The sequence below is a fragment of the Capsicum annuum genome, chromosome 4 (assembly GCF_002878395.1).
Source record: "Capsicum annuum cultivar UCD-10X-F1 chromosome 4, UCD10Xv1.1, whole genome shotgun sequence".
In the NCBI taxonomy this organism is placed as follows: Eukaryota; Viridiplantae; Streptophyta; class Magnoliopsida; order Solanales; family Solanaceae; genus Capsicum; species Capsicum annuum.
Window position 1 is genome coordinate 49,867,521 of NC_061114.1, and position 72,089 is coordinate 49,939,609.

The 72,089-nt window shown below is 35.4% G+C and overlaps 1 long non-coding RNA gene across 7 annotated transcripts; it reads left to right on the top strand.

The window, feature by feature from the left end:
* The first annotated feature begins 6,651 nt into the window (after positions 1–6,651).
* LOC107843532 lies at positions 6,652–50,179 on the top strand. Of its 7 annotated transcripts, XR_001666425.2 has the most exons (10): positions 6,652–6,859; positions 7,914–7,971; positions 14,172–14,234; positions 18,279–18,341; positions 20,700–20,757; positions 27,856–27,918; positions 40,733–40,795; positions 48,334–48,393; positions 49,016–49,141; positions 49,684–50,179. It is a non-coding gene; the product is annotated as an uncharacterized LOC107843532 (long non-coding RNA). The 7 variants fall into 7 exon arrangements; XR_001666427.2 differs by lacking the exon at positions 14,172–14,234; XR_001666426.2 differs by lacking the exon at positions 7,914–7,971.
* The last annotated feature ends 21,910 nt before the right edge of the window (positions 50,180–72,089 follow it).

The window sequence follows — 72,089 nt, forward strand, 5'->3', positions numbered from 1 at the left end:
TATTTAGAGTGTCATTTCTAACATCAATCAATGATCCTCCCATTGCCAAGAACGATTATCCCAATATAATTGGTATCTTGTCATCTGCAATATAATCAAGAACAATGAAATCAGTAGGAATAATGAACTTATCAACCTTAATGAGGACGTCTTCAATGATTCTTTGGGTTGCACCCTGGTTCTATCTTCTATTTGGAGCACCACAGAACATAGCCTTGGATTCCCCAAACTAATATTGAACACCGACAGGGTCTTCAAGTTTATGCTTACCCCTAAGTCACTCAAAGCATGGACCGCATAATTATCACCAATTTGTATAAGAAGGGTGAAAATCCCTAGGTACTTTAGCTTCTTTGGAATCTTTCTCATCACAACTGAACTACACTTCTTAGTAAGTGCCACCATCTTGATGTTATTCAGCTTTGTGTTACTGGTTACCACATCCTTTAAGTACTTAGCATGCTTAGGCATGCCCTACATAGCATCTAACAATGGGAAGTAAATGTAAAGTTCTCTGAATGTGTCAAATAACTTCTTAAAACATGTATTCTCCTTAGCTTTTTTAAGCTTCTGTGAGAATGGTGGTGGTGATATCACTTGTAGTTGCCTTTGATTTTGGGTACTTAAACTTCCCTAATTTTTTAGATTCTCTAGTTTTCACTTGTTTCTTCTCTGCCTGCTGTGGGACTAACTCTGTTTGCACCTCCTGATTTTTCTTAGATAGTCTGTCAATCAAGTCTTTACCACTCCTCAAAGTGATTGCTATCACCTACTTCAGATTCTTTATGTCACTTAGAAAACCACTTTGAGGTCTGGTATTTTCTGCCTGATCTAGCTTCCCCAACTATGTCTCTTAGTTATTCTGAGCAAATTATTGATTCTTAATCTTTATATCCATTTTTTCTTGAGTGTACATGATCTTCTTTAAGGTCTCTTCAATATTACTGGCCTAGATATTTTGCTACTGCTAATATCGCTAATTCTAAACCTAATTGTAGCCTCATGCATAGTTGGGATGACTCTGCCATTTATGGTTGTAGGCAGTGCCATAATTTTCTTTTGTACATTGCCCATGAAGTCTACCAACTCTGGAATTGCTCCACATGATTATGTAGAGTGACCACTAAGACTACTAATCTCACACAAAGGCAAGGTCTGCTGGATTGCATTTACCTGAGCCTGAGGTTATTCCACACCCAAATTGCTGAACTATGTAATCATTTGGTTTTGTGAGGCTGACAATTGAGTGACCACAACTGTGACATTATATACTTTAATCATCTCGGTAGCCTTTTTCACTATAATTTTGGACATATCACCCTGCCATTTGAGATTGCCTTATGCAATTTGGTTCAGCAAAGTATAGCTCATCCTATGTTTTCTCTAAAGGTTGACCACCTATAGCTGAATCTAACAAAATATTTATTTTATGGTCAAGAGATTCAACAAAAGTATGGGCCAATACCTCATTCGTTTATTGATTATGCAGAAATCCTTGAGTAGAGATTTGAACCTCTCCCAAGCATGATATAAGTTTTCATCTGGCTTATGATTAAAACTCAGTATCTCACTTCTCAACCTTGTAGTCTTTCTAATGGGAAGAATTGATGAGGAACTTCTTTGTCAGATCATCCTATGTTGTGATGGAATTTGAAGTCACTTCTTTAAACTGTTTCTTCATATTTCCAAAAATAAGAAGGGAAAGAGAGTGAGCCTCACGTAGTTTGTGGAGACTTTAGTAGGAATGAAGGTGTTACTTAACTTCAAGAAATTTTGCAAATGGACCTGTAGATCCTTATATAACAAGCTTGTGAATTTCCCACTGCTGTGAAATAGTTACACTATGTTCTATTTGAGATAAAATCTACCTCCAGGTTTTGGTGTATGGATGGCGGAGGTAACATTGGTTGTGAGTGGGATTTCCATTTTGTGTACTATCTTGTGGGCTAGTTTATCTACATCTATTCGTGTAAGAATAACTTCTTTCTGTTGAATTTGAGGTATACAATAAAGTAGTACTACTTCTCTCTTCAATTGGTGTAAGCGTCGCTCTGGTTCAAGATATGGGTCAATGAAATCCATTTCCTATGTGAGCTTACTTAAGTTTCAAACCTGTACCTACAAATTCATAAGCTAAGATCAAGGTTTTAGGACTTAATAAACCAAATAGAAAAACTAAAAGTAAGACAGTTGCTAATATTCAAGTCCCTAGTAACAACGTCAAAATCATGCGTCCTAGTGCACACGCAAGTGTACATGGTATCCAAAGTAGTAAAATGGCCTTTAAAATTCAAGCATCGATCCCATAGGGACTTTTATATATAAATAATATAATTCTAGTATTACTATGAGGATTAAACAAGTGCAAGAGTAACCAATAACATTTGAGACTTAAGAACTTTAAGTAACTATAACCAATGCGATAATACAAAGTGTTGGAGAAAATACTGGGGAAGAATCTATGTTCAAGATCCTACTTTTCTATACAATTTCATTGGTTTAGTTAATTACCTTGGTTGTTGATCCACGGGGTTGATAACATGACTATGGTCTTCCGAGCCCTTAATCGTCTATCTAATTTAGCCTCACAACTATATCACTAAGCGGGGATGTGAGAACAAAGTTAAATGCATTTATATTTTATCCTATATCTAAACCAAATAGGATGAAAGGTATATTTCTATCCTAACTGCAAATCCTAAAATAAGCATCATCAAGTGAATTTCAATCCCCTAAAGTCATCCAAGGTGTTTACATCAAGTCCTAAGTGTCCTATTTATAGAGGGAGCCAACTAGCCCAATTTGAAAATAAGGGCGTAACACACCAATGGAAATCTGCAATTAGGGGAGTTGCACAACCTTATCATGGATTATCACTATTTTATAACATATTGTTTTGTGTTCAAGGGTGTGGCATGCACTTATCTTAGATGATAGAGGGTGTGGCATGCTCTAGTGCTCAAGAATTCCAGATTTTGTCAATGTTTGCTCCATTCATTTGGCTTTGAGTTTCTCACTTCGTGGTTGGTTTTCCATCACTGTTAGACCATTTTTTTATCTATAATATCACTCTTAACATCCCATATGTCCTTTTATCACATAAATAAACCATGAATTGAAGCTTAAAACACAATAAATTCCAACAAGATCAACTAGAACAACACATATCTTAAGCTATTAGCACTAGTTTTCTTATCTAAACTCTAAGCGACCGTTTTAATTCCAAACTTGTTTTAAACACAACTTAAAAATTATAAGCAATTATTTTAATACTTTGATGCTCAATTATATGAATAACAACTCACTACGCAAACAAGAAGTCCTCAAAACTTGGCTAAACAAACGTAGATTATGACACTTAGGTGCTAAATCCACCTAAGATTAGTTTATCTGCTTACTTGTTATAGATGTTGGTTCCCTAAATTGATCGGGTTTATGATTATTCAATCTATGATTTGTTTAAACCTTTGCATACTTTGGTCTAAATTGTAAATAAATAAAATTCTTCGTAATTGTATATCTATTTATGTATTTGAGACATGATTAGTATATTATTATGGATTCCTGGTTTGTTAACTTGGTTGATGTCGGTAGTCAGTTTATTAACTTGAGATGTTCCTTAATTGATGTGTATTTGATTAAGCTTAGGGTTTGTTGAAAAGGCTAAGTGTTCTTAATAGGTACAAGTCACTTAAAGTGTGTTTATGATCATTGATCTACTAGTTGTTATTGTTAAGATTGGGTACACGATCGTTGTTGTTTCACTACTTAATTTCTCATAAGTTTAAATGAATCCCTAAATTCTAGGGAGCTAATGCATGACCAGAATACCAAAACAAAGTTAAAAAATATTAGGAAGTTAATACTTGTAGTCAAAGCTCAGTTGTAAAGTTTTGTGTACTCTTATTTAGCCTAGGCTGAAGATTCAAAGATTGGTGCATTGGAAAATGGAGTTACGTACATTAAGTAATACATGAATTATAGACTCAGGGGAGTTAAACTATCACATTATATGTGTATTATTTATCTTGAATTTCTATAATATATGAAATGTGTTTTAATCTTGGTCGGTCTATGATGCCTACCAATACGAGTTATTTGTACTGATTCTACCCTTGTTATAACCTTTTTAGAGTATAGTCTGGTTACTTGATTAGTTGATGTTTCTCAAGTGACGTGGATAGTGATATCTAGTAGCTCCTACTTTTTTCATTACTATGGTGGGAGTTATGTCTTTTGTGTTATCATTTACTTATAAGAAGCTTATGTACCTGTTTAGACTACTTGCTTGGGATAAAAGTTTTTCAATTGTATTTAAAGTTTTATGAACTTGATGTCATAAATAAAGTATTTTATTATTTCTTATTAACTTCCACATATATTTTAAATGGGTGGTAAGGGTTTTTCTATCTAGGTGCATTAGAGTAAGTTCCCACATGATTTAGATAGTTGGATTGTGATAATTAGTATCAGAGCCTAGGTTACCAGTCTCTCAGTACAAGAGAAAATATCAAGTAGAATCTTATGTATTTGTATTTTGACGTCTACATCTAATCTTTGAGAAGCTATAAGGCATTCTATGAAATTGTTACACTTCTGTCTCTCCTTTTGTATGATTTATGTGCTTGCTTGTATGAGTTAAGTCCAATTGGTATCTCTAAAATTCAATTGGTATGTCAATGAGATAAAGAGATATCATTTGACTCCATTTGGAATTACACAAGGAAAATTAGAATTGAGAAGGTTTCAATTGGTATTTGGCCATTGAAGCGATGTAAATTTAAGGATAATTGGCTAATGGTTATCCATAATGCGCAAAAAGAATAATAAAAAGGGCTTGTTTAGTGATGAAACTTTAGAATAACACTTATATGTATTGGCATTGCTTGAATGATGGTAAATATATAAAATGTGATTGTTAAATTGCTATGAAATTCATGGTTGGCAAATGGTCATAACTTGATTATATATTGCTGGTTAAAGAAAATTATTTGCTATGTGGTTTAGATGAAAATCTATATTCTAAATTTTTGGCATGTTCTTATCATTGATAAAATTAATAAGGGAAAAAGATGGCCTATGACTGTGGAAACTCTTGCTTCAGGACAGTCAGAATTTGGTTGAAGACCATAGGAAAAAGAGCTATTGTGGCATAATAACGGGATTTGTTGTTACGAAAGTTTTCTTGTTGTAATTCATAATTGTTATTTAAAGTAATGTGATTTTTGTTGTTGATTATTGGATCCATGAGTGATCTGGCCTATTAACATAATTAGAAGGTGTAATTTCTATCGATGCTTATTTAAGAAATAATTGAGTCAAGGTGAAGCTTATTATTGTTAGTTATGTTCTTGATGAATTGTCGGTCATAACTTATTCTTTCTTGTTTGTTAACTTGTTATTAGATGTATTTATGAATAGAAATATGCCTCTCATTATTGTATGATAATACTAGATTAGTGTTGCTCCTTGAGTAGTTGAGGTTTGTTGAGTTGGTAATTTAACTAGTCGTAAGCTAGTTGTGAGGCTAAACAATTATATATTGTTCCTAGGTGATAACTCAAAAAATGGTTGCTAATAAATAATTATTATTGAGGGTCGAATAAACTAATGAGAGTTGTGGTTGAGAATTTATTAGTTAATGAAAGCATGGTGTAGTGTTTGGTGATGATGTGCTCAAGATTTAAATATTGACCACGATCCACGATATGACTCTTGACTCAGGATCACGTATTTTGAGAAATATTTTTTCTTGGAAAAACACAAAAGTATTTTTCTTCATACCAAACACACCCTAAGATGAGAAAAGGAAATAAATGCTTGTTTTTTTAAAACAAAGCTAAAAGAACAACAATATAAAGAAATATAGCAAACAAGAAATATAGAGAGACAAGAGAGGAAAGTATTCTTATTTCTTCCAACTATCAAAGTTTCTCAAGTCTTTCAAGTGTATACAATATGAACCCCTATTTATAGTGTTATATAGAGGATACAAAAGGTTGTCAAAAACATGACATTAACCATGACGATCAAGGTGAAGGTTATGCAGATGTAAGACTCCCAGAATGAGAGTTATGAAAGGAGAAGGTTATCTTTATAATGGATGAAAGTAATGGAAATAAGTTGTGGGAGTAAATTTCTAGAGTAGTGGATAACCACACTTATTAGTTTTACAACACTGCCCATTAAATGTCCATAGATGATGTGCCTCATTAAAATCTTAATAAGAAAAACCCTGTGGGAAAAAATCTTAGTGAAGAATAACAGGTACACAAATCTTTGAGTATACATTTCTTGATGCCTCACTAAAAACATGGTAGGAAAATCAAGTGGAACAAAACTGTAATGACCTGAATTTGTGAGTTTCTATTTTTATGTATTTTGACCATTTTCCCTTCTCTGTAGTTTCTACATATTAATTTTGAGATTTGGAGATGATTATCAAGATTCCCAAGGCTTTCAGGATGGCTTTGGTAAGTTTAAGGTTATTTTGAGGCTTTAAGAGCCAATAATTGACTTCGATAACATTTATTGATATAATAGCCCAAATTATAATTAGTGAGTAATTATAATTGAAAAAGGAAAAAAAATATAAAGGAATGAAATTATGGGTTAAAACCCATATTAAATAGGAAAGGGAAAGGGGAAAGAAAGAAAAAAGGGCCCAGGGCCCATCTCCCACCTTAACTATAAAAGGAGATGGTTAAAGGGCTAATTCCTATCTCATTCATATGGCAGCATAACTGCCAGCAACATATCGTGTAAGCCAGCGAAAGAAAACAAAATTTTCAATCTCCAATTATTTTTTTAAAGCAAGACAAGCTCAAGGGTTTGATCAGGAGATTCTTTCGAGTTTAAGGTAAATTCATTCCTACATCTTTATCATGATTTTCTGTCTTGATAACTTATTTTGGGTATTGAAATTTAGTTTCTAAAGATAAGAATTATGGATTGTAAGGGTTGTTTTGGATACAAAGTTTGATAAATTAGAAGTTATCATAAAATCTTGAAGGTTGGGTAGTCTAATTTTATCATAGAATTAGCCTAAATAAGAGAACTAACTCGAGATTGATATGATATGATTTTAGGTTCTATCGAAGGGAGACCTATCAATTATTTTAGGTGACAAGTTTGGTATCCTGGAAATTATTTTGTGATTAGTAATCTTACCATAATTTGTGTTTATTAACTTGCATATATTATACTTGATTTTGATGAAATAATGAGTTATGAAATGCTTTGAAATTGTATGTGGGATAAGTCCTTTACTTGATATGATGTTAAAATTGTTATTTGAGATATGATGTTATTAATGTGAATATTCTTCACTTACATGAGAAATATGTATTTTGACATGTGTTTTTATTCAAGTTTACATGTAACATAATTTAATATGAACTTTAAATGATATGTTTTATTCTGAAAAATGCTTTCATATGAATATCCTATTATTACAAAGAATTTATAAATGGGATTAGACCTTGATTTGAATCCCGTAGCTAACGATGAGATCGTTGGACCTGGTGCTCCTTGTATTTACTGATGACTTTTATAGCCCTCGCTAGTGGGAAGGTAGAACTAGCATACTATTATTGATATGATATTTGACTCCTTTATGAGGGGTCCACTATTATGGGCTATTCTTGATGAAGAAGAATGCCACACTGATTACATGATTCATTCTTGAAAACCTCCCAAATATCTAATATTTGATATGATACGATGCTTTTTGAGTTTATTACTGAACTATTGGTTCACTTGTCTTGTATGAAGTAATGATATTGTTTATCATTACAGTTTCCTGAAAGAGCATTATTTTATGATATTTTATGACTTGTCCCTATTAAAACTGTTGTGGTTAAGTATTATTACTCACTGAGCTAGCGTCCTACTCCTCGCTATTATTTTTACAGAGAACGCAGGTGACAGTGAGTATTTTGTAAGCTAGAGGATTCGAGTGGCATATACCTGGTGAGCCCCGAATTTGTTCGTGTGGGCAAGCCTTATTTATTTTTATGTTCATCTTCTTGAAACTCTTAGTTTTCTCCATAGTTATGTCTTTAGAGTTTCGAGTATTCTTTTATTATTTAGACTTGTGTAGTACTCGACTTCCTCTCATTTTTTAAGATGGATTTCATATTGTTATAGGTGGTATTGGTATGTTGTTGTTGATTTTGGTGAATGTCTGTGATGTTGGGTTGTTATGTTGTGGATTTGAGACAGAAAATTTTCTTGTTAGGCTCAAAAAAGGGGAAACTCTGCCTGATTTTCTGTAGAATTCTGATGAGGCTTGCTTTGGAGTCCTAACTTCCTTAGCGTCGGTCATGATCCTATTTTGGATCATGACAAAGTTGGTATCAAAGCACCTAGGTTAATTCTCTGACTATGGAGCACATGGTAGTAGTAGAATCTTAATTATGGTTATGTTACCGGGCATTTCTATAATCGTTATTCTGCGAGAGCGTGATAGGATATGTCTGTCCTTCTTTCTTATTCCTCCTTATGTGTGCAACTGATAGAGTCAACTAGGTGAATATAACTTTGTTTATCTTTCTATCATATGTCTAGAACTTAGACCATCTAATAACAAGGCTAGTTCAATAGTTCAGAAGGTATCAAGGGCTGCCGTTGTGAACGCTCGTCTCCGTAATTAAGGGGAATAAATTATAGTTAGAAAGGCCAATAAAGAGGTTGTTATGCTACTGTGTTGGATTTTCATACTCATGTGATAGGTAAAAGATCTATTTTCGAGAAAGAGTACTACTCTGCCCTTTTAGTAGGAAGAGAGTGTTACTATTAAGACATTTATCTTCCCATAACGAGTAAGGGAGATTAATGGACATAGAGCTAGGCAGCAAATAGGGCCCAAGACAACTTCAGGCACCTACAAAGATTTTGGTCTACCTGAAAAGATGTATCCTTGAGAGTTTCTAAAGGAAAAAAAACTTCAGGGTTCGTTGGTTCAAATAGTGAAAAGATCCTTAAAAGATTTTTGGTAAAGATGCATCAATGAAATACTCAAAAATTTTGGATCCATGGGATGATCCAGTGAGAGGTATATAGATCTAATGCCATACAGAGTAGAGGTCATGACCACTGACCAGCATAATGTATGATATTGTATTGTAAATAAGGTTGAATCAAGCAACACCATTTACTTGGAGAAAAAAGTTCACTAAGGTGTTATTGATGATTTCCTTTCTGAAAGTTAAGCGTGAGCCTCCTAGGTGTTTATGAAATTGATTTAGATTATAGAAGTACCAATGTGTGTCACTAGATCAGTTGGCTAGATACGGGACATTTCAAGCTTAGAGCGTTGCAAAAGGAAAGGTTAACTGTTTGAACGAGACAACAACCTCTTACACAAAAGACTTTGACCAATTTTTTGGACAATTCTACTTGCCCAAAGGATTTGAAACATGGATATGGTAAACACGCAACCAACGATTAACCCAAGAAGGTCAAAAGTAGAAAATTTTTTAATGCAAATATAATACTAGCCGATGCGTTAGAATTCAAGGACATCTTAAGCTATTAAGGTATCATTTTGGCATTAGCAGGTCTATGAATGACTCCCTATTAGTTTAACATGGGTATAAAGAACTATGGGCATAAAGTTTGTCAGATTCTAACTAAGAGAAGGGATATCCTAAACAATCAGATTTTAATTAACTAGATGTAGTCAATTCTAATATGACAACAGATGGAGATGGGATATATATTTCTACGAAATGTTCGCTTGCCAGTGAAGATAGTTGTGGAGATACCCAATGAACCTATTGTTAGTCCAAAAAAAAGAAAAAAGACAGGAGAATTACTAAGACGAGTAAGTTTATATCCATTATAAGGACTTGCCAGTTATATATTAAAAAAAAGAAGCATTTTGTGAATATAGTAAAGGATTAAGAGACCAAACACTCAAATTTGAAAGGTATAATTAGTGAGATAATTTGGTTAATATGCTTCATGTAGACAGACTTTCCTCAACTACAACCTATAAAAGAAATAGATTTGGGTATTGATATAATAACGAACGCATAACCCATGACGATATCTCCATATCCTACAATACTTGTGGAGTTAAGAGAGATAAGGAAATAATCGTTGAATCTACTGGGAATCACTTTGTAGGAGAACCACTTGTATCACCATGGGATATTTATGTTTGTGAAAAAGAAAAATAGAATGGGTCTTTGAGATGGTGCATTGACTCAGATAGTTGAGCAAGGTAACAATACCTGATAAGTACCCATTATTTGATAAAGATGACATGTTTGATCAATTGAATGGAGCCTCCCACTTCTAACGATGATTTTCAGTTTAGCTATCATCATCTTAAAACTACAGAAGACTATATTCTAAAACAGCCTTCAGAAACTTAGTAGATGCATTTTTGAGTCCCTTTTGATGTCTTTCGAACTAAACTCCAACTATGTTTATGGGATAATGAATAAGAAGTTCAAGTTGTTTCAAAAAAAGTTATTATGGTGTTTATTGATGATGTTATGGAATGTTCTCAACGCCAGGAAGAACATGTGGATGAATTAAGGATCATATTGTAAATGTTGTGGAACCATCAACTTTATGAAAAGTTCTCTAAACGCAAATTCCAGCTATACTAAATGACATTGCTTATGCATATCGCATCTAAGAATAATATTTTAATGGATACAAAGAAAGTAGGAGCAATTCAAAAATGGCCAAGGTCCATTACTCCTACATAGAGTCACTACTTTTGGGCTTCGCAGACTAGTAAAAACGTTTCATATGGGATTTCTTCAGAATAGTAGAGCCATTGATAAGGAAAAAAATTAGTGGACGGAGGAAAGTGAGCAGAACTTTCAGATTTTTTTTAAAAAAGTAAGTTTCTCACTACACAATATTATTCTAACAATCAAAATTAGAGAGATTCACAGTGTCCTTGGTGTTTTGAGATGGGGATTAGGATTTTTTGTAACGTGCTTGTATGATGACTAATAACTACAGTGATATTAGATGTGAAGATTGGAGACATTACTTATATGAGAAAATCTATGATATTTACATCAACCACAAGAATTTTGTGTACAAATTTTTAGCGGAGAGATTCGAATCCTTGGAAACACCTATATATGTAATCACTTAACAGTATGATTTTCCTATTTTATATTATTTGAAAAGGGTCAATATGGTGACTGATACACACGAGAAATTCCTAGGTAGTTGGTATATTTAGTTCCTGCAAAAAGGCTTTCAGCTAAAGATATGCGCAGACTAGAAGTGCAAATATTTGATTTAGCCCAAAAAATTCGGGGACACCGTTGACTTGTATTAAAGTTAAATATTTTTAGGACGAACACATAAGGATATCAATATGATAATGTGAGGTTATGCAAATAATGAGATGATGTCCTAACTAGTAAGAGTAATGATATGATTGTTGGTAGGGACGACATTCTCCGGCTAGATAGCCAATTATGTTTATAGATGGAGATGGATTGAAATGGGTTATTTCTTAAGGAAGCCCACACTCCAAATATACTATAAACTTCGAATTCACCAAAATATACAGTGACTTGAAGCAAATTGTATGGATATGAAGTATGAAGAAAAAAATTATTTTATTTCTGTTTGTTTGGATAGTAAATTTGGAGTAAAGACCTGCTAGCCTACTAAAATTGCTCGGATTCCGAAGGGAAAAAGGGTAAGGGTTGCTATGGAATTTGTGATAGAGCTACCCGAGACTGTAAGCTACATAGAATGACTTTCAACTTCTGCACCCTTCATGTTGGCTATACTATATGTAATACGAGAGGCATTAACAAATGTACGTGAATATACTTCATATGATTTCATGGTGTTCCAGTGACCATCACCTTTGATAGAAAATCAAGTTCCACTTTACACTTCCAGAAATCTTTCCTAGAAGCATTGTGAATATGGTTCGAACTTAGTATTGGATTTCTTCAGCAGACAAAAAGAGAGTCTAGGCTTACTATATAGAACTTAAGGGCATGAAATTTTGTATTTTTGATTTTTGGAGGTAATTAGAAGGTGTACTTACTTCTCGCTAAGCACTCATACAACAACTTTCAATAAATATTCAGATGGCTCCATATGAGGCATTGTAAAGTTGTAATACCCCATATTTTCCTAGCTTAGATTAACCCTCAGGATATGGGTTATCCTTAATAAAAAATTTTAAATACTCAGTAATTTTAAGATTAGAGCCTGCCATTGCATAGGAAATTCAATTAGCTTTCCAACAATATAAAATTTGCCTAAATCTGACAATCGGGTAAGAAGTTATGGCGATTTTAAATTTTAGTCGCTAAACATCGTCATTAAAGGCCAGTAGTGCGTCGCGGGGAGTGTCAAAATAAAAATTGTCAGTTTCAATTGTTGCTCCGTGATATTGGTGCATCGCTCCATAAACCCAGATTATAATTGTCAATTTTCAGTATACCAACACGATTCCATCATGTCGTGGTGCACTTCCAGTTTACAAACAAAGTGGCAACGTGATACCACCGCATTACGCCACCATGAAATTTTTTAGTTGTCATTTTTCAGTGACACGGTGCGTACGCTAGGGCTCCAGATCAGGAAAATTTCATAAAAAATTAAAGTTTCGCCCAGGAGTAAAATAGTCTTTTCCAATGTATTTAATCCACCCAGATGTGGGATTTAATCCCTAAAAATGTATTTAGGTCATTATTAACTCACTTTTCCCCAATTTAAGACATTCTCCCTCAAAGATAGAAAACCCTAGCCCCCAAGTTTCAAAAGCAATCTCAAGAATCCCTCCAAGAGACTTCAGGAACTTCAAGAATTTAGATTTCTAGGTGTGTTAGATGTTCATTCATGGATCCTTACCTACCATGGAGTCCAAGAATCCCTTTTCCAAATACAAGATTTATGATTTATGATTTCCATGTTAGAATTAAATTGAATTCATGTTCATAATATTGTTTGAGTTTTAATCCATGATTTAGATTACAAGTTTCAAGATAATTATTGGTATTCATGATAAACTCTTTAATTTGCAAGTTGATTGTTATAGCTATGTTAACCCTAAGTGTTTATTATTTAATGAACCAAGCATGCTTCCCATGTGTTTGAATAATTGTTTATGAGAATGAAATAATTTCATTATAGCATGCTAACATGTATTCCCCATTCATGTACAAGTTAATGCATTACAAGTGTTAGATGAAATATCTCTATGAAGGAATTATGATTAAGTGAACATTGTTATGTTATTCAAGATTATGCTTTGGTTTAGTTTTCACGCTATCAGGTCCTGGGGGTAGTTAATACCCGACAATTTAGCTGTTTACCTAGAGCCAATGTCAGTTACAGAATAGTATCAATCATGTCATGATCAGTAGTATCCTCAGTCTGTTACAGAACTTAGTAGAACTCACTTAGTTATAAAACTTAGGAAAACTCAATAATCTCAGTATCAATCCAGTCCAGTTCAGCATACTCAGTTCAGTGTCTTTCAGTTGGGAGTAGAAACTAGCGCCGAGCAAGTATAGAGGTGATGACCTTTCCCATCAGGCAGGCAGAGTTGTTAGTAGCAGTCTCACACTACAGAACTATATAGCTAGCGTAGGATGTGAAGATTCACCCATCAGATTAAGGCTTGGCTACCTCCCAGGGGTCACCCATCAAATTAGGCTTGACTTTCTGTTCAGGGTCACTTGTCAGATAGGCTTGCCCACAATAGTGTATTTACCCGTGGAACGGTACTAGCACCCTTCCAACTGGGTTACAGGTTGGACCCCACTCAACTTACTCAGGGGTATGTCGGTTAAGTGAGGAGTCCCACAGTTTTAGTTTCAGTCTCAGTCTTCAGAATATAACTTAGTTTATTTTTATTGAATTAGGATTGTCAGATACAGTTACTCAGTTATCAGTAATTCAGATTATTAGTGATCTCAGATTATTTGTATATTTAGTTATCAGTTATCAGATTTAGTTCCAGTATACTCAGTTACAGTATGCACAGTATGTTCAGTAGTTACAGATCCTCTATGTATTCTAATCCAGCTCTTGCATATTATTTAATCAGTTATTGTTCATATATATGAACCCTCGCATTCAACCTTACCTTATTTAGCGTACTATTATATTTCCATGTACTGATCGCATACTCATTTCTTGTGCTATGATGTTTCATATCATAGGTTTAGACGTGCTGGTTCCTAACTGCACTTAGCCAAATTCAGCCAGCAGTAGCAGATTTAGCAGTGAGTCCTCATCTATCGAGGATATGCTTTTTTCCAGTACTTCAGCTTAGCAGTATGTTAGTATATGGAGTTAGTTGGGGGTTTATCCCATTAACTCCACTTTCAGATAGATTCAGTTAGAGACTTTTCAGATTAGATTTTTCAAATTATATTTTAGATTCTGATGTTATATTTTATCACTATTTTAGATGTTTTGAACCTTATGGCATTTCAGCCCATTATTCTGCATTTATTTTTGTATTATTGTTCAGTGCTCATAGTAGATATCATTCATGGGTTAGTTTATGGTCTTTCGGGGTCGTAAGCACCGTGTGACGACTAGGGGTTGTCTCAAGTCATTACAAACTTGATATCAGAGCCTAAGGTTCAACAATGTCCTAGGGAGTCTGAAAAGTCGCATCGCATAGAGTCTTGTGCATGGGTGTGTAGCGCGCCACACTTATGGATAGAAGGCTATGAGATATTTTAGGAAAAAGTTTCCCTTCTTTCATGTCTCAGATCATAATATAGAAAGTTTTTCTAAGAAAGTTATACAGATTCTCATCTTGCTCTATTCTTGCCAGCCCTGTTTTATTTTTAAGGTAACCAAAACAATCAAGATCGATCAATCCTTACAGATAGAGATTTCTCAGGCAGTTCCTTACAAATAGTTATGGGATTTTATGCAAGCTTGAAAGTATCCCATCAGTGCCCTTATATCATGATCCCTCCTCAAAATCCTATGATAACATATGACCTAGAGTTAAAAGTAAGGACCTAAGAGTTTAGCAGCAGTAAAATGGGGAGATTATTATCTGAATTTAAGCAAATTATATTTCGTGGGGCTATTCGTATGAAAGTTGAATTAGTAAGATTGAAACAGTGTATGCAAGAACTTAAGTTTGTTGATTTGAAATATATGTTGTGGATGTGATACTTGCAGGCTATGATGAAAGTAGTATGGTTATTAAAGATTTGCAGATATCCAGTTATGTGTTAGAATCTAAGTTTGAATCTTTGAAGATTGAGATAGTAGAAAGAAGAGTGAGAATTCTAAGATTTATCGGTGTTGATGTTGATATATGATGATTGTTGGGGTTATAGAAAGCTAAGAATTTTGTATCAAAAGAAAGTACTAGCAGTGGACCTAACATTTTCAAGATTAGTCCTTTAAGATAAGTTTAGTGTTTATGTGTATTATTGTATCTCAGACTTTAGAGTAAAGTGGTGACAGTCCAGTTTAGAGTCATTGATGAAGTGGTTCACAGACTTAGAATAATGGCTTTAAGTTAAGGGGGAGATGGTAGAACAAGTAACTAAGTTAGGCTTGCAGATCTTAGTGGTGATGTTAGTACTGTCAGTACTCATTCCTTACATGTCAGCTCTATGATCGTAGATCATATTCGTGCACATTATCGAAAACCATGCATGCTTACAATTCCTAGTATAAGGAGTTCCAGTTCACTCTGTAGTATGAATCAGGTTCCATAAGTTTAGAAATTCCAAACTCAGGTCATGCAGTTCATGACGTACGTATTCATATTTCCCAGTATGCTCAGTTCTCATGACTCATGTTACACTCTTAATGGTTTGTGAACTTCAGTTTATGTCATAAGTTCCTCAGGACTCAGTAGTATGTCGAATTCATTTAGTCGTCCTTAAGTTAGATGGTGTCTCGTACACCATTACAGTCTTTATTAGACCTACTCAGTCCCATATATAGTACCGTTACAAACTTGGTATCTGTTACCATGTCATATCATTCTCATGTCAGTCATGTATTTCATGAATCAATTTTAGCCATGTAATCATGCATTAGATATGCATGTTCAGTAAGTAAGATCAGTCTATCAGACCAGTCATGTAATCATGCTTTAGTTGTGCATGTCTAGTTTAGTACGTAAACTCAGTCTGTCTGTACTCTCTCAGCTTAATTAGCCACATTTAAGGATGAATATTTCCAACGGGGAGATATTGTAATACCCTGTATTTCTCTAGCCTAGATTAACCCTCAATACATAGGTTATCCTAAATAAAAATTTTAAAATACTCAGTAATTTTCATATTAGAGCCTGCCATTGCATAGGAAATTCAATTAGATTTCCAACGATATAAAATTTACCTAAATCCGACAATCGGGTAAGAATTTATGGTGATTTTAAATTTCAGTTATTAAACATCATCATTAAGGCTAGTAGTGCATCGCGGGGTGTGTCAAAATAGCAATAATCAATTTCCAGTTTTGCTCCACGGTATTGGTGCATCGTGCTATAGACCCAGTTCACAATTGTCATTTTCCAGTGTACCAACGCGATTCCACCGCATCTTTGAGCACTTCCAGTTCATAAATAATATGGCAATGTGATACCACCGCATTGCACCACCATGTAATTTCTCAGTTGTCATTTTGCAGTGACACGACGTGATAGCACCGCATCATGCCAGGGGTCTAGATTGGGAAAATTTCACAAAAAATTAAGGTTGCACCCAGGGGTAAAATAGTCTTTTCCCATGTATTTAATCCGCCCAGATGTGGGATTTAATCCTTAAAAATACATTTAGGTCATTATTAACTCACTTTTTCCCAATTTAAGATATTCTCTCTCAAAGATAGAAAACCCTAGCACCCAAGTTTCAAAAGCAATCTCAAGAATCCCTCCAAAAGTCTTCAAGAACTACAAGAATTTAGATTTCCAGGTATGTTAGATGTTCATTCATGGATCCTTACCTTCCATGGAGCCCAAGAATCCCTTTCCAAAATACAAGATTTATGATTTATGATTTTTGTACTTGAATTAGATTAAATTCATGTTCATGATGTTGTTTGAGTTTTAATCCATGATTTAGATTACAAGTTCCAAGAATTTATTTCAGTATATGTTAAATTACATGGTATTCATGATAAACCCTTCAATTTGTAAGTTGAATGTTGTAACCATGTTAACCCTAAGTGTTTATGATTTAATAAGCCAAGCATGCTTCCCATGTGTTTGAATAATTATTTATGAGATTGAAATAATGCTATTATAGCATGGTAACATGTATTCCCCATTCATGTACAAGTTAATGCATTACAAGTGTTTGATGAAATGTCTCTATGAAGGAATTATGATTAAGTGAACATTGTTATGTTATTCAAGATTATGCTTTGGTTTACTTTTCATGCTATCGAGTCCTGGGGGTAGATAATACCTGACAATTTAGCTGTTTACCTAGAGCCAATGTCAGTTACAGAATAGTATCAATCATGTCATGATCAGTAGTATCCTCAGTCTGTTATAGAACTTAGTAGGACTCACTTAGTTATAAAACTTAGGAAAACTCAATAATCTCAGTATCAGTCCAGTCCAGTTCAGCATACTCAGTTCAGTGTCTTTCAGTTGGGAGTAGAAACTAGCGCCGAGCAAGTATTGAGGTGATGACTTTTCCCGTCAGGAAGACAAAGTTGTTAGTAGTATTCTCACACTATAGAACTATGTAGCTAGCGTAGGATGTGAGGAGTCACCTATTAGATTAAGGCTTGGCTACCTCCCAAGGGTCACCCATTAGATTAGGCTTAACTTTCTATTCAGGTTCACCTATCAGATAGACTTGACCACAGTAGTGTCTTTACCCATGCAATAATACTGACACCCTTCCAACTGGGATTACAGGTTGGACCCTACTCAACTTACTCAGGCGCATGTTAGTTAAGTGAGAACTCCCATAGTTTTAGTTTCAGTCTCAGTCTTTAGAATATAACTCAGTTCAGTTCTACAAAATCAGGACTGTCAGATACAGTAACTCAGTTATCAGTAATTCAGATTATCAGTAATCTTAGATTATCAGTATATTCAATTATCAATTATTAGATTCAGTTCTAGTATACTTAGTTACAGTATGCACAGTATGTTCAGTAGTTACAGATCCTCCATGTATGCTAATCTAGCTCTTGTATATCATTTAGTTAGTTATTGTTCATACATATGAACCTTTGCATTCAACCTTACCTTATTTAGCGTACTATTATATTTCCATGTACTGATCGCATACTCACTTCTTATGCTATGATGTTTCATATCATAGGTTTAGACGTGTTGGTTCCTAACTGCACTTAGCCAAATTCAGCCAGCAGGAGCAGATTTAGCAGTGAGTCCTCATCTATCAAGGATATGCTTTTTTTCAGTACTTCAGCTTAGCAGTATGTTAGTATATGGAGTTAGTTGAGGGATTATACCATCAACTCCACTTTCAGACAGATTTAGTTAGAGGCTTTTTAGATGATTTTTTAGACAGTATTTCAGATTTTGATATTATATTTTATCACTATTTTAGATGCTTTGAACCTTATGGCATTTCAGCCTATTATTCTATATTTATTTCTGTATTATTGTTTAGTGCTCATAGAAGATATCATTCATGGGTTAGCTTGTGGTCCTTCAGGGTTGTAAGTACCGTGTGACGACTAGAGGGTAGTCTCAGGTCGTTACAATAGTAGGCGATGCCATTTCTTTATTAAATAATCTTTATCTGGTGAGTCTAAGAATTAGGTCTAGACCATATATATAAATAATTATTGATAAGGTTCAGTTTTCAGACAAATTGCTCATAGCTCAAAGTAGACAAAAGTCTTATATGAATAGGAAAAAAATAGACTTTGAATTCAATGTTAGAGATTAATTGTTCTTAGGAGTCTCTCCTATCGAGAAGTGATGTGATTCAGAAAAAGAGGTAAATTAAGTCCGAGATATATAGGACCAAATGAGACACTTGATCGAGTAGGAGACGTAGCATATCATTTGGAAATCTCTCTTGAGATGTCATTCATCTATCCTGTATTTCATGTCTCTATGCTAAGTGTATATTAGATTCTTCTCGCGTGCTCGAAGCACCGACCTTGCAACTTGATTAAACCTTAACCTATGAGGGAGAACCAGTGACTATTATTGATAGACAAGTAATAAGGTTACATTTAAAAGAGTTTGCATCCGTGAAGGTCTTATAGAAGAGCCATGCCACTAATGAAGCTATGTGGGAGTCAAAAAAAAGATATGAGAGTCAAGTACCCTTACTTGTTTCAGTCTTCAGGTATAAAATTACTCTAAATTCGTGGACTGAATTTCTTAAGGTGGAGAAAATGTAATACCCCAAATTATAATTAGTGAGTAATTATAATTGAAAAAGAAAAAAATATAAAGGAATGAAATTATGGGTTAAAACTAATATTAAATAAGAAAGGGAAAGGGGAAAGAAAGGAAAAAGGGCCTAGGACCATCTCCCACCTTGACTATAGAAGGAGATGGTTAAAGGGCTAATGACCATCTCATTCATATGGCAACATAACTGCCAGCAACATATCGTGCAAGCCAGCAAAAAAAAGAAAATTTTCAATCTCCAATTAGTTTTTTAAAGCAAGACAAGCTTAAGGGTTCGATCGGGAGATTCTTTCGGGTTTAAAGTAAATTCGTTCCTACATCTTTATCGTGATTTTTAGTCTTGATAATTTATTTTGGGTATTGAAATTTAGTTTCTAAAGACAAGAATTATGGACCGTAAGGGTTGTTTTGGATACAAAGTTTGATAAATTAGAAGTTATCATGAAACCTTGAAGGTTGGGTAGTCTAATTTTATCATAGAATTAGCCTAAACAAGAGAATTAACTCGAGATTGATATGATATGATTTTAGATTCAATCGAAGAGAGTCCTATTAATTGTTTGAGGTGACAAGTTTGGTATTTCAGAAATTGTACTGTGAGTAGTAATCTTACCATAATTTGTGTTTATTAACTTGCATATTTTATACTTTATTTTGATGAAATAATGAGTTATGAAATGCTTTGAAATTGCATGCGGACAAGTCCTTTACTTGATATAATGTTGAAATTGTTATTTGAGATATGATGTTATTAATGTGAATATTCTTCACTTACATGAGAAATATGTATTTTGACATGTGTTTTTATTCAAGTTTACATGTAACATGATTTGATATGAACTTTAAATGATATGTACTATTCTAAAAAATGATTTCGTATGAATATCCTATTATTTACAAATAATTTATAAATGGGAGTAGACCTTGATTTGAATCCCGTAGCTAATAACGGGATCGTTAAACCTGGCGCACCTTGTATTTACTGATGACTTTTACAACCCTTTCTAGTGGGAGGTAGAACTAACATACTGTTATTGATATTATATTTGACTCCTTTATGAGGGGTCCACTGTTACAGGGCTATTCTTGATGAAGGAGAATGCCACACTGATTACATGATTCATTCTTGAAAACCTCCCAAATATTTAATATTTGATATGATACGATGCTTTTTGAGTTTATTACTGAACTATTGGTTCACTTGGCTTACATGAACAATTATATTGTTTATCATGTTTCCTGAAAGAGCATTATTTCATGATGTTTTATGACTTGTCCTCATTAAAATGGTTGTGGTTAAGTTTTATTCCTTGCTGAGATGGCGTCTCACTCCTTGCTATTATTTTTACAGAGAACGTAGGTGACGATGAGGATTTTGTTAGCTAGAGGATTCAAGTGATATATTTATGGTGAGCCCCGCATTTGTTCGCATAGGCAAAGCTTATTTATTTTTATGTTCATCTTCTTGAAACTCTTAGTTTGCTTCATAGTTAAGTCTTTCGAGTTTTGAGTATTCTTTTATTATTTAGACTTGTGGAGTATTCGACTTCCTCTCATTTTTGGATATGGATTTTTTATTGTTATTGGTGGTGTTAGTACGTTGTTGTTGATTTTGGTGAATGGTTGTGATGTTGGGTTGTTATGTTGTGGATTTGAGACAGGGAATTTTCTTGTTAGGCTCAAAAACAGGGAAAACTCTACCCAATTTTCTGTAGAATTTTGATGAGCCTTGCTTTGGAGTCCTAACCTCCTTAGCGCCGATCATGATCCTATTTTGGGTCCTAACAATTGATCAGTGTGTTGGATGAAAAATGAATTGTACAGTCTAGAATATCTAATTTGGGTTAGAAGTGGGTTTAGGTTGGTTTGGATTGAAGGCTATTATAACTCATTTCAACCTTTTGTTTTGAAAGTAGTACTAATGGGTTCCAAGGGTTAATTTGTTGAAAACAAATTATTTTTTAAAAATCCAACACTGCCATTGAGGCCAGAATATTGAAAATAGTCTAGTATCATATATGGTTTATTTTTTGTTAAAACTCATACAAATCTTGAGGGTTCGATTGGAATAATTAGAAACTTGACAAAAATCAACAACTGTTGATATCTGGTGCAAACTAGATATTCCTTCATATTCGAGAAGGAGTATGTTGTTCCTCATTGCAATCGTAATGGAGCCCATGATTGTGATAGGTTAAGGGGTACGAGTCGGGTCGAGCTCTGCTTTGTAAACACGATAAGTCTACCGCTAACCCAAAGTTCCAAAATCATAGACCTTTGCAAACGCAAATCCTAGGTCACGATCTCGAAGGCTGATAAGTTTGTTGATCAAAATTTAGCCCTTGCGATTGCAAGTTCGAATCCACGATCACAAGGTATTGTTACTAAATAGTATATAAGGACCATTTTCACATTTTCCCTCAATTTTTGGACCGTTGAGCTTTGGGTTTAGGCGATTCTTTAGGATTTCTTCATCATTTGAGCATAGGTAAGCTTCAAAACTTTATTTCCATTATTTTCATTTATTATAACATTAAAAATATCTCTAAATCATGATTTCAAAATAAGAACTTAGGTATTTTAATGATAAGGTTTAAAACGGGGTTTGATTTGGACCTCGTTTTAAATACATTTCTGTGTGGATTTTCTCCTATAGATTCCTATAACCTCAGGGAATGTGTTTTAAAATAAAAGTTGTGTTTTACCTCTTTTGATTTGAACTCATTTTTGACCCATTTTGGATCCGACCCAAATATGGCTAATATGGGTATCATTAGCTTTTTTAATGCATAGATATCATATTTAAATGTAATAGTTGATACATAGGTAGTTCTCGAGGGAGAATATATATGTTGAAGCACTTTAGATTTGAGATTTCATCATTTTAAGGTAGGTTACGACTTAACTTCTTTCAAATTGAGTTGGGTAGTTAATAAATAAGTAAAGCATGCTATGGGTTGGTGTAAATAACTATGAGATTTATATTTTGAGATTATTTTATTATTGTGTGCCTATGTGGGGGATTATATTCTATTGTGGTTAGTTTGTTATATCTGATATTGGGAGATGCCCATGTGGGGGCTTTTTTTTACATCATTTGACTAATCTATGCATTTGAATGCCTTTATTATATATATGATGCCTCGGGGGGCTTATTTTGCTAATATAGTCCTTATTTAAGCATTGATTGCCTTTTCCATGATAATAACACCTGAGTTAGTGGTTGATATGACATTAATGATGTCTTTCATGCATATTTATTCTGATGGTGCCTAACTGGAGTTGATGATCACGGATTGTGGATATATTGAGTTGATTTCTGGGTTCACTTATATATACACATGTTGTATGGATTGGATATCCTTATATTGAGTTGATTGTAAGCATTACATACTCATTCTATGCATATACATTCATGAGATATGGGTACTATAGAGAAACACTATTTTTTTAAAAAGAGATACTTTTTATGAAAATCATCCTGGTGAGAACGATCTAGAAAGGTGAGATAAGATTGAGATTAAGATGTAAAATACAGTACATGGGTTGCTAAACCCCCATGTGTAACTACTTTAATTTTGATGATTTACGTAAAATATGTTTTTTGTGTGATATGACTATTTTACCCCTCTCCAAGGTTGTTTTGTGGTATTTTTGAGGTGTGGAGATAATTGACATGGTTCCCAAGGCATTTCAATGTGATTTATGTGGAATTGTGGTTTTTGGTAATTTGAAAAACCTTATAGTTGACTTCGGTCAACAAATATTGATATGTGTGTTGGATGGCAGAATAGACTACGCCAATAGATCTGGAACATAAATTTTAAATTGGTAACGTGGTTGGCGTGGTTTTATGACTTATATATATATATTTCAACCCTCAGTTTGAAAAGTTGTGAAATTGGATTTTGGGGGTCAAATTTGTAAAAATGATGTTATTTTAAAAATATAATATTGTCATTGAGTTAGGAGCATCAAAATTGATAGGTTAGCATATTTTGCTTGCGTTCATAGGGTCCTAAATAAATCTAAAGGGTTCTGCAAAAACTTGGAACTTTTAAGTCTTCAGCTGGTGCTGGTGTACCTGCATTCGCGAGTGGCTGGTTGCGTATGCAACACAACAGGTCATGTGCAAGTGTCGCATATCTGATATCTTAGATGCGACCAGGAGTCTTGCATATGCAATGTTAGTGTCGCAATTGCGAAACTCGCCAATAGGCTAGGTATCGCGTACGTCATCCAGTGGTCGCATATGCGATGCCTGGGGCCTTTAAATACCCATGTTTTGTCATTTTTCACCATTTTTGAGACTTGGAGCTTAGGTTTCATGATTTTGAGCAATTTATTCAACTTTTATTCTTGGGTAAGCTCCATAACACCTATTTCAACTACGTTTCTTCAATTTCATCACTTAATTCTTTTTTAAACGCGGATAAAAAGGTGGATTTTGCGGATTTGGGCTCGGAAGGCCTAAAAATTTATTTCTTAAATCTAAACTTATTTTCAAACTATTTTTACTTAGGTGAGTTTCTAATCATATAATTATCACTTTTCTCCCGATTTCATCTTCAATTCAACTTCAATTCTTAATTTTAAAAAGGAATTTTGAGGATTTTTTTGGTAAAGCTTAAACATGATTTTATTTTGATTTGGACCTCATTTTAAAATTATTTTTGTTTATTTTTTTAGCTATAGACTCCTACAAATATGGGGAACATGTTTCAAAAATAATAATTATGCTTTTGTCCTTCTTTTTCAAAACCCTGTTTCGACTCTCGTTTTGACCCCAACTTAAAATAGGCAATATGGATATTGTTGGCTTTCTTTTGATGCATAGATTCTATATTTCCATGTTTTAATTGATTTGAGCCCATTCGTGAGGAGTAGGGCTTCGTAATAAAGGATTTCAGATTTGTTTTCGACATTCGAGGTAGATTATGGCTTAACTTTCTTTTAATAGGGTTGGGTAGTTAATGTTGATACAAAATCATGTTAAGGGAGTGGGAACTAATCATAAAAATGGTCATAATTATTGGGTTGTGCCCGTGTGAGGGTCTATATATTGATGAATTTGGTATAACTAGAATATTATTTTCTATGTGTGACTGTGTGGGGTCTTATATGATATTGTTGGCTTTGTATACATAAAACTAATTATTTTTTGTTAATGAAAAATCCTAATGTGGTATCAATGGTGTAATTTAATCATATTCTACTCTATTGGAATATGGTTTATGTTGGATTTCATGGATGATGGGAAATATTGAGTGGATTATTGGCTCACTTGGTTGGTATATTGGCTGAATATGGAAACTCTCATTCTGGTTGATTATGAGCATTACATCTTCATATCATAGACATTCATGAAACATTGGTACTACTGTGGAATACTGGAAACATTAGTGTTTTTTGATAGAAAATGTGACATCTTTAAAAAAAACCTCTACCGAAGGATGTGTCAGAGAGGAGATATGAATATTGGTTGTAGGTTGACAAGCCTCCATGATCCTACATAAGGAATCTTTATCTCTGTAGGTGTATACAAAGGTTGTGTCATATCCTCGTACATCACATCATCATCTTATTCATTGCATTTCATATATTGTGTTTATGTTGTGATTATATTTCTGTCTTTGACTTGATAGCTATCCAATTGTTCTATTTTCTTTTACTTTTGTTTGATGTGCATGTATAATGCATATTGTCCTTCCTTTCTCTATGTGTATTTATTATATGTATGGATATTAGAACTATTAGTGGAGACGGTCTGGGATACCGTTTGGGACATTTTCTTATTGCAGGTGATATGCCCTTAGTGTATTTTGAATGCTTTATTTTCTAATTTGCTCAGTCGGTCTATGATATCTACTGAGTATAAGTGGACTTTAGTCATCCATACTACACTTTTTCGGTGCAAATCCTAATTCGAGTACACCTAATGATGGTTGATTTTGAGCGACTTTGGAGTTCTTTGGGGTAGCGGTTGATTTAATGCTTCTAGAGTCTACTACTATCTTTCTTTATTAGGTTATATCTTTATTTGTATCTAGAGACAGAGTTGTACGTGTTTTGGATATTTTTTATGTTTTGGTCTCGAGTTGTACTAGCTATGTTCTTACACTATGAGACCAGGTTTTGGGATTATGGTGGGATATCTTTCGTTATGCATTTCTGCTTTCACTCTAATTGAATGGTTCAGCTTCATTCTAGGAGCCTTGCTTTGGGTATTGGTGTTATTTTCCCTTTTTGTATTAGTTTATGTGATAGGCTTACTTGTCAAGATTCACCGCGACATGTCCCATCATGACCCTTAGATTTTTAGGTCATGACAACTTAGTATCAGAACAACCCGGTTCATTGGTCTCAATGATGTCAGAATAGGATGTCAAATAGAATCTCGCAGATCGGTATGTAGACGTTCATATCTATCTTTGAGACTAAAGGATGTCTTTAGGAAATTGCCCTTATTTTATTCCTTATCGTGTGGATTTCATACATACCTTGTGTTCTAAGTAATATTTTGATCTTTTCTACACAGATGGTGTTGACTAGATGTCGCAAAGGTAGAGCTATAAAGCCTTTATTCAAGGAGAGAGCATAGTTTAAATGGCGAGTTATGATTCATTGACGGGCTCGAGGAAGTGGATGGACAGGTGGATCTGTCCCATCTAGAAGTAGAGCTATGGGACATTTCGCTGAGCCTCTTGTTGAGTATCTTAGAAGTGTGGGAACTTGTAATACCCCGTATTATTCTTAGCTCAGTTCAGCTCCTAGTAGCATGCATAAGATGCTTAAATCCTGAAATTTCACTAGGTGTTGGGAACTTAGTTATTTTTAAGGTCTCTTAACTTTGTGGATTTTTAAATTGGTCTTCCTAACCCCAAGATGTTGGGTTTTTAGTTTATTTATGTTCAGGGGTGTAAGGAGCATGTCTTGGGGAAGTTCCAAATTTTTTAGACGAAGATTAGGTCATGTTTGGATTACCATTCTAGCGGCTCACCATGATAGTGCCTCGTCGTAGTGATTATAGAGATGGTACATACACCACATCGTGGTGAGCATATAAAACACACTCCAGTTATGAATTTAACTTCTTGAGGGGCAATTATGTCTTTTCCCCTCAACCCAATTCATTAAATCACGAATCATAACACTAGCTAGGGCATTATTTGCCCATCTTCTCTAATTTTCTCTCAAAAATAAACCCTCTCCTCCCCCAAGATCATCAAATTCCATTACTTTATCTCTAAGAAAACCAAGAATTCAAGTTCCCCAATCCATGAACATTCAAGAAAACATGAAGATTGGTTTTTCTCTCTCTATATTAAGGGTTTAAGGTATGTGTGATGTTCATCCATGAGCCCTTTTCACCCATGTAGTCTACGAATCCCTTTTTACACTTAAATTATGAGTTTTACATGATTTAGTTGAATTATGTCCATGAATATCTTGATAAATTATTTTCAAGTTATGATTATAAGTGTTTCAAGTAGAATCAACCATTACATGTTTTGAATATTGAAATTTTCACATTGAAAGCCTTAGTTTATGGTTTTAGTATTGTAAATTATCGCATGCTTTACCCATTCCCATGCTTAAATTCATGACTCTTATGTGTTTGATGAAATTTCTAAATGTTGGGTTTTGATCAATGATCCCCTACTATGGATTTTAAAGATGTATATGTCATTATTGTTATTTCTATTCAGTGGTGGTGGTTATGAATACCTGATACCTAGTTTTTAAATAATTTCGGTATCTTTAGAATGATTTTGGATAAACCATGAGCATTGTCATTTAGTTTGTTGATATGATTAGTTTTTTGTTTAATTAAGCTTATTTAGTCCAATAATCAGTGTCAGTTCAGTTGGGAATAAGATTTAGTACCGAGCAAAAACAGGGATAACTGCTTCCCCGTTAGTTATGTAGAGTCATTAGTAGCATTCCCTATATTCTAGAACTATGTATCTAGCGTAGGATATGAGGAGTCTCCCATTAGTTAGGCTTGGCTTTCTCTCTAGGTTCACCCATCAGTTTAGGCTTGACACCCTGTTCCTTTGGGACACCAATTTAGTGGATCCATACAGTCAGTGTTAGTACCCATGGCACGGTACTGATACCCTTCCAATTGGGGTCATAGGTTGGACTCTGATTAGCTCAGATTGGGGCATGTCGGTTATATGATACCCCCACAGTCTCAGTACACTGTCCAATAAAGAATTCAGTTCAGGTTTGCTTGACCAAAACATACAGATTACCAGTCATTCAGTTATTAGATTTCAATACTTTATTTTATAGATTATTTTAGAAATATGATATGATTTGTCTTGTATCCTCAGACATTTTAGCTTTCATTCATTCATGTTTAGTTATCTCATGCTATTCAGTCAGTCATTAATTCATGTACAGTTAAACCATGCATTTTTGCCTAACCTCATCTCATATACTAGTACATTCAAAGTACTAAATGCATACTCTTCTTTGCGCAATTATGTCTTATATCATAGGTTTGGACACTCAATTTCCCAACAGTATTTAGACAATCTAGCGCTTCAGCAGTAGCGGCATTGGTGAGTCCTCATATATTAGGGACATGTTATGTTTATTCAGTTATTTACGCTTTTTTTAGTTATTAAGTTGGAGTTAGTTGAGGCCTATCCCATTAACTCATTAGTTATTTTAGAGGCTTTTAGACACTAAGACAGTCAAATATATAGCTAGTCAGTGTATCTGTCTTATCAGTTATGTTTTAGTATTTTATCAGGCATTACAGACTTGTGAATTTATCGTATTTTCAGCATTCTGACCTTATGGCTTTATTAGTTATTTTCCTCTCATGTATTTTATTATTTTGATGTTCAGTGCTCGCAGCAGGTACCAGCTCATGGGTTAGCTTATGGTCACTTGTGATCGTAAACACCTTTGTCATGACTAGGGGGTAGCCTCGGGTCGTGACAAAACTTGGTATCAGAGTCTAAGATTTTACAGTGTCCTGGGGAGTTTGAAAGCCGCATTGAGTAGAGTCTTGTGCATGGTTGTGAAGTGCGCCACAGTTATAGATGATAGTCTATAAGACGTTTTAGGATAAGTTTCCCTTCTATGAGTATTCACGTCATGCGAATGAGCATAAGATCTATTTAAAACTCTCTTTTATGACTCACTCTTCCTTCCATTTACACCTAATTGCTCCCAAGAAAACAATAGAAATAAAAATAGAATTAAGCCTAAACCTCTGCTTGTTTAGGAAGATCCCCAAAATGAGCACATCTCTCATGCTGAGTTTAGAGATGCATTCACTACCTTAGATCACTCAGTAGCTTATCAGAGCAACTTGCAGGCTGTTCCCTCAGCTAAACCTATGGCAAATACAACTATAGCTAGAATTTAGGATTTTACCTAAATAAATCCCCCTTTGTTTTTGAGATCATAGTCTGAAGAGGATTCACAGGAGCTTATTGATATGGTACATAATGTGAATGATATCATGAGAGTCACTTCTAGTGATATTGAAGAGTTGGCTGCATACTAGTTGAAGGATATAGCTAATACGTAGTATAAGCAGGGAAAGGATAATAGGGGTGTTGAGGCAGGGCCTGTTGAGAGGGAGGATTTTTCCATGACCTTCTTAGACAGGTTCTTTCTATTAAAGTCGAGGGAATCTAAGGTGTTGGAGTTCATTAATTTGAAGAAGGGTAATATGAGTGTGAAGGAATACTCGCTTAAGTTTACTCAGATGGTGAGGTATGCTCCTTTAGTTATGGATGATATTAGGTCTAGAATGAGTAAATTTGTTTCTGGTGTAGCTGATAGTGTGGTCACGGAGTGAAGGACTACTATGTTGATTAAGGAGGTGGGCCTATCTAGGCTTATGGTTTATCCTAAAAAATTGAGGAACAAAAGCTTAAGGAGAAAGAGAGAGAGAATAAAAACACCAAAAACGGTAACATTAACTTTTTTCAGCCGAGTTCAGAGGGTGGTAACCATTCTAAGTATTGTCAAAATTTCTAGCCCCATCTCCTTCTTCTACTTATGTGCCAGTGCCAAAGTTTTGCGATAACAATTAGGATAGGGCACCTAGCTCCAAGCCCCAGGGTAGTGTGAACAGTGGTCATACTCATCCTCTCTGCAGGAAGAGTTGTAAGAATCATCATGTGTGTGTAAGGATAACAGTGATGTGTGTTTTGGATGTGGCAAGACAGGCCACAGGATCCGAGAGTGTATGGTGATGGTGCAGAGGGGCAGAAATAATCACCGACAAGGCCATAATACTTCTTTAGCAGCACTCACAGGTTGCCTGACTTAGTAGGGCACCACTTCCAGTCCGACCAATGGGCAACGCCAGAACCAGCTGTATTCACTTCAGTATCAACATGATCAGGAAAGTTCTTATAATGTACTTACGACTATGTTACAGGTTTTTCATCTTCATGTGTATTTTTTGTTTGATCCCACAGCTTTACTTTTTTTCGTAACCCCCTATATAGCTTTCAATCTTGATGTCAGTCTTAAAATATTACCAGAGCCTTTATTAGTGTCTACCGTAGTGGGTAAATCAATTATAGCTAGATGGGTATATAGAAATTGTCCGATTACAGTATCTAAGAAATTCACATTACTTGATGTTGTGGAGTTAGAGATGACTAATTTTGATGTCATTCTCGACATGGATTGGCTCCACTCATGCTATGCTTTAGTTGACTATAGAAATAGAGTCATCCAGTTTTTTTTTCCCTATGAACTAGTTATTGAATGGAGGGGTAGTACTTCAGTTCTTAGGGGTCTGATTGTTTCATATCTTAAGGCAAGAAAAATGATATCTAAGGGGTGTGTTTACCATCTTTTTTGAGTCAAAGACTCTAATTCTGAGACTCCAAGTCTCGAGTCCGTCTTAGTAGTAAGGGAATTTCCAGATGTTTTCCCTAAAGATCTTTCCAGAGTTCCTCCCAAAAGAGAAATTGACTTCGGAATAGATCTCCTTCCAGATACCTATCTTATCTCTTTTCCACCCTATAGAATGGCTCCAGCTGAGCTTAAGAAATTGAAATAACAGTTGAAATATCTCTTAGATAAGGGATTCATCAGGCCCAATATTTCCTCTTGGGGTGCTCCAGTCCTATCGTGTGTAAGAAAGATGGTTCTCTCAGAATGTGCATCGATTACCATTAGTTAAACAAAGTCATAATCAATAATAAGTATCCACTCCCCAGGATTGATGATTTGTTTAATCAACTTTAGGGTGCCAGTTATTTCTCTAAGATAAACCTTAGATTCGTCTATCATCATCTTAGAGTCAGAGAATGTGACATTCCAAAGATAGCCTTCAAAACTCGATATGGTCACTTCAAATTCCTAGTTATGTCTTTTGGACTAATGAATTCCCTAACAGAGTGTTCAAATAGTACTTATACATGTTCGTCATAGTATTCATTGATGGTATACTTGTCTATTCCCATAGTGAAAATGGTCAAGCAAACTATTTCAGAATTGTATTGCAGACTCTTAGAGCCCATCAATTGTTTGACAAATTTAGTAAGTGCAAATTTTGGCTAAGATCAGTTGTTTTTCTTGTCCATATTATTTCCAGTGATGGAATTAGAGTGGACCCTCAAAAGATCGAAGTAGTGATAAATTTCCCTTGGACCATCTCTCTATTAAATATCAGGAGTTTCTTAGATTTGGCTATCTATTACAGACAGTTTGTTAAAAGGTTTTCATCTATTGCATTCCTCATGTCTCGACTAACTCAGAAGAAAGTCAAATTTCAGAGGTCAGATTCTTGTGAGAAAAACTTTCAAGAGTTGAAAACTTGACTCACTTCAGCCCCAGTCTTGACCTTGCCAGATGGTTCAAATGGGTTTGGTGTTTACTATGATGCTTCCAGAGTTGGTCATGGTTGTGTGTTGATGTAGAGAGGTAAGGTCATAGACTATGACTCTGACAGCTTAAACCCTATGAAAAGAATTACCCTACCCATGATCACGAGTTGGTAGCTATTGTTTTTGCCTTGAAAATTTGGTGGCATTATCTTTATTGGGTTTATGTTGATATATTCGCTGATCACAAAAGCTTGTAGTATGTGTTCTCACTGAAATATTTATGTCTTCATCAGAGAAGGTGGTTAGAGTTGTTAAAGGATTATGATATGAGTGTGTTGTATCATCTGGGCAAGGCCAATATAGTAGCAGATGCTCTAAGTAAATAGTCTATAGATAGTGTTTCTTATGTTGAGAATGATAAGAAGAAGTTAGTCAGGGAGGTTCATAATCTTGCTAGATTATGTGTTCGATTGGTTGATTCAGCTGAGGGTAGTATATGGGTTAAGAATGGTTCAGAATCCTCTTTGGTTGCCAAAGTAAAAGAGAAGCAAGATAGGGATTCCAGTTTGGTTAAGTTGAAGGAATTAGTTAGATATTAGAAAGTAGAGGTTCGCTCCCAAAGGGGATATGGTATGTTGCAATGTCAGGGTAGGCTGTGTGTATCATGAATTAGTAAGTTGAGACAACAGATTTTAGCAGAAGCGCATAGTGTGCGCTACTCCATTCACCCAGGAGCCACGAAGATGTATCGTGATTTGTGAGAAATCTATTGGTGGAGTGGTATGAAGAGGGATATTACAGAGTTTGTAGCGAAGTATTTTAACTGTCAGAAAGTCAAGGTTGAACACTAGAGGCCTAGTGGCAAATTGAAAAAGTTCATCATCCCTACTTGGAAGTGGAAGAAGTGAACATGTATTTTGTGATAGAGTTGCCTCATACGTATTGTCAACATGATTCAATATGGGTTATTGTAGATAGAATGACCAAATCAGCTCATTTATTGCCATTCCATACCTCTTATTCAGTCGAGGACTATACCAATCTCTATATTAGAGAGTTGGTTAAGTTGCATGGAGTTCCTTTGTCTATCATTTTAAATAGAGGTACTAAGTTTATCTCTCACTTTTGGAAGGCATTTCTAAAGGCTCTTGGTACCCAAGTTATCTCAATACAGATTTTCATCCTCAAATTGACGGTCTGGCATAGAGGACCATTCAAACCCTAGATGATATGTTGAGAGAATGTGTTATTAACTTTAAAGGAGGTTGGGATGATCGCTTACCTTTGATTGAGTTTTCCTACATTAATAGTTATCACTAAGGTATTCAGATGGATCCATTTGAATCTCTCTATAGGAGGAGATGTATATCTTCCGTTGGTTGGTTTGAAGCAGGTGAGTCTACGTTGATTAGGCCAGATTCAGTATTTGATGTGATAGAGAAAGTTCAATTAATTAGGGAAAGGCTAAGGACAACCCAAAGTCATTAGAAATCTTATGCAGATATGAGAAGAAGAGACCTTGAGTTTGGTGTTGGTGATTTGGTGTATTTGAAAATTGCACCCATGAAGGGAATGAAGAGATTTGGCAGGAAAAGAAAGCTTAGTTCCCGATATGTTTGCCCTTAGAGGATCTTGAGCGAGCTTGAGTTTTCTGCAGGTTTGGCATCAGTACATCTGGTATTTCATGTTTCCTTGTTAAAGAGGTGTATTGGTGATCCAACTATTGTAGCTCCTCTAAAAAGCACGGATGTTTAGGATAGCCTTTCTTACAAAGAAATCCCAGTAAAGATCCTCGATTGTCATATTTGTAAACTAAGGAACAAAGAAATTCCCTTGATCAAAGTTCTTTAGCGGAATCAGTCCGTTGAGGGAGCCACATAAGAAGAAGATGAGGATATGTGTATCAAGTATCCTCATCTTTTCTCCGCAAACTCAGGCCCAACATAATGTAACAGTTTTCCTTAGATTGTTTCTTTTCCACTCTCAGTTCTAGCTATATAATCACTCTTATGTCATTGCATGAATTTAGGAAATCAGTTCAGCTCATGTATCATGTTTCAGACTCATTCATGTAATCATGTTTCCAGTAATGCATGTTCAGTATGTGATCTTAGTGCTTTAGTTCAGAATCTCAGCCTAAGCAGTCTTATTCGAGGATAAATGTTTCTAAAGAAGAGATATTGTAATACCCCGTATTATTCTTAACTCAGTTCAGCTCCTAGTAGCATGCATAAAAAGCTTAAATCCTGAAAATTTCACTAAGTGTTGGGGACTTAGTTATTTTTAAGGTCTCTTAACTTCATGGATTTTTAAGTTGGTCTTCCTGACCCCGAGATGTTGGTTTTTAAGTTAATTCATGTTCAGGGGTGTACGAAGCATGTCTCAAGGAAGTTTCAGATTTTTTGGATAAGGATTGAGTCATGTCTAGATCACAATTTTAGCAGCTCACCATGATAGTGTCGCATCATGGTGCTTATAGCGATGGCACGTACACCACATCGTTGTGAGAATGTAAAATACACTCCAGTTATGAATTTAATTGCCTGAGGGGAAATTATGTCTTTTCCCCTCAACCCAATTCATCAAGTCACGAATTATAACACCAGTTAAGGCATTATTTGCCCATCTTATCCAATTTTCTCTAAATAATAAACCCTTCCCTCTCCCAATATTATCAAATTCCATTTTTTCTCTCACGAAAACAAAGAATTCAAGTTCCCCAATCCAATAACATTTAAGAAAACATCTAGATTGGTGTTTCTCTCTCCATATTAAGGGTTTAAGGTATGTGTGATGTTCATCCATGGAGTCCAAGAATCCCTATTTACACTTAAATTATGAGTTATACATGATTTAGTTGAATTATATCCATGAATATCTTGATAAATTATTTTCAAGTTGTGATTATAAGTGTTTCAAGTAGAATGAACCATTACATGTTTTGAATATTGAAATTTTCACATTGAAATCTTTAGTTCATGGTTTTACGATTGTAAATTATCTCATGCTTTACCCATTACCATGCTTAAATTCATAACTTTTATGTGTTTGATGAAATGTCTACATGTTGGTTTTGAGAAATGATCCCTACTATGGATTTTAAGGCTTTATATGTCATCATTGTTATTTTCATTCAGTGCTGGTGGGTTATGAATACCTAATACCTAGTTATTTACATAATTTTAGTATATTCAGAATGATTTCAGATAAACCGTGAGCATTGTCATTCAGTTAATTGATATGATTAGTTGTTTGTTCAGTTAAGCTTAGTTCAGTACAGTAATCAGTGCCAGTTCAGCTGGGAGTAGAATTTAGCACCAAGTGAATGCAGGGATGGTGGCTTCCCTATCAGATAGGTAGTCATTAGTAGCAGTCCTTATATTATAGAACTATATATAAATAGGATATGAGGAGTCACCCGTCGGTTAGGCTTGGCTTCCTCTTAGGGGTCACCTATTAGTTTAGGCTTGACACCCTGGTCCTTTAGGACACCATTTGAGTGGATCCACATAGCAGTGTTAGTATCCATGGCATGGTCTAACGCTCTTCTAACTAGGGTCAAAAGTTGGACCCCGATTAGCTCAGATTCGGGCATGTCAGTTATATGATACCTCCCATAATCTCAATGCAGTATCTTATCCAGAATTATGTTCAGGTTTACTTCACCAAAGAATACAGATTACCATACTCCCATACCAGGTTTGCTCGAGGCCCTATTTTTTTTATTCAGTTATTTCTGCATTTCTTTTAAGTTAGTCAGTTGGAGTTAGTTAGAGCCTGTTCCATCAACTCCTCAGTCAGTTTAGATGCTTTCAGACTGTTAGATAGATAGCTAGTTAGTTTATCAGTCTTATAAGTTATGTTTCAGTATTTTATCAGGAATTATAGACTTGTGAATTTGTCATATTTTTGGTATTCTAACCTTATGGTTTTATCAATTATTTTCCACATATTTCCTTGATTATTTTAATGTTCAGTGCTCACAAGAGGCCCCAGCTCACGGGTTAGCTTGTGGTCACATGTGATCGTAACCACCGTTGTCGTGACTAATGGGTAGCCTCGGGTTATGACAAAACATGGTATCAGAACCTAGGGTTTTACAATGTCCTAGAGAGTCTGAAAGATGCATTGAGTAGAGTCTTGTATATTGTTGTAAAGCACACCAAACGTATGGATGAGAGGCTATAAGATGTTTTTGAAAAAGTTTCCCTTCTTTCTATATTCACATCGTTCTAATGAGCATAAGCTCTATTTAAAACTCTCTTTTTGGCTCACTCTTCCTTTTGTTTACAGAAAATGCCTTTCAAAAGAAACAACGAAAGAAGAAATAGAAATCAGCCCGTACCTCCGCCTATTTAGGAAGATCCCCTAAATAAGCACATCATTTATGCCTATTTCAGAGCTGCATTCTCTAAATTATCTTACTTAGTAGGTGCTCAGAACAACCAATAAACTATTTCCCATACTAACCCTATGGCAAAACAGCTGCAGCTAGGATTTGGGATTTCACCCGATTGAATCCCCTTTTGTCTTTGGGATCAAAATCTGAAGAGAATTTGCAGGAGTTTCTTGATTTTGTTTAGAAGGTGATTGATATCACTAGTTTCACTTTGAGTGAGAGTGTAGAGTTGGCTGTTTACTAGTTAAAGGATATAGCTTATACGTGGTATGAGCAGTAAAAGAAGGATAGGGGTGTTGAGGTAGGGCCTGTTGAGTGGGACGAGTTTTTCACAACCTTCTTAGATAGGTTCTTTCCATTAGAGTTGAGAGAAGCTAAGGTGTCAGAGTTTAATAATTTGAAGCAAAGTAATAAATGTGTGAAGGAATACTTGTTTAAGTTTACTAAGTTGGCGAGGTATGCTCCTTCAATGGTAGCTGATAATAGGTCTAGAATGAGTAAGTTTGTTTCTAGTGTAGCTGATGGTGTGGTCAAGGAGTGCAAGATTGCTATGTTGATTAAGGAGATGGACCTATCTAGGCTTATAGTTCTTGCTTAATAAATTGAGAAACAAAAGCTTAAGAAGAAACATAGAGAGAATAAGAGGGATACAACTAGTAGCTTAACTTTTCTCAGCTAACGTCAGAGGGTGGTAACCATTCTCAGTTCTATCTAAAATTTTCAGCCCTAGCTCAGTCTTTAGCTAGTGTGACAGTGCCAAAGTTCTAGGATGACAATCATGATAGGGAACTAGGCTCCAAATCCGAGGATAGTGTGAAAAATTATTGTACTAATCCTCTCTGCAAGAAGTGTTGTAGGAATCATTAGGATATATGTAAGGCTGATAGTGATATGTATTTTGGATATGGAAAGCCAAGCTATAGGATTTGAAAGTGTGTGGTGGCGCAGAGGGGCCGAAATAATCGCTGACAGGGCCAGAAAACTTCATCAGCAGCACTCACATATCGCCCGACTCAGCAAGGCGCCACTTCCAATGCGACCAGTGAGCAATGCCAGAACATGTTGTATGCACTTCAGTCTTGACATGATTAGCAAAGTTCTCCTGATGTAGTTACGAGTATATTATAGGTTTTTCATCTTCATGTGTATGCTTTTTTATATCCTGGAACTTCACATTCTTTTATAATCCCCTATGTATCTGTTAAGTTTGGTGTTAGTCCAGAAATATTAGTTGAGCCTTTGTTAGTGTCTACCCTAGTAGGTAAATCTATTATAGCCAGATGAGTATACAAAAATTGCCCGATTACAAAATCTCAAAAATTTACTTTAATTGATCTTGTGGAGTTATATATGATCAATTTTGATGTCATTCTCGGCATAGATTGGCTCCACTCATCCTATTCTTTATTTGACTATATAAACAAAGTCATCTAATTTTATTTTTCTAATGAACTAGTTATTGAATAGAGGGTTAGTACTTTAGTGCTTAAGAGTAAGATTGTTTCATATCTTAAGGAAAGAAAAATAATATCTATGGGGTGTGTTTACCATCTTGTTCGAGTAAATAACTCTAGTTCTTAGACTCTAAGTCTCGAGTCCATTTTAGTAGTAAGGGTATTTCCAGACATTTTCCCTGAAGATCTTCTCAGAGTTCCTCCCAAAATAAAAATTGTCTTTAGAATATATCTCTTTCCAAATACTCAGCCTATCTCTTTTCTTCTATATAGAATGGCTCTATATAGTTGAAATATCTCTTACATAAGGGATCCATCAGGCCCAATGTTTCTCCGTAGGGCACTCCAGTCCTGTTCGTGCGTAAGAAATATGGTTCTTTATAAATGTACATCGATTACCATCAGTTGAATAAAATCACAATCAAGAATAAGTATCCACTCCCTAGGATTGACTTGTTTGATCAACTTTAGGGTGCCAGTTATTTCTCTAAGATAGATCTCAGATTCATCTATCATCATCTTAGAGTCAGAGAATGTGATATTCTAAAGAAAGCCTTCAGAACTCGGTATGGTCACTTTGAATTCCTAGTTATGTCTTTTGGACTAATGAATTCCCCAGCAACTTTCACGGACTCGATGAATAGAGTGTTCAAATAGTACTTGGACATATTTGTCACAATATTCATTGATGATATACTTGTCTATTCCCGTAGTGAAAATGATCAAGCAGACCATCTCAGAATTGTATTGCAGACTCTTAGAGCCCATAAGTTGTTTGACAAATTTAGTAAGTGTGAATTTTGGCTAAGATCAATATCTTTCCTTGGCCATATTATTTCCAGTGATGAAATTAGAGTTGACTCTCAAAAGATTGAAGTAGTGAAAAAATTCCCCAGACCTATATCTCCATCAAATATCAAGAGTTTCTTGAGTTTGTTTGTCTATTACAGACAGTTTGTTGAAGTTTTTTTGTCTATTGCATCCCCCATGTCTTGACTGACTCTGAAGAAAGGCAAATTTCAGCAGTTAGATTCTTATGAAAAGAGCTTTCAGGAGTTAAATACTCGACTCACTTTAGCCCCAGTCTTGACTTTGCCAGATGGTTTAGATGGGTTTAATGTTTACTGTGATGCTTCCAGAGTTGGTCTTGGTTGTGTGTTTATAAGGAGAGGTAAGGTCATAGACTATGCCTCTGACCGCTTAAACCCCTAGAAAAGAATTAATATACCTATGATCGTGAGTTGGTAACTGTTGTTTTTGCCTTGAAAATTTGGTGGCATTATCTTTACGGGGTTCATGTTGATATATTCACTGATCACAAAATTTTTTAGTATATATTCTCATAGAAAGATTTAAATTTTCATTAGAGAAGGTGGTTAGAGTTGTTAAATGATTATGATATAAGTGTGTTGTATCAACTGGGCAAAGACAATATAGTGGCAGATGCTCTTAGTAGATAGTCTATGGGTAGTGTTGCTCATATTTAGAATGATAATAAAAAGCTAGTGAGGGAGGTTTAACAGCTTGATATATTAGGTTTTTGGTTGGTTGATTTAGCTGAGGGTAGTATATGGGTTCAGAATGGTTCAAATTCTTCTTTGGTTACCGAAGTGAAGGAGAAGCATGATAGGGATTCCAGTTTGGTTAAGTTGAAGGAATCAGTTAGAGATCAAAAAGTAGAGGTTTTCTCCCAAGGGGGAGATGGTGTGTTGCGATATAGGGTAGGCTATATGTGCCGTGTGTTGATGAGTTGAGACATCGGATTTTAGCAGAAGTGCATGGTGTGTGTAACTCCATTCACCCAGGGACCACTAAGATATTTCATGATTTGCAAGAAATCTATTGGTGGAGTAGTCTGAAGAGGGGTATTGCAGAGTTTGTAGCTAAGTGTTCTAACTGTCAGTAAGTAAATGTTGAACACCAGAGGACTAGTCTCTCATTATAAAAGTTCAGCATTCCTACTTGGAAGTGGGAAGGGGTGAACATGGATTTTGTAACAGGGTTGCCTCGTATGCATCGTCATCACGATTTGATATGGGTTATTTAAGGGATCTTAACTTTGTGATTTTTAAATTGTTTTTTCAACCCTAAAATTTTGAATTGTGATTTAATTCATGTTCAGGGGTGTAAGGAGCATGTCTCGAGAAAGTTTCAAATTTTTTGGATGAGGATTGGGTTATGTTTCAATCATAATTCTAGCGGCTCACCATGATAGTGCCGCATTGCAGTGAAAATAGCGATGGTACGTACACCGCATCATGGTGATCATGTAAAACGCACTCTAGTTACGAATATAATTGCCTGAGGGGCAGTTGTGTCTTTTTTCCTCAACCTAATTCGCTAAATCATGAATTATAACACTAATTAGGGCATTATTTGCCCATCTACTCCAATTTTCTCTCAAAAAATAAACCCTCTCCTTCCCCAAGATCATCAAATTCTATTACTTTCTCACTAAGAAAACCAAGGATTCAAGTTCCCCAATCCAAGAACATTCAAGAAAACATTAAGATTGGTGTTTCTCTCTCCATATTAAGGGTTTAAGGTATGTGTGATGTTTATCCATGGGCCCTTTTCACCCATGGAGTCCAAGAATCTCTTTTTACACTTAAATTATGAGTTTTACATGATTTAGTTGAATTATATCCATGAATATCTTGATAAATTATTTTTGAGTTATGATTATAAGTGTTTCAAGTAGAATGAATCATTACATATTTTGAATATTGAAATCTTCACTTTGAAATCCATTCATGGTTTTAGTATTGTAAATTATCGTATGCTTTACCTATTCTCATGCTTAAATTCATGACTCTTATGTGTTTGATGAAATGTATAAATGTTGGGTTTTGAGTAATGATCCCCTACTACGAATTTTAAAGCTTTATATGCCATCATTATTATGTCCATTTAGTGTTGGTGGGTTATGAATGCCCAATACATAGTTGTTTATATAATTTTAGTATCTTCAGAATGATTTTAGATAAGCCATGTGCATTGTCATTCATTTAATTAATATTATTAGTTATTTGTTCAGTTAAGCTTAGTTCAGTTCAATAATCAATGTTAGTTTAGTTGGGAGTAGGATTTAGCACCGAGAGAATACAAGGATGGAAACTTCCCCATCAGTTAGGCAAAGTCATTAGTAGCAGTCCCTGTATTCTAAAACTACATAGTCGTATAAGATATGAAGAGTCACCAATCGATTAGGCTTAGCTTTCTCTCAGGGGTCACTTGTCAGGTTAGGCTTGACACCCTGGTCTTTTGAGACACCAGTTTAGTGGATCCACACAGCCAGTGTTAGTACTCGTGGCACAGCACTGAAACCCTTCCAACTAGGGTCACAAGTTAGATCTTGATTAGCTAAGATTAGGGCATGTTAGTTACATGATGCCTCCTATACTCTCGGTGTAGTATCCAGTCCAAAATTCAGTTTAGGTTTGCTTGACCAAAGCATAAAGATTACTAGTCATTCAGTTATCATATTTCAGTACTTCAGTTTACAAATTATTTTTAAAATATTATATGATTAGTTTTGCATCCTCAGATATTTCATCTTTAATGTATTTATGTTTAGTTATCTCATGCTATTCAGTCAGTCATTAATTCATGTACAGTTAAACCATGTATTTCAGCTTAACCTTGTCTCATATACTATTACATTCCAAGTACTAATCACATACTCTTCTTTTCACTATGATGTCTTATATCATAGATTCGGACACTCAGTTTCTCAATCTTCCTTAGATAGTCCAGCGCTTCAGCAGCATCAGCAGTGGTGAGTCCTTATATATCAAGGTCGTATTATATTTATTCAGTTATTTTCATATTTTTTTCAGTTAGTCAATTGGAGTTAGTTGGGCCCTGTCCCATTAACTTCTCAATCAATTTAGAGCCTTTCAGATATTCAGACAGTCAGATAGATAGCTAGTTAGTTTATCAATCTTATTAGTTATGTTTCAGTATTTTATCAGGCATTATAGACTTGTGAATTTATCATATTTCGGCATTCCAACCTTATGTCTTTATAGGTTATTTTCTGCACATGTCCTTTATTATTTTAATGTTCAGTGCTCACAGCAGGTACCAACTTATGGGTTAGCTTGTGGTCACATGTGACCGTAACCACTATTGTAGCGACTAAGGGGTATCATCGAGTTGTGAAGGTCCTTCTTCAATTCCACTAAGTTTTTCTAACCTAGTCTTGGGAGGGTTGTTGATTTATTTTTTGACCTATTTGGAGGGTGCTCCTTTGAGTTTTACGAAAAATCCCCTAGCTTTGAGTATTTTACCTCCGTCTATGTCAGAGTTGCTTATGGTGTTCGTCCAGCCCCGATTGTAGATCCTGTAGTGGCACCTACTTCTGATTTTACACTCCATAAACTCCAAACATTATTTCTCCTTTATCACCTAAATCTAAGTATAGTATTCTAAAATCAGTGGTTCAGCCTTCATCTATATTACCTCCCCAGGTGGGATGTCAGCCATCCATATTTTCTATGCCTCCTCTTATAGTGGGTATAGTTATGTCTTCTGAGGATTATAAGAGGTTTGAGAGATTCACTCATTTGGTTCCTCCTAGATTCAGTGGAGTTATGGGTGGATATGCATGTGAGTTCTTGATTGACTATCATGAGAAGTTGAATAACCTGGGTTTCTTGGAGTCATATGGTGTTGTGTATACTACTTATTAGTTGAGGGATGCCACTACATATTGGTGGAGGTCACTTGTTGGTTGTAGACCTCTTGATTCTCCTAAGATGAATTAGGACTAGTTTGTTAAGTCCTTTTCTGAGAGCTTCGTGCCTTACAGTCTGAGGGATCAGATGAAAAATAAGTTTGATCTCCTAGAGTAGGGCTCCTTGATTGTTGCAGAGTATGAGGCATACTTTCATGAATTGTCTAGATATTTCTATGCCCATATTGCCACCAAACCTGAGAAGATTCAAAAGCCAGTGAAGGGGTTGGATGTTTTTCTTTAGTTAGCTACGTCTTAGATGGTAGTATTTAGAGCATCTTTTCAAAGTATAGTGGATCATGCTAAGATGACTGAGGGTATTCTTTGAGCATCTTAAGAAGGCAAAAAGAAGGTACATCATATGGGAGAGTTTAGAGGTCACACTTCTTGAGGTAGAGATTCCAAAGGTTTGCAAGGGTATCATGGTAGACCAATGCAGGTAGACTTATAGAGTTCAAGTAGAGGGTCTTTTAGTTTAGTATTTTAGGGTGGCCATTTTGGTCCAGCCTACCACCTTCTATTGAGTCAGGTTGTAGAGCTTGGACTGTCCCCACAATATGTTCATAGTTACTCCTATTTCGGTTATGAGGGATAGAGGCTCTGCCAGAGATGTATGAAGAAGAGATACTGGCACCCAAGGTTGTGATCATAAGGCCACTTAGGAAGTTAGTAGTCATGGACAGTACTATGCTATACCCACCAAACCTAAGGCAGAGGCTTCCAATATTTTTATCACAAGTATTGTCCCCATTTATTTCAAATCTCCATTTGTGTTATTTGATCTGGGATCAACTTTCTCCTTTGTGTATTAATATTATGCTTTGGGTTTTGATTATGCTAATGAGCCTCTTACCATGCCTATTTATGTATCTATCTCTATAGAAAATTCTTTAGTGGTTGATCGGGTGTACCGATCTTATGTTGTAACTTTTGTTGGGCGTGAGACTTGGGGTAGATTTTCTTGTATTAGATATAGTTGATTTTGATGCCATTTTGGGTATGGATTAGTTGGCTTCTTAATATGCTATCCTAGATTGTTATGCTAAGACCATAACTTTAGCTTCGTCGGGTGTGCCAATGATAACATAGAAGGGTATGCTTTATTCGGGTACCAATAGGGTTATACCCTATGTTCAAGCTTGTTGCTTGGTTAAGAGGCGATGTTTGTCCTATATGGCTCATATTCATGATACCAGTGTTGCTTTACCTCCTTCTTTGGACTCAGTTTGTGTGGTTTGTGAGTTCACAGCTGTATTTCTAACAGATTTGCCTGGTATGCCTCTGGATCGTGATATTTACTTTGCAATTGATGTTAAGATAGGCACCAAGCCTATTTTTATTCCTCTGTATAGGATGGCCCAGTCGAGTTGAAGAAATTAAGATCAGTTGTAGGAGTTGTACAAGGGATTTATCTGACCTAGTATATTCCTTAGGGTGAGCCAGTCTTGTTTGTGAACAAAAAGTATGGTTCTATGCATATGTGTTCGATTATCGGTAGTTGAATAAGGTGATGGTTAAGAATAAGTATCCTTTTCCTCATATTGATGATTTGTTCGACCAACTTCAGGATAGTATGGTGTTTTTAAAGATTGATTTAAGATTCAAATATCACCAAATGAGGATTAGAGCTTCAGATATTCTGAAGATAGATTTTTGAACTCATTACAGTCATTATGATTTCTTAGTCATGTCCTTTGGGTTGACCAATGCCCCAGTCGTATTTATAGAGTTGATGAACTGAGTATTTCAATAGTACGTCAACTCATTTGTTATTGTATTTGTAAATGATATCTTGGTTTATCCTAAGAGTGGATATGATCATCAGGAGCATTGCAGATTGTGCTTTAGAGGTTAAATAATAATAAGTTGTATGTTATATTCTCCAAGTGTGAGTTTTGGTTGGAGTTAGTCTCTTTCTTGGGTCATGCAATGACTAAGGATTGTATTATGGTTAATCTAGCCAAGATTGCAGTAGTTTGTGATTGGGCTAGGCCTACTTTACCTACTAAGATTCAGAGTTTTGTAGGCTTGGCTGGTTATTATCGGTGTTTTGTTATGGGTTTCTTATCTATTAAAGCTTTGATGAACAAGTTGACTCAAAAGAAGATTTCCTTTTAGCGATTTGATGCTTATAAGGTGAGCTTCAAAAAGCTCAATGATTTGTTGACGTCAGTTCCTATCTTGACTTTGCCCAATAAGGGCATGGGTTTTATCATTTTTTGTGATGCTTCAGGTGTTGGTTAGGTGATGTGTTGATATAGAAGGTTAAGGTGATTATATATTCTTCTCATTAGTTGAAGTCCCATGAGAAAAATTATACTACCCATAATTTAGAATTATGTGCGGTTGTTTTTGCTTTAAAGTTGTGGAGGCACTTCTTGTATGAAATTTATTTTGAGATTTTCTCGGATCATCATAGCCTTCAGTACTTCTTTATGCAGCAGGATCTTAATATGATACAGCGCCGTTGGCTTGAGTTGATTAAGGATTATGACTTGATGATTCTCTATCATCCGAGCAAGGCTAATGTAGTTGCAGATGCCTAAAGTCGGTAGTCGAGTAGCATGGGCAGCTTGGCGCATCTTTTGATCCAAGAGAGGCCTTTGGCCTTAAAGGTTTAGCCTTTAGCTAACCAAATAGTTAGGCTCGATATTTTGATATTTGGGTGTGTTTTGGCATCTATGGAGGCTAGATCTTCTTTGATAGAATAGATTCGAGCTCACCAGTTTGATAATGTTTGGTTGAGATTAATTAAGGATAAGGTGTTGAATGGTGAGGCTAAGGAAGCCTTACTTGAATTAGATGGGATTTTGTGGATTGGAGGCCGAGTTTTGTACTAAGAAAGAGTGATTGGATTAGATTGATTTTGGAGGAGTCCCATTGTTCTAGGTATTCCATCCATCCAGGAGTGACTAAGATGTATTGTGACTTGAGGCAGCATTACTAGTTGGATGGTATAAGGAATAATGTAGCAAATTTTGTAGCTCATTGCCTATGTTTCCAGCAGGTGAAGGTTGCGTACATGAGGTCGGGTGGTTTGCTTCAGAGGTTACCCATTCCCAAGTGGAAGTGGGAATGGATCACTATGTACTTCGTGATTGGATTGTCTCATACTTCTCATGGTTCTGATATTACTTGGGTCATCGTGGATCAATGGACTAAGTCATCTTATTTTATTCTAGCTCAGGTCTCTTTAAGTGCTGAGAGGTTGGCCTATATCTATGTTCATGAGATTTTCCCTCTTCATGGTGTGCCAATGTTTGTTATCTCAGATGATGGTTCAATGTTCATATCTCACTTTTGGATGACTTTTAAGGATGAGTTGGGTACTAAGGTTAATCTTAGCACAGCATTTCACCCCAGACAAATGGGTTGTAAGAGCAAACTATTCAGGTTTTGGAGAATATGCTTTGTGCTTGTGTGATGGAATTTGGTGGTTAGTGGGAGAAATATCTAGCTTTGGCCGAGTTTGCTTATAATAGTAGCTACCATTCCAGTATTCATATGGCTCCATTTTAGGCTTTGTATGGTAGGCATTATCACTCTCCAGTTGGTTGGTTTGAGGTTTCTGAGATTAGACCTCGAGGTGCAAACTTGCTTTGTGTGTCTTTAAATAGAGTTAGGATCATTCAGGATAGACTTCGAGTGGCTCAGAGTAGGCAGAAGTGTTATACAGGTCATAGGCTTCATTCCTTGAGATTTTGTGTTGGTGATTGTGTCTTTCTTTAAGTTTCACCCAAAGGATGTGATGAGGTTTGGAAAGAAGGGAAAGCTTAGCCCCAGATATATTAGCTCATTTGAGATTCTTCGGATTGTTGTTGATGTGGCTTATGAGTTAGTTTTGCCTCCAGATTTATTAGTTGTTCATCCAATTTTTTAGGTTTTCATGCTTTGGTATTACATTCTGGGCAAGTCTCATGTCATTCATTTGGACTCAGTTCAACTAGATGAGAGGTTGTCTTTTTTTGAAAAACCTGTCTCCATCTTGAGTAGGGATGTTAGGCGGTTTGGTTCTAGAGTTATTCCAGCGGTTGAGATCCAGTAGAGACATCACCCAGTATATGAGGGTACTTGGGAGGTCGAGTCTGATATGCGTATTTTCTATCCCCAACTTTTTGCCGGTGTAGGTAATTCCCTTGCCATTAGTTCGAGAACGAACTAGATTTTTAGTGGTGGATAATGTAACAACTCAAATTTTGATAATTGATGTGAAATATGTATTTATGTATGATATGACTATTTTACCCCTCTCAGTGATTGCTTTGTGGTATTTTAGAGTTGTGGGGATGGTTCCTAAGGCATTTTAGTATGATTTATGTGGAATTGTGGTTTTTGTTGGTTTGAAAAACCTTATGATTGACTTCGGTTAACATTTATTGATTTGTATGCTAGATGGCAAAATAAACTGCTCTAGTAGATCTGGAACATTAATTTTAAGTCGGTAACGTGGTCAGTATGGTTTTATGACTTTTATATCTCATTTCGGCCCTTGATTTGAAAAGTTGTGAAATAAGGTTTCGGGGGTTGACTTTGTGAAAATAATATCTTTCAAAAATCTGGCATCGTCATTGAGTTTGGAGAATCAAAATTAATAGGGTAACATATTTCATTTGCGTTCACAGGGTCCCGAATAAATCTCGAGGGGTCCGTAGAGACTTGAGACTTTCCAAGTCTCCAGCTGGTGCTGGTGCTGGTGCTGGTGCTGGTGCACTCACACCCATGAGTAGCTGGTCGCATATGAAACTCGGCATTTCAGGTTCTAGTGTTGTATATGCGACATCTTGGTCACGACCATGATTCTCGCGTATGTGACGTCAGTGTCGCAATTACAATACCTGCCATCATGTTAGGTACTGCGTACGCAACCTGATGGTCGCGTATGCGATGCCTGGGTCCTTTAAATTCCCATGTTTCACCATTTTCCATCATTTTTTATACTTGGAGATTAGGGTTTTGTGATTTTGAACAATTTCTTCCACTTTTAATCTTGGGTAGGCTCTATAACACCTATTTCAACTACTTTTCTTCAATTTCATCACTTAATTCTTGTTTAAACATGGGTTAAAAATGTGGAATTTGGGGATTTTGCCCCAGAAGGCCTAAAAATTATATTTCCTCAATTTAAACCTCATTTTAAAACCTTTTTCACTTGGGTGATTTTCTAATCATATAATTATCACTTTTCTTCGGATTTTATCTTCAAAACAACTTCAATTATTAACTTTAAAACTGAATTTCAGAGATTTTTGTCGGTAAAGCTTGAGCATGTTTCTTCTTTGATTTGGATCTCATTTTTAACTCATTTTCACTTGGATTTTCAACTGTAGACTCATATAAATATAGGGAACATGTTCCAAAAATAAAATTATGCTTTTGCCCTTCTTTTCAAAAACCCATGGGGAGCCATTTTGACCCCTACTTGAAAGTAGGTAATATGGGTATCATTGGCTTTCTTTTGATGCATAGATTCTATATTTTTATGTTTTGGTTGATTCCGAGCCTTTTCGTTAGGAGTAGGGTTTCATATTGAAGGCTTTTGGGTCGGTTTCTAGCATTTGAGGTAGGTTATGGCTTAACTTTCTTTAGACTGGTTGGATAGTTAATGTTAATACAAAAACATGTTAAGGGTGTGAAAACTAATCATGAAAATAACTATAACTATTGTGTTGTGATCGTGTAGGGGCCTATATATTGATGAATTTGGTGGTTCTGGAACATTATTTGCTATGTGTGACTGTGTTGGTCCTATATGATATTGTTGGCTTTGTATACGTGAAACTAATTGTATCTTGTTAATGAAAACATTTAATGTGGTATCAATGGTATAATTTGATCGTATTCTACTCTATTGGCATATGGTTTATGTTGGATTTCATGGATGGTGAAAAATATTGAGTGGATTATTCACTCACTTGGTTTGTATATATTGGTTGGATATTGGAAACTGTTATTCTAGTTGGTTGTGAGAATTACATCCTCATATCATATACATTTATGAAACATTGGTAGTACCATGGAAATACTTGAAATACTGGCTTTTTCTGACAGAAAATGTGACATTTTCAAAAAAAAATCTCTACCAAAGGATATTCTAGAGAGGAGATATTGATATTGGTATTAGATATTGATTGTATACGAGTTGATGAACCCCCCATGGGTCCTACACCAGGAAGCATTAGCTCTGTAGGTGTATATGGAAGTTGTGCGACAACCTCATGCACCACATTATCATCATCATCATCATCTTCATTGCATTTCATGTATTGTGCTTATGTTGTGATCATTTTATGTCTTTGACTTAATACCTATCTAATAGTTCTATTTTCTTTTACTTGTGTTTGATGTACACGTATATGTATATTATCCTTCTTTTCTCAATGTGTATTTGTTATATGTGCGGATATTAGAACTGTTAATGGAGATGGTGTGGGCTACCGTTTGGGATATTTTCTGACTGCAGGTGACGTACCCTTAATATATATTTTATATGCTTTATTGTCTACCTTGCCCAGTCGGCCTATGATACCTAATGAGTATAAGTGGACCGTACTCACCCCTACTACGCCCTTTTGGTGCAGATCCTGGTTTGAATGCACCTCATGGTGGTTGATTTTGGACAATATGTGAAGCTATTTAAGGTAGCATTTGATTCATGCATCCGAAGTCTACTACTATCTTTTCTTATTAGACTATGTCTTTATTTGTATTCAGAGACAGAGTCGTACCTATTTTGGATATCTTTTGTATTTTGGTCTTGAGTTGTACTAGTTATGTTCTTACACTGTGACACCAGGTTTTAAGATTATTGTATGATATCTTTGTTTATGTATTTTTACTTTCACTATAATTTTATGGTTCGGCTTCGTTCTAGGAGTCTTGCCTTGGGTATTGGTGTTATTTTCCCTTTTTGTATCAGTTTGTGTGATAGGCTCACTTGTTAAGGCTCATCGCGGTAAGATCCATCGTGATCCTTGGAGTTGGGACACCATACGTCCTACCTGATAGTTGTGAGCTTGGTGGGTGTATATAGAAAGTCATGCAATGAATTTCATCATTCATCATATTCATATTGCATTAGATTGCATTTTCCCACGCATCTTGCTTGTTTTCCTTAGTGTTATATATATATATGTGTGTGTGTGTGTGTGTGTGTATTAGAACTGTTAATAGAGACGATATGAGCTACCATTTGAGACTTTTCTGCTTGTAGGTGTTGTCCTCATGTTATATTTTACTTATTTTATTTTTTGTTTTGCTCAGTCGGCCTATGATACCTACTAAGTACATGTGGACCGTAGTTACTTCTACTGCGCCTCTTTGGTGCAGATCTTTGTATGAGAACTTTCCATAGCGGCTAATTTTTCTTGAAGACTTCCAGAGTTTGAGGTACTGATTCGCTCCAGTATTTGAGTCTAATTCAGACCTCATCTATCCTTATTTGTCTTTATTTTATTTATCAAAGACAGATACATGTATTTTTAGCTTTTAGTTATTATATTAGATGTTCTTAAACTATGATATCAGATTTTGGGATTCATGAGATTTTTTTCTTATTTCTGCTTTTGCTTATGTTTTAGGGCCTGACTTCATTCTAGAAGTCTCACCTTGGTGTATCTTATTGTAAAGTTCATGTATCCTTTATCACTTTGGGTGAATGTCTTACTTATCGAGGCTGAGCCGGGATAGGTGCTATCATAACCCATTTTTGGGTCATAACAAATTAGCATCAGAGCAACCAAGTTCACTGGTCTCATAAGTGTAAAAGCAGGATATCTAGTAGTTTCTCACATATTGATACATAGATGTTTGTATCTATCATTGAAGGGATATAAGATTTCTTTAGGAAAAAATAACTCTATTTTGATTCTTAGTTTTGCGGGTTGTTCTTACCCAATGTTCTAAGTTCTGTTCAATTCCTTTTTGCGCAGATGGTGAGGACTAGATCTCAAGAGGCTGGGGATTTTGATCCATCATTCAAGGATGGATCCCATCCTAAAGGGAGAGGCAAGGGTCATGGATGACCCAAAGTTAGAGGACAGGCATGAATAACTGCTCCAGCTAAAGGACATGCTAGGGAGGCCTCTCACAAGCTTGAGTTTGTGTATTCTAGGGATGATTATCAAATAGCGGATGTGAAGTGAGCTAAGGTTCCACAGGGTTTAGTTGATACCCCAGTACTTCAGGGTCTCTTGGTTTGCCTCTTGACTCATTTGAAGAGTATTCCCTTGAGTGCAATTAGTTTTTCTCTTATTTGAAGTATTTTACCATCGTTAGTTTTGGTGTCTACTGATGGCATTCCTCTGACTCCTAGTGTGGTTATGTCATTTGTATCGACATCAAATTATGGAATTCCTTAGACTTTGAGTGGTGCACCACCTTTTGTGCTGGTATTAGATTATGGTATTCCTAGTCAAGCGTTCAAGCTTCATCTATAGTACTCCCACGTGTGGATTCATTGCTTGTCAAACTTACTATTTCTCCAGTTGCTTCGGATACAATTATATTTTTTATGATTAGAAGAGATTTTAGAGGTTTATTCTCTTGGGTCCACCCAAGTTTAGCGAAGCTATTGGCGAGGATGACTATGAGTTTTTGATTGATTTTCAGGAGAAGTTACATAATCTGGGATCCCCTGAGTCTCAATGGAGTTTCTTATACTACCTATTAGTTAACAGATATGGCTAGGAAGATAGAGGTTGTTTTCTAGTTGTATACCTTTGGGTTCGCCTGCTATATCTTGGACTTAGTTTCCCGAGGCCTTCTTGGAGAAATTTATATCGTATAGTTTGAGAGATTAGATGCATGATGAGTTTGATTACTTGGCGCAAGGCTCCATGACTATTTCAGGTATGAGGCTCATTTTTACACTTTATCCATATCTTCAGATGCTAGAATCTCCATCGAGTCTAAGATTATTTAGAAGTTTGTGAAGGGGTTAGATGGAACATATCAGCTGGCTACAACTGAGATGGTAGTTTTAGGTGCTTTTTTCAGAGTATTATTGAACATGCAAAGATGACTAAGTCTATTTATCCAAACTACTCAGGGAGGCACGAAGAAGGTGTGTTATCATTGCAAGTTTAGTGTATATGCCTTTCCAGGAAGAGATTTCTCTAGTAGATATTTTTATGGTTATCATGGTAGGAAAATTCAGGTTGCTTTACATGGATCAAGAGGTATACCTTTAGGTTGAACAACTTTGGGTAGCCAGACATCGGGCTAGGGTGGTCATTCTAGTCCAGCCGCACCTCCTCATATTAAGCCAGGCTATAAAGGATGTTTTGTATGTGATTACTTTGGCTATGTGGCTAACGATTGGCCTCGTTATATTTTCATACCTGCTCTTATATCAGCAGCGAAAGGTGGTTCATAGGGTGGCAGAGGTGCTGCTAGAGGTGCTCAAGGTAGAGGTAGAGGTGCTTGTGGTGGTGATCACGAGGTTTATTAGCCTAGGAGTGCACCTTGTTAGTTCTATGCAATACCTGCTAGACCCAAGGTAGAGGCCTCTGATAGTGCTACTACAGACATCATCCTAGTTTGCTACAGATCTGCTTTCGTGTTATTTGACCTTGGGTATAATTTCTCCTATGCGTCTATATATTTTGCTTCTGGTTTTGATGTTACATTAAGCCTCTTGATATGCCTCTTCATGTTTCTACCCCTACAGGATATTCTTTAGTGGTGGATCGAATGTAGCGAACTTGTATAGTTACCTTTGAGGGCTATGAGACTTGGGTAGACTTTGATTGTTCTAGATATGGTTGATTTTGATGTTAACTTGGGTATGGATTGCATAGCTTCTTATCATGCAATTTTGGATTATTATGCCAAGACCGTGACCTAATCTACGCTGGTTATGTCAAGGTTAGCTTAGAAGGGGACACTTAATTCAGGTTAAAAGGGTGTTATATCTTTTATGTATGCTCATCACATAATAGAGAGGTGCTTAAGGTAGAGGTAGAGGTGCTCACGGTGTTTGTCGCCCATCTTGCATTGTTCACCGGGGGCAGAATAGAGTTAAAGAATGTGTTTGAGGTTCATAGCAATGCGGAGAGACGATAAGGAGTCAAGAAGTGAATTTCCAAGAATTTCCCCGTAGCCTCCTGAAGATAGGTTATGGACGTCTCTGTAGCAATCCGCAGGACTCTACTAAACACTTAACTCTTGTACTAATACAACGGTGAAACCTAGACTCTGATACCAATTTATCACGACCTGATTTCTTAGGTCATAATGTCGCTTGTTATAACTCACCAGTAGGCAAGCCAAACCTATAGTCCAAAATGGCGAGTGATGAACTACCCAAATATATATAGAAAATAATTGCAGAATAGATGAAATAAAAAAGTAATTACATAATATAATCCGTAAAACCTGGCGGTATCAGTACAAGACCTTCTAATAATATATTAAGAGTACAAAAGTGGAATGGATGAAATAGATTACACCGATACAACTTATCTACGAATACCACATGAAGACTAGTCTAATACATAAGAGAGAGATAAGTAATACTCCAAACATCAGGAGCTCACTCTAAGTCTCCGAATCATGGCTTCTCTGCATGATGTCCATATCAACGGCGATAACACATACTATGATCAACAGGATATAGAAGTGTATGATAAGTAATAAACGAATAGTACTTAGTAGGAAACTGGCAACTGAGATCCAAAGATAAAGTAGATATATATACAACATATAAACAGAATGGGAACTACGCCCAGTGTTCAACAACCATATACTATAGCCAAAAAGAAACCAAGGATAATTGATCATATTCATGTCCAATAGACTAACATAACAAGGCTAAGAAAGTATCGAGGATGAACTATCCTATTCCAGCCATACTTAAAAAATCACAAACTATACCATATATCCCTGGCCAATATATGAATAAAGGACGAAAGAAGGATATATAGCAATATATAAGGCAAGAAATGAATATACAATCTGAACAAATGAAGGAAAGGATATACAGTAATACCATGGCTACATATAACTAAATATACATATATATAGATATGAGGTGAACTCGAAGCACAACCTAGATCATCATATATTCATTTTAAGGCCATATTATAATCCTATCAGGATTTAGTACTAACATGCTCAGGGTTTCTAATCCATATACCTCATCATGAATTTAATCATGCATAATAATGAAATTATAGTATAGAATAGGCCAGAATCATACCTTGATCTTGATACCGAATCAATGACCAATCTGTCATAAGATAAACATAACAATGATAATAACAATATCAATAACAACGTGAGTAACCGGCGATTATGGACAACGAAATACCTAGCTGAGCCTATGCATACCCCCACTGCCCTAAACTCGAAAGGTTCAATCAGCATACCACAACACAAGGCATAATTATTACCCATATTGACACAGTCGTTCCATACCAGCTGGTAGACATAGGCGCATACTGTTGATAGGCGATACGAATACTAGAATAAAATACAAGATACACAATCAATACCCCAATTTTATCATCATAACATCCTCTGACCTTGTCAAGTATCATCACATTATCATAATGTCCTCCGACCTTGCCGTGTATCATCATATCATCAGAATATCCTTTACCCTTTCCAGGAATCATCATATCATCAAAATATCCTCTGGTCTTATTGGGTATCATCATATTATCAAAATATCCCTCAACCTTGTCGAGCATAATCACAATATCATAATATCCTCCAACCTTTCCGAGTATCATCATATCAGCTTAATATTCAAATTAATGTCCATAATAGAGAGCAAGTCCCACGAGGGATAAAGTAAATAATCATAAAAATAAGCATGGTATAATATGTGTACATAATTCATCATTAACATTACATTATCCATAGGCATATACATAATAGGTGCACAGACTCAAGTCGTGGCTAAAAGAGTGTAAGTTCATAAATCCATTATCTGGAACGATCTTTGAGAATAAATCATTATAAAGTATATAAAAGGTTAGAATACCTCACGACCAGGGTAAATAATGGTGTCAAATAAAGTACTAGAATATACCTCGGTCAAATCTTTAAATCACCATTATTAACCTCTTTTATACATGTAAATTATTCATTAGGCTAGATAGTTATTATTGTGAAGAAATTCATTTTAAAGTAGAAGGTAGGATTTAGCCCTTAGTTAATGGCAACAATAGTAAGATTATAATATAAGTAGAATCATATCAATCATCAATATAACAATCATGAATGTACCGAATATACGCATGCCATCACCAGTATTCAAACATTGGAATCATAAACATCATACCACATCTTCCTCTCACCCATACTGGAGAATGTGTATATAATATTTATATAAACATAATCTACAATTGTATCATTACAAGGGTAATTACTTCCTGGATATCCAACCAATTTCATAACACGGTCCTTGGCCCAATAATATTTCTGGAATAATCACAACATCATAACATCATAATTACATTCTTAGGACCACATATGCATCTAAATCTTATATCAATAATCATGGATATATAAATGATCTCATAACTAGGGCATAGCGTATTCACGAGGCATGACATCTTTATAAGCTATAAAGCATGTCTATCATCATCTCACATACAGAAGGCATCTCACTTTTATGAGGCATAATTCACCAATAAGCATATCTTATAACACGAGGCATATCACATCTATGAGGAATCTCATAACTATAGGTCATGTATCATGACTATGAGGAATATCATCTCTACAGGCTAAATATTACATCTAAAAGAAAATAACATCTCTAATATCCCAATATCACATATAAGAGGGAATAGCATCTTTAATGGCCCAATATCACATCTAAGAGGAAATAGCACCTCTAATGGCCCAATATTATATCTAAGAGGAATATAATCTCTGCAGGCCCAAAATCATAGCCATTAGCCACTATCTAGGGATAAATATGTCTTTATCCATCAATTTACCAAGAAACTCTCATAAATAAAGCTCAATAGTCTCAACTAGGCCTAACATTTGCAACTAAGTCCACGATGACTAACATAAGTCTTGGCCTAAGTGGGCCGAACAAACCCACTTCTAAACCTCAATTCCCATATTTAGGCAGTTTATGTACCAAACTAGGCTAAGTTATCTAGTTTAACTTCTATATGTCAAGTAAGCTACAACTAATTCTACTTAAATTATGGGTTCAAGATCACTAGACTATCCCAACTAAGGTTAATCACACTCACTATGATTCCAACACATAACCACATCCCAATCCTAGCATTATATCATGTCCATGCAATAATTTAGTCCAATCTATAAAGAAGGCTATAGGATTTTAAAAGGGTCATAAACGTACCACCTTATAGTTACAGAACCCTCATCTAATCCACAAACATCACTAATCAAGTATAAGTTGTTCTACTCATAATCAATCCTATCATTCACATTCACATATCATACATAACACATATCATCTTTGAAGAAGAGTAGGCAGAAGCCTACCTTAAAGTCAAACTGCAAAACCTTACATCATTCACCAACGTCCATCTTCACTTCACAATTTCTAAAATGCTATCACACTATCAAAATAATAATCTACTTATCAATACAAAAATAACAATACCCATATTACACCATTGTGCTTCTGGTCCAAAAATGACACCAACAACCTCAAATAGGTCCCACATATGAAAAACATGTTTTTGAGGTCAACTCAATGTTAATACATGAAAAAACAATCATAAATCTTAAGAAATATGTGAAAACAAAGCTAATTTGGGGCTAAAATCAAGCCCTAATCTAAATTGGGGTTTTAGGGTCCAAACTAAGAAATTCATCAAAAAAGTGATGAAATCTTACCTTTAATCCAAATATATTCATGATAATAGATGATAATCAAGCTCCCAAGTCACCGACAATGATCAATTTTGAGTTACATACTCATTTTAGGGTTTCGAGGTCTCAAAGATGAAGGGAAAATACTCCAAACGCGTCTTGGGGTCTATATATAGCCCCTACAGGTAAGGATATAGCACTATTATAGACCTAGGGGTCACTATCATTCTAGGAAAATCATCATAAGCCTCATTTCGATTGCCCTGCACCAGCACCAACAAAGTCAAAACTTATTTTTGACCCTCGGAACTCATTCGGACCCCAATTTTTGCAAATAAACTATGTAGCCTCACTAAATTTGACATTCTGGATGCGTTGGTGAATTTTAATTTTTCATTGGAGGCTGTTTATACCAAATATGGGCCCTACACCCATACTTATTGTTTTCCCACTTTTTGACTAATAGGTCAAAATGAGTTTAGGGGCATTAGGATCGAAACCAAAGGTCTAACTAGCCAAAATCGATATTCAGATCTTCTGGCGCAGTCAGAATTTTTATCCAAGATCATTTTACTAAAGTTTTTCTCAATGGCTATTTGGAACCAGCTAAAACTTCCAAATAGGAAATTGGTTCTAAAAACCAAACAAACTGCCCGATAACTGAAATATCACTCCCAGCAAGTCATAAATGACTTGGGGTAGCCATGGAGAAGCCCTAATTATGGAAATAAGTGAAAATATGAAAAATAACTAGAAGGTTCATTATATGCCCCATAGGCACGAGTTGAGATTATTAGCAGGTATTGATTAAGCAAATGTTCTATAACACTTGCCTTGGAGAGACTTAGTATCTAAAGGAATAAGTTATGCCCCATGGACAAGAGTTGAAACTACCTTAGTATATATTGATTCAACAGATTCTCTATAGTTCTTATCTTAGATGCAAGAAATAGCCTAAGGACTTTCAAAGAACAAGTAATGCTCATAGGTAACAGTTTACACCATTCTCACTATTTGTAACTTATGGGTATGTAGTGATTGTTGCCTTAGAGGAAAAATATAGCTCATGGGATTACAAAATTAGTGTATATCTCATGGGAAATGATTTATACTATTTCAAAAGGTTTAACTAATTGATTATTATACAATTTTTTCCTTAGAGACATACTATGCAATAAATGTTGCCTTAGAGGCAAAACATAGCTTAAGGACTTTTAAAAATTAATGAATACTTCATTGACATGGTTTATACTATTTCACAAATTCAAACTAATTTAATATTATATATTACTTAACTTAGATACAAAATGTAGCTAAGGAATTTCAAAAATTAACATATGTCTCATGGACAACAATTTACACTATTTCACTATAACTAACTTATGAGATAATCTAACATAAGTTGGTAACACAAAAAAAAGAGTATATCATGACCTCGATATAAATTGACTTTAGGTAAATAAACTCATAATTAAAAGAATAAAGATCGAGAATTTGATAGAAATAGGTCGAAAGAGTAAGTATTAGACTAATTAAAAAACATAAATGAAAAGAAAGAATATATCAATTTACATAGGAAAAAAAATTGTGGAAAACTAGTTGAAAGAAAGTGTTGTCCATTACAACTTGAGCAACCATATTTAAACCTGGTAAGAAAGCAAAATATAAATGTAAGTTCTCTTATTAATTTTCTAAGTCTTCACCAGTGCAAAATTTAGCATTTTTAGAAATGCGATCAAAAACATCGGGTAGTGTGGAGTTATTTAAGCAAATTTAGGACAATCATATACATCTGAGACTTCACACCTATTTATTGTCCTAGAAAACAAGTCATCCATCTTCACATGAGGTGTTGAAAGATCAATTTCACCATTATTAAGTTTGGCACAAATTTGCGAATCGGTTTCAAATAAGAATTCATCTCCTAGAGTAGCCACATCTCATTCTTTGAGTTTATCAACCCCCTTATTCCTTTAGAAATTTGTAACACCAACTCCTCATCCATCAAAGGTTTTATTTAATCCTTGAAGAAGCTCCACAACAAAATCACACTTAGACTCTATAAATATATGACAAAAATTATAGTTAAGGAAATAAGTGATCAAGTGATATTATTTATATTGAATACTTAATTTAATATGAAATTTACCATAATACGGATCATAACACCATCAAAGTAGTATCTAAATGAGTCTTAAGAGAAGATGTCACCCATGACATCAAAATTACAAAAAAAATAGATTACTAAAGTAAGCTAGAGACTCAACATCGAACTGTAATTTGAATAAAATAATAAACATATATCCTATCATTTAAAGGATGAGAGGGTGACAGAGATTCCATCCTCGGTAGAATATCCAAAGTGAAGTTGCAAGAATTTTTTTGTGTGAATAGTATAATCTCATTGTTGGTAGCTAGTGCCTCTATTTCTGTTTTGGTATGGTGATATACATTCATGTAAAAAAGGATGTTAATGATAAATTGATCTTACTTAAAACTTACCTCAATAATGATTCTAATCAAGCTGGAAGGAAAAGGTCTCAAAGAAGTAACACATGGTTACATAAGGAGAAGCGTAGAATATTTTTTGATTTTTCAACATAAATATATACTCACAAGTAAAACACACTCTCTACATTTACAAATCATTGAACTATCAAAAAGTTTTAAATTCAAAATCCAGCATAATGCAAGACAATTTAAGTGCAAACATAAGAGTTTATTATACTTTTTATCGAGAGGGCAGTATATACTTTTTATAAAAAAAGTTGTGTTAAAAGATGCTTATGGGCGGGAATGTGTTCTATTAGGTCCGAAATGTGATGGATAAAATTGGTAACAACTATTATTGGGAAGATACAAAGTCAGCTATAAACAAAGCAAGTAAATCTGTTCTTCATAGCTATCTTTCATGTAACCAATAGGTAACTCTACGAAGATGAACCTCAAATGGGATGGATAGGTAAATATATATGGGAAATTAAAAACCTGATATGCATATTTTGAACAAGTGTAGTAGTTGTTAAGTACATTTTGAGCAACTATTTTGAACATGATATGCACTCTGAAATACACTTGATGAAGTACTATGTATTTTCAATCTCTAATGTGTTGTATGTAAAATATAGTTATAATATAAGGATTCTCCTACATTGGTGGTTTAAAGTCACCCTTAAGGCCATATAAGGCCAAGCCCATTAAATTTAATAAGTTAAATAAGTATACTTTCATATGTATTTATTTTATTATATAAATATCTAAAAACTTGGACTTGGGAGTGGTCAGGGTCGAATCTTTAATTAAAGATTTTACTTTTTAAAAAATAAAATAAAAAATATTTTATTAAAATAGAATCGTTATGTCTATTTAGAATAGTTGTGTATGTTCTTAATAGTTGTGTCTATTCAAAAAAGTTGTATCTTTTCAAAATAGTTGTGTCTAGTAAAAAAAGGGCATCTGTTTAGAATATTAATGTCTATTCAGAATAGCTGCATCTGTTCAGAAAAGTTGTGACTGTTCAGACTTTATAAATACAGATAAAAATTCAGGAGTAGTGTATTTAATTTACAAATATATTTTTGAACTTAGTTGTATCCTAATAGAGAATTGTTTGTAATCCTAAAGAATATGTGGGTGATAACTCTTGAAAGATAGTGATCTTTCATGACTCAAAGCAATAATTTTATGTTTTTCATCTTATTTTTTAAAATAATTTTCAAGAATTATTTCTGCTATGAATAAATTATTGTCCGCTATTGATAATCAAAAAGATATGATCAAACTAGACCGCTTTTATGGATAAAACTTTACTTGCTAGAAGAACAAGATGATCTTTTTGCTAACTATATTGAAAATATTTTATCTTCTTGATCCATCACTATCCGCACTATACGAATCTACCTCAGATGATAATGCATGAAAGTGGAGAGAAAGAAATATGAAGAATATGAATTACTCTGTCGCAGTCATATTTTAAATACTTTGATGGACCACTTGTATGATTTGTACTCAAATATGAAATCTCCAAAGTAAATTTGAACAACATTGCGGACCACATATGAATATTAGAAACGACGTATTGATAAATTCTTATCCCTGCAGTATTTTTAATTTAATATAGTCGATACAAAGCCTATAATGGATCAGATTCATCAGTAACAAATCTTATTTTCTAAATTAAGTGATTTTGAAGTAAAAGTTTCTGATGCATTTCAAATAATTGCAATTCTCTCGAAACTACTTCTTCATAAAATAACTACAAAAAGAAAATTTTATATTTTACTGATAAATTAACTGTGGAGCCTTTTTGAACTCATCTTTAAATTGAAAATGAGACTTGTGTTTGAGATGCTCTTCTTTAAGCCTTTAGTTTTGCGGTTAATAATGTTAATCAAAATAAATTGAGAAATGAAGATAAGAATTTGAAAGTTTCCACTAAGCATCTTGATAAAAAGAAAAAAAATATAAATTATTATCTTTGTGGAAAGAAAGTCCATAAGATTCGAGATTGCACGTTTAAGAAAGAAGGAATAAACTTTCATTTCAGAGATGAAAAGTCTGAAAATTTTGAAAAATCTGAAAAAATCTAAAAATCCAAAGAAGGTAAATGATGTAGAAGGTTCTTCATAAGGATTGGTTGCTATGATTTTGGTTCTACCAATAAAAATGACTAAAGAATTGAATATGGTTACCTCAAAAAATCAAGATTGGTGGTTGAATTCTGGTGCCACAATTCATATTTGTCATGACAAGAATATGTTCAAAACTTATTCGGAGGCAAAGAATTTGGAAAAGGTGTTAACGGAAAACCATGTTACAGCCAAAGTTGTAGGAAATGAACATTTGAAATCAACTTTACATCTGAGCAAAAGTTGACTCTTTTGAGCGTGTTTCATGTTTGAGAAATAATGAATAACTTTATTTCTGCTAGATTACTTTCTAAAAGAGATTTCAAGATTGTAATTGTGTAATACCCTATATTATTCTTAGCTCAGTTTAGCTTCTAGTTGCATGCATAAGGGGCTTAAGGCTTGAAAATTTTACTAAGTATTGGGGACTTAGTCATTTTTAAGGCCTCTCTAAACATTGAGGATTTTTAATTTGGCCTTATCAACCCCGAGCAATAATTTTTGAGTTGATTCATGTTCAAGGCTATGATAAGTATGTCTCGAAGAAGTTTCAAATTTTTTGGACAAGGTTTGTGTCAAATTTGGATCACAGAACTAAAGGGTTACCGCAATAATCCCGCATCGTGGCCCTATTCCTGTTCTCATGTTCACTGCGTCATGGTGAGGGAAATAATCAACTATAATTAGACCGCATCGCGATAATCCTATCGTGTCTAATTTAAAATTTAAATGGTTGAGGGGCAATTGGGTCTTTTCCCCTCAACCCAAATCGCCATAACACAAATTAGGACATCAATTAGGGCATTATTTGCCCTTTTTCTCCAAATCCCTCTCAAGAAAATCCTCTTTTTTCCCCAAGAACACAAATTCAATTCCTTTCTCCCTAGGGAATCAAGAATTCAAGTTTCCCAAATTCAAGAACCTTTAAGAAAGCATTAAGATTAGTGTTTCTCTTTCAAGTTAAAGGTTTAAGGTATGTGTGATGTTCATCCATGGGCTCCTTTCACCCATGGAGTCCAAGAACCTTTTTTTTATTTTTAAAATATGAGTTTTACATATTTAAGTTGAACTATCTCCATGAAACTCTTGCTAATTCAATTATAAGTTATGTTTATGAGTATTTTCAAGTGGAATGAGCCATTACATGTTTTGAATGTTCAAAACTTCGCGTTAAATTCCTAATTTATGATTTTAGTCTTGTGAATATGTTATTCTTGCATGCTTTATCTTTACCCGTGCTTAAGTTAATAACTCTCATGTGTTTGATGAATTGCCTAAGTTTTGGGTTTTGAACAATGATCCCCATTATGGTTTTAAAACTTTTATATGGTGTTGTTAGTACTTCCATTTAGTGCTGGTGGGTTATGAACACCCAATACTTACGTGTTTTACAAGAATTTAGCTTTTTAAGTACTCAGACAATTAATCCATGAATCTTATCAGTATACTTAGACATTCATATTCATGATGAGCACTATCAGTTATGTAATAGCATTCAATTGAGTCTAGTCCAGTTAAATACCAGTGTCAGTTTGGTTGGGAGTAGGATTTAGGATCGAGCGAACCTAGGTGTAGGGGTTAACCTGTCAGTTAGGACCGGATCCTTAGTAGCAGTCCCTAAGTTCTAAAACTACGTAGCCAGTGTAGGATTATAAGATGTCACCTGCTAGTTTAGAATTGACACTCTCTTAGGGGTTACCCGCCGTTTAGGACTGACTTCTTAGTCCTTTGAGACATCAGATTAGCAGATCCACATAGCTAGTATTAGTACCCGTGGCATGGTACTAACACCCTTTTAATCAAGGTTACAGGTTGGACCCCAATTAGCTTTGATTCAGCCATGACGGTTGATGATACCTCCCATAGTCTCAGTATAGTATTCAAAGTATCTCCAGTTCAGGTTTGCCTGACTAAATGTATAGACTTTCAGATATTCATATTTACTTCTTTCACTCTTTAGGATTACAAATTATCTCAGTAACATAACAGATATACACTTAGTCTTGCATTCTCATATGTTACATTTTTCATGCATTCATGGTCGGTTATATCATGCTATTCAGTTGGTCCATATTTCGTATACACAGTACCCCATGCATATCAGCCTATCCTCATCAGATATACCAGTACATTTAAAGTATTAACCATATACTCTTCTTTTTCTATGATGTCCTATATTATAGGTTCAGACGCGCAGTTTCCTGACCGTAGTTAGACAGCTCAGCATAATGTAGCATTCGTATTAGTGAGTCTTCATCCATCGAGGACATGTTATGATTTTTTAGTTATTTCAGCAGTTTATTTATCCAGTCAGTCAAAGTTGGTAGGGGGCCTATCCCATCAACTCCTCAGTTAGTTTAGAGGCTTTTAGACGTTTAAATAATCAGTTAGACAGTTAGTAAGTTGCTTCAGTATTTCTAGACATTTTGGTTAAATAGATGCTTTCTAGTATTTTAGCAATTCCTCAAACATACTTTGATATGTTTTGCAGTATTCAGATTTTAGTTCTATGTTAGTTTATTTTTCCGCTGATGTATTTTGTTACTATTTATTCAGTGTTTATAGCAGGTATCAGTTCATGGGTTAGCTTGTGATCCTCGTGGTCATATGCACCATTTTGTAACTAGGGGGTAGCCTCGGGTCATGTCAAAACTTGGTATTAGATCCTAAAGTTTAACTGTGTCCTAAGGTGTCTAAAAGACTCCTTGAGTAGAGTCTAGTGTATAGGTATGAAGAGCGCCACACTTATGGACAAGAGGCTATGAAATGTTTAAGGAAAACTTTTCCTTCTTTCAATATTCATGTCATGCAAATGAGCATGAGCTCTACTTAAACTCTCTTTCTGGCTCATCCCTTATTTCGTTTACAGACTATTCCTCCCAAAAGAAAGAATGGAAGAAGGGATGGAGACCAGCTCCCACCTTCACCTATTCAGGAAGATCCCCTGAATAAGCATGTCGCTCATGCCGAGTTCAGAGCTAGTTTCACTACCTTAGCTCATTCAGTAGATTCTCAGAAAAACCAGTAAGCTATTTCCCCGGCCAACCTAGTGGAAAATATAGCTGTAGGTAGGATTTAGGATTTCACCCGAATGAATCCCCCTTTGTTTTCAAGATCCAAGTCTGAAGAGGATCTGTAGGAATTTCTTGACATGGTTCAGAAGGTGACTGATATCATGGGTTCCACCTAAAGTGAGAGTGCAAAGTTGGCTGCATATCAGTTGTAGGATGTATCCACACCTAGTTTAAGCTGTGGAAGAAAGACCGTCGTGTTGATGCAGGGCCTATTGAGTGGGAAGAGTTTGTCATAGCTTTCTTAGATAGGTTCTTTCTATTAGAGTTGAGGGAAGGTAAGGTGCATGATTTTATCAATTTGAAGTAAGGTAATATTAGTGTGAAGGAGCACTCGATTAAGTTCACTAAGTTGGTGAGGTATGCTCATTCGATGGTGGCTGATAATAGGTCTAAAATGAGTAAGTTTGTTTCTAGTATATCTGATAGTATGGTCAAGGAGCGTCGAACTTCTATGTTTATTAAGGAGATAGACCTATTTAGTCTTATGGTTCATGCTCAGTAGATTGAGGAAGAGAAGCTTAAGGAAAAAGAGAGAATAAGAATACCATAAAAGGTAGTTTTAACTTCTCTCAGCCAAGGTCAAAAGGTAGAAATCGTTCTCAATTGCATCAGAAGTTCTCCTCCACAACTCCATCTTTATCTAGTGCGCCAGTGCCAAACTTCAGGAATGATAATCGGGATGGAGCATCAGGCTCTAAGTCCTTGGGTAGTGTGAACAGTGCCCGTACTAATCTGCTCTACGAAAAGTATAGTTGGAATCATCAGGGTGTGTGTAAGGCTGGTAGTGATGTATGTTTTGGATATGTCAAGCTTGGCCACAGAATCATAGAGTGTCTAGTAGTTGCTCAAATGGGAAAGGACTTACGCCAACAGGGCCAATCTAATCTTCATCAGCTCCAGCAGCTCGCCCGACTCAGCAGGGCACCACTTCCAGTGCCACCAGTGGTCAACGTCAGAATAGATTGTATTCACTTCAATCCTTACATGATCAGGAAAGTTTTCCTGATATGGTTACGGGTATGTTACAGGTCTTTCATCTTTACTTTCTTTTGTAACTCCCTATATAGCAATCGATTTCGGTGTTGGTCCTGAATCTTTAGCAGAACCTTTCTTAGTGTTTACCCCAGTAGGTACATCTATTATAGCCAGACGAGTATACAAAAATTGCCCGGTTAGAGTATCTTAGAAAACCACTTTTGTAGATCTTGCAGAGTTAAAGATAACTAATTTCGATGTCACCCTTGGCTTAGATTGGCTTCATTTGTTCTATGCCTCAGTGGATTGAAGAAATAGAGTTGTTTAATTTTAGTTTCCCAAAGAACCAATCATTGAATAGAGGGGTAGTACCTTTGTGCTTAGGGGTTAGATCATTTCTTATCATACGGTAAGAAAAATGATATCTAAAGGGTGTGTTTATCATCTTGCTATAGTCAAGGACTCTAGTTCTGAAACTCCAAGTCTCGAGTCAGTTTCAGTAGTAAGGAAATTTCTAGATGAGTTTCCTGAAGACCTTCCCAGAGTTCCTCCCAAAAGGGAAATTGACTTTGGAATAGATCTCCTTCTAGATACCTAGCTTGTCTTTATTCCGCCCTACAAAATAGAACTTTCTAATCTTAGGGAATTGAATGAACGGTTTAAGGATCTCTTAGATAAGGGATTCATCAGGCCTAGTGTTTTCCCATGGGGCGAGAAAAAGATTCATCAGGCCTAGTGTTTTCCCATGGGGCGCTCTAGTCCTTTTCATGCATAAGAAAGACGGTTCCCTCAAAATGTGCATCGATTATCGTGAGTTAAAAAAGTAAAAATAAATATAAATATCAATTCCCTTGAATTGATGACTTGTTCGACCAACTTCAGGGTACCAGTTATTTCTCTAAGATAGACCTCAGATCCAACTATCGCTAGCTCAGAGTCAGAGAATATAATATTCTGAAGAAAACCTTCAGAACTCAGTACGGTCACTTTGAATTCTTAGTTATGTTCTTTGGACTAATGAATGACCCTGTAACTTTCATACACTTGATGAATAGAGTGTTCAAGTAGTACTTAGACATATTAGTCATAGTCTTCATTAATGATATTTTTGTCTATTCCCAAAGTGAAAATAATCATGCAGGCCATCTCAGAATTGTACTATAGACTCTTAGAGCCCATCAGTTGTTTGTCAAATTCAGTAAGTGTTAGTTTTGGCTAAGACTAGTACCTTTCCTTGGCCATATTATTTTTGGTGATGGCATCCGAGTTGACCTTCAAAAGACCAAAGTAGTAAGAAACTGGACTAGACGATCTCTCCATTAGATATTAGGAGTTTCTTAGGTTTGGCTGGCATTACAGACAGTTTGTTGAAGGATTTTCTTCTACTGCATCCCCCATATCTCAATTTTTTCATAAGAAAGTCAAATTTTAGTGGTCATATTTATATGATAAAAGTTTTTAGGAGTTGAAGACTCGACTCACTTCATCCCCAGTATTGACTTTGCTAGATAGTTTAGATAGGTTTGTAGTTCATTGTGATGCTTCCATAGTTGGTCTTGGTTGTGTATTGATGCAGAAAGGTAAGGTCATAGACTATTTCTCTAGACAGCTTAAACCCCATGAAAAGAATTATCTTACCCATGATCTTGAGTTGGTATTTGTTGTTTTTGCCTTGAAAATTTGGAGGCATTATCTTTATGGGGTTCATGTTGATGTGTTCACGGAACAAAAGTTTGCAGTATGTGTTCTCGCAGAAAGATTTAAATCTTCATCAGAATAAGGTGGCTTGAGTTGTTAAATAATTATGATATGAGTGTGTTATGTCATCCAGGAAAGGCCAATGTAGTGGTAGATTCCCTTAGTAGATTGTCTATGGGTAGTGTTGATCATGTTGATGAGGATAAGAAGAAGTTAGTCTGGGAGTTTCATCAGCTTTCTAGATTAGGTGTTTCGTTGGTTGACTCAGCCGAAGGCAGTGTAGGTTCATAATGGTTCAAAATTGTCATTGGTTGTCGAAGTGAAGGAAAATCAAGATAGGGATCTCAGTCTCGTTAAGTTGAAGGAATCAATTAGAGATCAGAAAGTAGAGGTTTTCTCCCAAGGTGGAGATGGTGTGCTTCATTGTCAAGGTAGGTTTTGTGCTCCATGTGTTGATAGTTTAAGGCAGAGAATTTAGGCAGAAGCACATGGTGCGCGATATTCCATTCATCCAGGAAACACCGAGATGTACCATGACTTGTGGGAAATATATTGGTGGAATAGTATGAAGATGGATATTGCAGAGTATGTGGCTAAGCGTTCAAATTATTAGTAGGTTAAAGTTGAGCATCAGAGTCCTAGTGGTGCATTGCAGGAGTTCAGTATCCCCACTTGGAAGTGGGAAGTGGTGAACATAGATTTTGTGATGGATTTGCCTCTTAATCATCGTCAACATGATTCGATATGGGTCATTGTGGATAGAATGACTAAATCAGCTAATTTCTTGCTGGTTCATACTTTGTATTTAGTCAAGGACTATGCCAAGCTTTATATAGAGAGTTGATTAAATTGCAAGGAGTTCCATTATCTATCATATCAGATAGAGGTACTCAGTTTACCTCTTACCTTTGGAAGGCTTTTTAGAAGGGTCTTGGTACCCAAATTCATCTCAGTATAACTTTTCATCCTCAGATAGATGGTCAGGTAGAGAGGACCATTCATACCTTAGAGGATATGTTGAGAGCTTGTTTTATTGATTTTAAAGGTATTTGGGATGACCACTTACCTTTAATTGAGTTTGCCTACAATAACAGCTATCACTCCAGTATCCAAATGACTCTATTTGAAGCTCTTTATGAGAGAAGATATAGATCTCCTATTGGTTGGTTTGAGGCAGGTGAGGCTGCTTTGATAGGGCTAGCTTAAGTGTTTGATGTGATGCAGAAAGTTCAGTTGATTAGGAAGAGTCTGAAGAAAGCCCAAAGACGTCAAAAATCTTATGCAGATGTGAGGAAAAGAGATCGTGAATTTGAGGTTGGTGATTTAGTCTATTTGAAAATCTCATCCATAAAGGGAGTGAAGAGATTTGGCAAGAAGGGGAAGATCAGTCCCTGATATGTTGGCCCTTATAAAATATTAAACCATTTTGAGAAGGTAGCTTATGATCTAGAGTTGCTAGCAGATCTGGCATATGTTCGTCCGGTGTTTCATGTTTCTACTTTAAAGAAATGTATTGGTGATTCAACTATTGTTATTCCTTTAAAAAGTACAGGTGTGTAGGATGGACATTCTTTAGAAGAAGTCCCAGTTGAGATCCTAGACCATCAAATTCGTAGGCTAAGGAACAAAGAAGTTTCCTTGATTAAAGTTCTATGGCGGAATCAGTCTGTTGAAGGAGCTACTTAGGAAGTAGAAGCAAATATACATACCAAGTATCCTCATCTTTTCTTCGTAAATTTAGACTTAGCGTGAGGTAACAGTTTTTCTTAGATTATCTCTTTTCCATTCCCAGTTCCAGCTATATAACTATTCTCATGTCATTTCATGCATTCATGGAATTAGTTCAGTTTATATATCATGTTTTATACTCAGTTATGCATTCATGTTCCAAATAATACATGTTCAGTATGTGATCTCAGTTACCATAGTTCAGTACTCTCAATCTAACCAGTCTCATTCAAGGACGAATGTTCCTAAGGGAGAGATATTTTAATACCTTGTATTATTCTTAGCTCAATTAAGCTTCTAGTTGTATGCATAAGGGGCTTAAGACCTGAAAAGTTTATTAAAAAGCCTCTAAAGTTTGAAGATTTTTAATTTGATCTTCCCAACCTCGAGACATTGGTTTTTGATTTGATTTATGTTAAGAGATGTAAGAAGTATATCTCGGAGAAGTTTTAGATTTTTCAGACAAGGTTTGGGGCATGTTTGGATCACAAAAGTAGAGGGTTACCGTGATATGCCCACGTCGCAGCCCTATTCCCATTCTCATGTTCCTCACATAGTGGTGAGGGAAATGACTGACTGTGATTAAACCGCGTCGCGGTAATCCTACCGCATAATGTTTAAAATTTAAATGGTTGAGGGGAAATTGGGTCTTTTCCCCTAAACCCAAATCGTCCATAACACGAATTGGGATATCAATTAGGGCATTATTTGCCCTTCTTCTCCAAATCCCTCTGAAGAAAATCCTTCTCTTTTCCCTAAGAACACAAATTCAATTTCTTTCTCCCTAAGCAATCAAGAATTCAAGTTCCCCAAGTTCAAGAACCTTCAAGAAAGCATCAAGATTGGTGTTTCTCTTTTAAGTTAAAGGTTTAGTTATGTGTGACGTTCATTCATAGGCTCCTTTTACCCATGGAGTACAAGAACCCTTTTTTGGTTTTTAAATTATGAGTTTTACATGTTTAAGTTGAACTATCTCCATGAATCTCTTGTTAATTCAATTATAAGTTATGTTTATGAGTTTTTTCAAGTGGAATGAGCCATTACATGTTTTGAATGTTGAAGGATTTACGTTAAATCACTAATTTATGATTTTAGTCTTGTGACCATGTTATTCTCGCATGCTTTATCTATCTACATGCTTAAGTTCATGACTCTCATATGTTTGATGAATTACCTAAGTTTTGGGTTTTGAACAATGATCCCCATTATGGTGTTTGTCACCTCCTGAGGCTACCCTCTAGTCGCGACAATGGTGTTTACGGTCACTAGTGACCACAAGCTAACCCATGAACTAATACTTGTTGTAAGCACTAAGTAAACTGATAATAAAAGACATGTGCAAAAAATAACTGATAATACCATAAGGTGTAAATACTGAAAATACAACTCAATTCACAAGTCTGGAACTTGTGCAAAAAATACTGAAATCCAGCTGATAAATATGATAAACTAACTGACTCTGAATATCTGATAAACCTCTAACTGACTGATTGTAGAGTTTATGGGACAAACCCCCAACTAATTCCAATTGACTAAAATAGAAGAATACTGAAATAACTGAATGAAAGATAAAATTGTCTCGAAAGATGAGGAATCACCATTACTACTGCTGTAATGCTGAACTACCTAAGCGCGGTCAGGAAACTATAAGTCCAAACCTATGATACAAGAAATCATTGTGCGAAAAAAGTATGCGGTCAGTATTTTAAATGTACTGGTATATGAGATGAGGTTAGGCTGAAATACATGGGTTAACTATGTATGAAATAATGACTGACTGAATAGCATGACATAACTGAGTATGCATGCATGAAAACTGAAATACTGGGAATGCAAGACCAAACATATAATTTTTCTGAAATAATCTATAAGCTGAATTACTGAAATACTGATAACTGAATAACTAAAAGTCTATATGCTATGGTCAAGCAAACCTAAACTGAATTCTATACTAAATACTAAATTGAGACTGTGGGAGGCATCATGTAATCGAAATGACCCAATCTGAGCTAATCGGGGTCCAACCTGTAACCCCTATTTAAAGGGTGTCAGTACTGTGCCGTGGGTACTAACACATGGCTATATGGATCCACTAAACTAGTGTCCCAAAGGACTAAAGAGTCACCCTCAACTGGAAGGTGATCTAATGAGATATGTGTTACCCTAAACTGGCAGTTAACACATTATCAACCCTCAACTGGCAGGTTGATATCTCTAACCTATGCTGGCTATGTAGTTTTAGAACTCAGGGACTACTAATAAAGGTCACACCCTCTACTAGCAGGTGAGCCCCTATTCCTGGGTTTGGTCGGTGCTAAATCCTACTCCCAACTGAATTGACACTGATTACTAGACTAAACTAAGCTTAACTGAACAAACAATTGATCATAAATAACTGACTGAATGACAATGTTCATAGTTTATCTGGAATCATTTTGAAGATATTGATATTATGTAAACAACTAGGCATCGAGTGTTCATAACCCACCAGCACTGAATGGAAATAACAATAAAGACATATAGAAGCTTTAAAAACCATAATAAGAAATCATTATTCAAAAGCCATCACTTAGGCATTTCATCAAACACATGGAGATCAAAACTTTAGCATGGGGATGCTTTTGAACATGAGGAAATATCATGCTTACACGACAAAATCACAACTTGAGGGTTTATCCTGACTCGCATGAACATAATATGGGAACTATAACATTCAAAACATACAATAGTCCATTCCACTTAGAAACACTTATAATCTTAACTTGAAATTGAGATAACAAGAGATTTATGGGGGTAGTTAAACATAATCATATAGAAACTCATAATTTGAAATCAAAAATGATTCTTGGGTGAAAAGGTCCCATGAATGAACACCACACATACCTTAAACCCTTAAGATTGAAAGAGAAATACTAATATTGATGCTTTCTTGAATGTTATTTGGATTGGAGAACTTGAATTCTTGGTTTTCCTTGGAGAGAAAGTAATGAAATTGATGATCTATGGGGATGAGTAGGGTTTTTTTGAGAGGAAATTGAAGAAAATGGGCTAATAATGCCCTAACTAGAGCTTTAATTCATAATTTGACGACTTGGATTGAGGGGAAAAGATGTACTTGCCGCTCGAACATTTAAATTCATAACTGAAATGTGAATTAATATGTCATCGTGATGCGATGAGGACACCATTGCTATAACCACCACGACACGAGGCTATAGCAGTGAGCTACTGGAATCGAAATCCAAACACGACCCAATCCTCGTCTGAAAAATTTAAAACTTCTCTGAGGCATACTTCTTACACCCCTAAATATAAATTAACTTAAAAACTAACATCTCGGAGTTGGGAAGAACGATTTAAAAATCTTCAAAGTTAAGAGGCCTTAAAAATAACTAAGTCCCCAACACTTAGTGAAATTTTTAGGTTTTAAGCCTCTTATGCATGCAACTAGGAGCTGAACTAAGCTAAGAATAATACGGGGTATTACAGTTTTATAGATTTTATATGGCATTGTTAGTACTTTCATTCAGTGCTGGTGAGTTATGAACACCTGATACTTACGTATGTTACATGAATTCAGCTTTTCAAGTACTCAGACACTTAATCCATGAATTTTAGCAGCATACTCAGATATTCATATTTATGTAATAACATTCAGCTGAGTCTAGTTCAGTTCAGTTGGGAGTAGGATTTAGCACTGAGAAAACCTAGGGATAGGGGCTCACCCGCTAGTTAGGATTGGGTTCTTAGTAGCAGTCTCTAAGTTCCAGAACTACGTAGCCAGCGTAGGATTATAAGATATCACTTGCCAGTTTAGGATTGACACTCTCTTAGGGGTCACCCACCAGTTTAGAACTAACTCCCTAGTCCTTCGGGACATTAGCTTAGTGGATCCACACAGCCCATGGCACGGTACTGACACCCTTCCAACTAGGGTTACAAGTTGGACCCTAATTATCTCAAATTGGGGCATGTCAATTAGATGATACCTACCACAGTCTAAGTACAATATTCAGAGTATCTCTAGTTAAGGTTTGCTTGACTAAGTGTACAGACTTTCATATATTTAGATTTATAGTTTTTAGTCTTTTAGATTATAGATTATATCAGTAACATAACAGATATATAGTTAGTATTACATTCTCAGATATTACAGTTTTTATGCATTCATGTTCTATTATATCATGTTATTTAGTTGGTCCTTATTTCATATGCACAGTACCCCATGCATATCAGTTTTTCCTCAGCTCATACACCAGTACATTCAAAGTATTGAACGCATAATGTCTTATATCATACGTTTGGATGCACAATTTTTTGACCGCAGTTAGATAGCTCAGTATAATCCAGCAGTTGTAGTGGTGAGTCCTCATCCATCGAGGACATGTTATGATTTTTCAGTTATTTCAGTATTTTATTTTA